The sequence below is a fragment of the Curcuma longa genome, chromosome 8, assembly GCF_044706935.1.
Source record: "Curcuma longa cultivar G26 ecotype Majalengka, Jawa Barat chromosome 8, ITB_CL_G26_1.1, whole genome shotgun sequence".
NCBI lineage: Eukaryota > Viridiplantae > Streptophyta > Magnoliopsida > Zingiberales > Zingiberaceae > Curcuma > Curcuma longa.
Genome location: NC_133868.1, coordinates 4,032,252 through 4,104,340, shown reverse-complemented (window position 1 = coordinate 4,104,340; position 72,089 = coordinate 4,032,252). Strand labels below are relative to the sequence as shown.

Genomic DNA, 72,089 nt, shown 5'->3' with positions numbered 1-72,089 from the left:
CTCGTACTATGCATTTAAGACATAGGTTACCGAATGTCATTATGCACAGTAGATTTACATTATCTCTGGTTTCTGATTCCCTAGAAAGCATAGCAATCAATTGTGGCTTTTTTGTTCTTCGTTACTGAACTGTACCTGCTGACTCTTTATTTATGGCAGTTTTAAAATAGTTGGCTTGTACCCTTTTGTTGAAGACTTGAAGCGCCAGAATATGATGTTTAAAGATCTATTTTGGAACAAACTGAAGATGGTTGCCTGTTGTTCTTACCTATTTTAAAAAGCAATGATATACAACCCAGTTCCTGCCTGTTAGTTTTTAACCTCCCTCTTTCATTCAACAGGCTGAAAGTTAATGTCATCTTTACTGTTTGTTCTCTCCAAATAGTTGAATGTTGAATATATTATTTATCAACATTGAACAGAATGAGCTCTCTATCATGTAAGTTGTATGCCTTTTCCTGGACTTGTTTGTGCTAAGGCAAAAAGACAGGTGCAAGTTGAATTCCTTAATAGGAAGAGCGATAGAAAATAACATTAACAAACATACTAATTGCGAGTTTGAATTGTTTGGCTCTTGCCATAAAGTCAAGAAGATAATCTGCCATTGAACATCCCATTGAATTTCCTGCAAACCCATATTACTACTCATTAATCTGGATCCTTAAGCAGTTCCTAATTGTGTCAAATGTCGTTTTCTTCAGTCCTTCTCTACCCTTCATTCTTTCAACTTTAAATGATTCAACTATCTAATTATACAATTGATCATTTTTGAATGAATTCATATGATCTTAATCAATTTTCTTATTTCTATTCTATTGGGGTCACACTTACCAACTTCCTGAAAAGTTTTCTTGTTACTCACGTGCTCTTAGTATTTTCATCTCTTCTGCATTATCTTTGGTGTTTCTTGAATTCCTCATCATCCTTCACCAAAAGGATGGTTTACTTCTACTGTATTATAATTTTTTCTTTAGCCTAAGAGGTACATGACAATCATAAGACTCTAGAAGTTAATTTCTGAAATGTATAAAAACCATGCACAAATTTTTCTTCTGTTTTTGATATTTCTATATTTATCGTCTTATTAAATAATTCACATTTACAGTTGACCTTCTGGGGAAATTGATTTTCGGAAAATTTAACTCTTATTCTTCTTTCTGTCATCATCTTTCATAATTTCATTGTCTCGGTTAACTTATCTCTTAATAAGTAGAATAGTATTGTATGCAAGTCTTAGGCCATAAGGAAATACACCCTTATCTACCATTATTTTCATAATGAATTGTAGCTCATTGCATTGGCCTGTTGTACCATTATCTTATTATTTAAACTTCTTTATACTTAAAGCTTCTTTGGTCCCAAGTTTAGCCCTTTATACTTGTTCATAATTTTTTATTTTTATAATTATAGCTTTATATAGATTCTTCACCACCAGTTGGGGTTGCCTTTTAAAACTGTACTTTTGAACTCTCCAAGAACTGAGCTTGTCCTAATTTTCTTGGTGGTTAAAGCCGCCTAACATTTACTAGAAAAATGTTTTCTTAAAATTTTCAAGACATCTATATTGGTTAAGCATTTTACATGCACAACTTTGTGAATCTACACATGGTTTTATCTATTTTTTCTTGTAAGGAAAATATGTAATGAGTGTTTTTTTTACCTTGAAGAGGGAATAACAGATTGTTTTTGTTCTAACACTTCCTAGTAGAGGGCTGCTAGTGCTTTGTGGTGCATATAGCCTTTGGACCTACATATAGCTTACTTTGCTTAGCTGCACTTGGGAGATTAGCAGCTCTAACACTTAAAGAATATCCTTTGACACCCGTCAAGATTTCTTTTCCCATAGCATTCGCACTGAATTTGCAATCATATAGTTTTTTGTATTTTTTTGCTCATAAACCTTGTGAACTGCTTTGTAAAATATGAATGTTCTTTTCTTTGATGGGTAGTAGTGCTGCATGGATTTATTATCAATGTTGGGTAATATTCTTCATTTAGTTCGTCTTAATTTCTACAGCATGCAATATCATCAATGTAGCTGGATCATTCAACACTTCCAAGTTCATTTCATTTTTGATACGTTAGTAATATGTTTCTTGTGTATGCTAATAGTTTGTGCTGAATGAGGATGGTACACCAAGAAGGAATGAGATCCTCTTCATATCACCAACAGGCGAGGAGATTAAAAGCAGGAGACAATTACAGCAATACTTGAAGACACACCTTGGCAGCCCACCTTCAGCTGAATTTGACTGGAGAACTGGTATTCTCATACCTGCACGCATCGTGCAAAGAGTCATACACAGTTGCATATTTACTCCTACTTACAAGTCCTGCATGAATCAACTTCTGATTATTTTAATTAATTGTCAGGTGACACCCCAAGACGCTCAGCAAGAATCAGGGAGAAAGCCAAGGCTGCGGAGGTCCCAGAAGATGAAAAGCCTAAGAAGCGAGAAAGAAAAGCAAGCTCAAAGAAAGAAACCAAGGAGAAGGCTACTGAAGGAGATGAAGCTTCTGTAGTGAAAGAGGACATCACCACAGAGGCTAAAGAGGATGTTTCTATGCAAGAAGTTGCTGATGTTGAAATTAAAGTTGATGATGATGATGCAAATAAAGCCATAGAGCAGGTTGTTGCAGTTGGGGAATCACTTGATGAAAAGAAAGATCCTGTCCTGGAAAGCAACAGAAGCGGTGAAAATAAAACCGAGGCAAGTTCAGAGAACAAAGAAGAAGCAACACCTAGAGCTGAACCTACTGTATCTGTGCCAGAGGATGACAAAAACAGCAAACAAAACTCTGAGGAGGCTTTTACAGGAAAGGAGAAACATGATGGAGATATTTCGACAGATAATAGCAAACACAAGGAGGATGCAGAGGATGCAGTCCTGAAGGAACTCCCTTCAGCTAGTTGTGGCGATGCACAGCATCTGCCGAAAGCTTCTCCAGTTAACTGCTAAAACGATAGACGTCCAGCTACACCGTGGCCCGTGGCACTTCCTCTTCATTCGTTAGCCTACGATGAACAATGAACTATTTTTTCTTCTTTAGTATGAACTTATTTAGTGACAGCTAGAGTTGAGTAGTCTAGCTGCTTCCAATAACGTATGTTGTACTAATAGCCAAACGACATTGCCCTGAAAAGGCAACATCTGAGCAGGTTCTTGTATCATGCACCGCTAATATAGAACCTAATCCTTGAAAGATTTGTTAGATGTTATAGATAACGTCATCTTTAGCGTTTATGCTCAAATTTTGTTGTCCTTGTTTTGCAGTTCGCTGTGAGAAAAGAATAAATAATATAAAGGATGGATGATCTCCAGTTTATTAGATTCAATTTAACCTGCAAAATTGTTCACTTTTCTTGTGGAAGCCTAGTAACCCGCTGTTGAATAAAACAGTCAAACGCTGGACAATTTCAATTTTGAATATAATTTGTTCGCTTGTGATTAGTTACCATTGTCGTTGACTAATATGAGATTAATTATAATAATAACAATCAAGTTTGTTTCTTTTTCTTAACTATTGAATTCTATTTTTTATTATGTTATTTATATTTAAATAAAATTTATTGTATTTTATCTTTACTAGTCAAATTTCCTTTACTATTTTTCTTTCTCTTCTGTAAAAAGGTGGAATCCGCCACCTTAGTGGCCCCACGACTATTTGTGAGAAGGTAAATCAAGAAACTGCAGTTGATCACGATGCAAGAGGGTATTGCTTGGCTTCGTCAGGATTCGAATCCTTGTCCTCTTCTACAAGTCTGCTGCATCGTAACCAACTCAACTCAGCTACGCCTCGGGGGTTACTATTTTTCTTTCTCGTTTAATATGAGATTAACTACATGAACTTTATTCTTCATTAGACATGCATGTATCATTTGGAGCGCTAGTGAAAAGCCAGTCGAGCCCAAATGAGCTACCGAACTCGGTGAGCATGACAAGAAGGGTTCACCAGTAGGCTGAACAAGCAAGACGAACTTATACAAGCAAGGGGAACCAAGTTCTAACTGATATTACACTAAGAAAGAAGCATTTCATTGAACATCAGTCAAAGATTTGCTTCAGATGTCTGCAACAGATGCAAATCCAACGCTAACGCCCCTACTCCGCCGCCTGTGAACTCCTTTAAGAGCATTGGTTGTGAAACGAGATGGGTAAATGGTGGCACCAAGACTGTGAGCAGCTAGCAATGTCATTCAGACTCGAATTTAAACAGTGTTGTTGGTTAAGTAGCAAGCGAGGCAGTTCAGCAGGAAATATTACAATCATCTTCAGAACTAAGAACAATGTAGAGAATGATATTCAGAATAATCCTGATAACTTCCAAACATAGAACACAAAGAAGAGATTGGATCAATCTGTTGGTGCAGCGAGCATCAGTCTGTCTTTAGAATTTCGATATTTATGCAACATATAAGTCTGGTAAGTTTGACCAAGGTTTGATCCAAACAGAATATAATATTTGAATGTAAGTGAAGTCTAATCAGATCAAAGTTGACCAGAAGACTAATAAGAAGTCCTAGTTAGTTGGACCGAAAAAGAAATCCTAATGATCAGTTGGACCGGACAGAAAGTCCTGATGAGTGAAGTTTGACAAGAAAGTTTTAACTGTAGGTTAGGCAAGGGAAAATCCAAGCAGATCAAGAGTGATCGGATGTTTGACAGATGAGAAGTCTACTAACTGACTAGTCCTAATTGAAGGTTAGGTAAGAAAAAGTCGTCAAAGGTGACCGAATGCTTGGAAGGTGAGAAGTCTACATAATGACTAGTCCTATCTAGAAGTTAGACATAGGTAAGTCATGTAAGTTAGACTTATAGGGTAGGACTTAGTTAGGCCTGGTAGGCCTAGTAGGTCAGACAGACTACAGGTAGGTTTAGGTTGTTTGTTTGCTGTATACTGAGCTTGTAGGAATCAGGAGCTAAAATTAAGACTAAGAAAACATAAAAGAAGCAAATAGAAACAATCGAACCAAGCCAGAGTCAACTCAAGTTTGACCCAAACCTGAGTTGACTAGATCCGGACGCCCAAATCATATTCCGAGCCCCCGAAGCGTCTGAGCACCCTTGGATGGTCGAGGCATCTGGATAAGATGGAATTGACCCCAATAAAGAATGACAAAATCGGATCAAATTAGATTAGTTCAAGGTGCCCAGAAAGAGATTTAGATATCCGAAAATGTCTTTGTAAGGCCCCTACATCCAACACAAGAGAATAACTCTAATCGCTACAACTCTTCATCCTGCGGTGCTGCTGACGTAAACAACATCTTGCTCATGTGACTGGAGAAGCTCCAAAAAAAGTACGTTGCGCTCAAGACTTCCAGATCGGCCGACTCGAGAGCATTTATTTATTTTAGTCTTACCTTCTTTTTTTACATTCATCTTTATATTATTATTGGACTGTAAGACGAGTTTTCCACCTATGAAAAAGTTCCGGAAAGGAGATCATTAGTTGATGGATGTCTTCCCGTACATAGACTTTGGACGTACTGACCTTAGGGGGTTAGAAACCAAGTAAAAATCCACGAGCCCCATGTGTTGTTATTTAATTCCACTGCAAATATATTTGACAGAATGAACGAAAGCGACAAGCACTATTTACTCCCTCTAGCACACGCATCGATCCTACAATTAGTATCAGAACAGACTTGCTCTTGATTAAACTAATTGTCACAGGAGTAAGAAGACAAAGATAGAGGAGCAGAAAGGTATAAATTCTAAAGTTCATTTAAAATTACATATTATTTATTTTAAATATAGGGAGAGAGGGCCTATAAAAATCAGTGTCCTACTCGTAACACTCGGATGACACCAACGACTATAAAGGAGCAATCGATGCCAGGAGCTTGTTATACACAGACTTCATCACGTGTTTCAAGCGCCAAAAATGTGAACACTATAAGAATCAGTACCCGGACAAGGAGATGAAATCGAAATTAGGGGTTGTGATTCCAGTAAATCTATTAATTTATGAAAATGCCCCTAGAATTTTACATGATAGAGTTATTTTTTTAAAAAATAAATAAAAATTCAAAAATCACTACTTTGACTATTCAAATTTAATTGATATGAAAATTTTAAACTTAGAAAATTTTATATTAAAAATTAATTTAATTAGTGAAAATATTGATTTGACTAATTTAAAATCTAATGAATTAGATAATTTAAAATTAATAAACTTGACCAATTCAAACTTAAATAAATTCGATAATTTTAAATTAAATTAATTAATAATAATAATTTAAAAATTTAAACTTAAATCTTATAAAAAATTCACCTAACTCGACTAATTCAATTAATAAATTTGAATTATATAATAAATTAACTAATTCAAATTTAACTAATTCAATCATTATAATTTAAATTTAATTAATTTTGAAATTAGACCAATTTTTAACCTATTCAACTAAGATAATAAAAAAATTAAATAATTTAAAATTAATTAATTTAATAAATATAAAAATAAATAATAATTCAACCCACTAAGATAAAATTAATAATAATAAAAAATTTGATAATTCAAATTTAATTAATAATTTAAAATTAAATAATCAAGATAATCTTAATAATGAAATAAATTCAAAACCTAATATGATAAATTCTAAAATTAATAATTTAATCATAACAAATTTAAAATTAAATCCTAAAAATTCTTATAATAAATTTTCTAATTTTAAAAATACTAATTCAATTTTAAACATTAAAAATCCAAATTTTAACAATAAAAGTAATTATAATCGTGTACATTTAGTTTTAATTAAGTTAAATTTAGTTAACTGTTAATTAATTAAGTTAAATTTACTTAAGTATTAATTAATTAAATTAAATTTAGTTAAGTCTTAATTAATTAAGTTAAATTTAGTTAAGTCTTAATTAATTAATTTACATTTAGTTAAGTGTTAATTAATTAATTTTTAGTTCTTAGTTTCATCTCACCCATGTCTAGGTTATCAAATAGTTGTGTGAGATGATTTTTCAATTTTACTTAATTAATTGAAAGTGTAATTATCTAAGACTTGATTAACCTTGAGTTAGATTCAAGTTTAACTGTCGACTAATTAAATATACATTTCAGGTTTTAGCTTTTAGACAGTGGCAATGCATAGGGGCCTTCTTGGGTATCAGAACAGCGATCACTTTCTAAGACAAAGCTAATTTGTGAAATTATACACTTAGTTAATTTAAGGAAAGAACTTTTGTCTAACTAGTTTAGGGTTGGGCGAGATAGCTTCGGTTAGTTTTACTCAGCTAAGCAAATCAAATAGGGTGCTCCTTACTCTACTTGACTACCTAAACTGAATTTTTCTAGCGTACTATCATCTCACTCGACCCTGGTATTAGGTTGTGCAAGTATTAATCAGGCCTATGCCCTTAACTAGCCTACATTTAATCTAAGTTCAAAATAAAAAAAATAAAAACAAAATCAAACAAGTCTTATTTAGCTAGGATGGTTTTGGATCCCCTAGATCATGACCCCTATTTGATCTGATCAGATAGTGTATTTGATACTTGGGAACCCAATATTGATTCCATCCAACTTGATTAACCAGGTTGGACTTACAAACCCATGCTTGGACCGGGGTGTCTTTGTTTGATTCAATAATGACAAGTGAGATCTATGTCTGCCTTTGTGTTCAAGTCCAGATCGATTATACACAGCCCTTTGAGTTCCAAGCATCATGTCAAGATGCTTAGAGTCTGAAGTAAACTTTTCCAATGACCTTTTCAGATTGTCAACTTGAAATTTTATTTTAAAATTTTCTTCCTCAAGTTGGACTTGAGTTAAAATTCTAGCTTGAGCATTTTCAGTTGACAAGCTAAGGTTAAGTTTCTCCTTAAGGAGTGTTACCTCTTTTTGGAGAGAGTTAACTTGGACATTGGAGTTTGTTAGTTTTTTAGACAAATAATAGATAATTGAATATAATTTTTCAGTTAAATGGTTGCTTACAGTGGTGTTTAGACCTTTTGAATCAGATACAGATCAGTGGCTTGATTCTGACTTGGCTTCTGATTCTGAGTTGGTTTAAGACTTGGTCTCAGCTAGCTCCGTCTCTTGTTGGTATAGCCAAGAAGCTCATGTTTGCATCCTCCTCTGAGTCTTCTGAGAAGGACTCATGCTACTGGCCTTCATTGCCTTTTTTTTTGTTCTACTCTCCTTCTTTTAGTTAGGGCACTCGGCCTTGAAGTGCCCCTTCTCATTGCAACCGTAGCACGTGACTTTAGCCTTATTGGTTGGAGTATTGCTTAATCTAGCTTTTTGGATCACCTTCTTTATCTCGAACTTCTTGAATCCCTTTCTCTTCTTGAACATCTTCCAAACTAGGTTGACTAGTTCGATGGTGACTTCATCATCGCTTTCAAAATTCGATGTGTCTTTGGATTCACCCTTAGTTTAGCGTCATGTATTGCAGTCCTTTGCTTGTCCTGCAAAAAGTGCAATTCCTTTCTCGACCGGATTGACGTTAGTCTGTTTGTGTAATTCAAATTCAAAAAATAATTCATCTAACTTTATTTTAGAAGGGTCCTTAGAGACCTTATACGCATCAACCATTCATGCCCATAAAGTGTTCCTCGGGAATGCTTTCAGAGCATACCTGATAACGTCTTGATTCTCCACAAGTTATCTTATGGCGTGGAGTCCATTGAGCAAGTCTTGAATCCGTGCGTGTAGTCCACTCATGAATTCACATTCCTGCATTTTAATATTATATAGTTTGTTTAGGAGAAGGTCGCGCTTACTTACTTTCGTGTTCGACGTTCCATCGTGTAGCTCACTGAGCTTGTCCCATAAGTCCTTGACACTTATGAAGGGATCAACTCAGTTGAGCTCTTCTTTGATGAGACCGCATTGAAGTGTCTGGGTTGTCTTTGCATCAGCTTCGATCTTGCGCTTTACTGCGATCCCACTTCTTTCATGACTGTGGGATATCGTCGGTGTTAGTTGAGAGAGTGAACCTGGTTTGGATCATAATCCACATTTCCACCTGCGTCTTGAGGTGGTACTCCATCCTCCCTTTCCAATAGATAAAATCCTCATCAAAAATAGGAGTCTGGTGGTATTGTAGCCTTCTTGATGGGTCATTAACTTACACAAAGAATTAAACAAAAAAAATATAGCAAGACTTAGTCTTGAATTAGCAGTGCGAAAGAAAAACAAATCAAAAATTTTAGGGAGATAAAAAATTGAATTTGCTCGATTAGTGGTTGCACTAATTTTGAGCATCCCTCGCTCTGATACCAATTGTAGGATCAAGTTGAGCGCTAGAGGAGAGTGAATAACGCATTCGTCACTTTTTCACTTATTCGGAAAGCTTAGGAAATTAGAGTACAGAAAGCAGGGGAAATAAAAGAAATGAACACTTTTATTTACTTGGTTCACAACTACAGGCTGCTACTCTAAAGTCCACGATCCTCGATCATTTCTGATGAGCAATTCACTATAAAACTCTACTCTTACGAGAAAGAGTTTTCACTTTAACAAAAGAAGTTAGGAACGATAAATTTTTACCATCCTAGAGTTTAAGTACAAAAGTAAAATATAAATTTTACCAACTAATAAAGTAGATGTGCAGTCCAAAAGTCGGTACAACTCCTTAGCATTACGATGGCATATTGGATGTATTGTTCGCGCGCAGGAAGTCGCCATAGTAGCTTAAAATTTGTATTCTAGGGTTCCCCCTCATAGCTGTATATATAGGTTGATCCGGACACCTCCACGTCATCTTGTCGATAAGCTTTCGACACTGACTCGGCCTTTCGGACGCCTATATCCCTTCTGGATGCTTAGATGCTCATGTGGAGGTTGCTAGATCAACTTTGACTCTGTAACGTCTTATCCATATCCGACCACCTGGAGCCTTTCTGGGCGCCTAGAGGATTAGGTGTCCCGACCACTAGGAACTTGTCATCTCATTCGCCTCGCTAACCTAATCGACTGATATCCGAGCACCTAGATTAGGGCGCTCGAAACTCAAAATTTCAATTCCTCCTTTTGTGCATCATAAGGTTTGTTGGGATCGTCCTAGTGCAATGCGCGTGTTCTCACGTTTCGTAAACGTGCGCAGCGGAAATAAAAACAATAATTATAGCTAATTATTATCAACAACACACGCATGCTAAGTAGGAAAAAATAACATGTACAAGGCATGACAGGAAATTAAAATTTTTCAGAATAAAATTATTCTACTCGCACAATTAAAATTTACATAATAAAAATTATTCTAAACGTGTACCTCACGATGACGATATTGAGCCATGTTGAATCAATCGAGCGGTCCTCGTCCGAGTCCCGCCTCTACTGGTGATCCACGCCAAGCTCTCGTCTGGACGGCTTCGGAAGCCACGAGTCGCGTCATCATCTTCGGTACTAGCCGATGATCGATGACGATCGAATCGAGAGAACCCCTATTCCGGAAATCATGCAACAACATGTGTCGCGATCGTTCCGGGGCTTTTAAACTATCATCGAGAATCGAATTTCCGATGTAATTTTGGTAGTCAACTGTTGACCGTCGATAACAGACAAATAACCGAAACCCTTTCCGATGTTGATGGAAAATTCTCCGGAAACTTCGTAAACTTCCGAAGTTGGCAAACAATTTATTGATTTTATTGATCGAAAATCTATTCAATAATTAGAAACAATTCCCAACTATTGAACAGCAGCGATACAGTAAAATCCGAATACAATCATACAGCCTTCTTCCTCCTCCTTCCGGCAGCAAACCCACTCTCCGGCAGCAAGCTTTGTCCTCCTGCAACCAAGCTCTGTCCTCCGGCAACCAAGCTTCTCCGAGCCACTGGTCTCCGGCAACAAGGTTCTCCTGCGGGGCAGAGAGCTCCGGCTGCAAGTTTCTCCCAGCGGCTGATCTCCGGCAGCAAAGTTCTTCGGTGAACCAGAGAGCTCCGGCTGCAAGCCTTGTGAACAACCTGACAGCGACTCCGGCTCCGGGAAGAAGTTGACAGTGGCTCCGGCTCCGGCTCCGGCTCCGTGAAGAAGGGGCGTCGTTGCAGAGGTGTTCTTCACCGGAAGAACAGTAGTTCCAGAGACTTGCTGTCCTTTTCAGGCAGCCGGCGGCGGCAGACAAAAGGAAGATGCAGGCTCCTCTCCGGCGATAGCAACAGAGGATGGGATCCTCTCCGGTGACAGCGGGCCGCGAGGATTGACCATCAGCAGCGCGGGTAGGCTGCGCCTCCTCCCTTTGCTTCTCCGGCGGCCTGTCATCAACGCGAGAGCGGCACGACGGGCGGCGGCGGTCCAGACAAGGAGATCGCCGCCGTGTTGGAGGGGAAGAAGAAGAAGATATCGGCGGCTTCGTCGCAAGCCACACGTGAACCCTATTCCCCTCTGCTTTTATCGCGAGGAAGAAAGGGGTGTGCGGCAGGGAGAAAACCAGGGCTGAACCGGGTGTGCGGTGGGGAGAAAAACACAGCTGAACCGGACCGGCAATAAACCCTAGCACTGTAGTTAACTGTAGCAAACCGGATTTGTTTTGGTTCACTTGGTTCACTAACCAAACGACTTCCGATTTGACTCAAACCAGTTTTGTTCGATTCATCTTCACAAGATGAATCTACTCATCTCTTCTGTTTTATCAAAACCTCTTCCATCATAAACCAAACCAAGTTGGTTCAATTTGGTTCAAAATCGAATCAATTGGTTCAATAACCAAACGGGCTCTGATTTGAACGAAATCAGTTTCGTTCGTTTCGTCTTCGTAAGATGAGTTCCATCATTTTGTCCATTATCTGGTTCAACCAGACTTTATTTCTCTCATTCTGAGAATCCAATTCTCAAACTCGTTTTAAGTCCTTCGGAGAACTTGTTGTGCGTGTGACCCAATAGGTTCCTGGTTATGTTGGCCGTCCGTAATTAACCATTAATTACGGAACGATCATGAGTGACACCTAGTAGTATATCATGATTCCCAATTGATCGAAAAATCAACGATTGATTCCAGAACATTTTCTAAACCCTTCAGCAGCTAAAATGAATCGTGCCACGTTCTTTTCACCGTCTTATACCCGCTTGGTTCAGGACATGGTCTATGTGTCGGTCCCCACTAGGCTGACTACGTCACACCTAGCCCAAGCTGCTTTCTTGTCCTGTGGATTCAAGTTACTTGTACATGTGTCCAAGAGTCTCGTACTCTTAACATGTAATGCTTTGGCCAAAGACTTTTAGTAACAATCCTGACAAGCGGCCGCAAGGTATACGTCTCCTTTTCAAGGAGCGGTGAATCCTCTGTGGGTTATTCAAACACCTTCGGACACTTCGATTTATACCCAATCATCTCGGGTCCACACCTCCTCGGAGATGCTTACTTAAGATGTCAAAGTATAAGTCTCCATGACCAAGATGACTTGAATACCGCAAGTCAAAGGAAACTCGCACTTAAGCTGCATTGAGATCTTCATTGACATATGAATCGAACCATATGAAGTCTCATGGCAGGTCACTCCAATGAACTGGTTACCTTTAACCAGCATCCATGTTTAACTCTCAACATCTAATGTTGACAGCAGTGAGGTCAACTGCTTGATTAACCAAGGAGTTCAAAACGTGCTAGTCTCGACAGAATCGATGACGTCCATGCTCATCAATTCCTTGACTAGGGATAATTTCAATACACTGATAATTGCACATGTAGAGATGCTCACGAGTTGTGATCCAATCACAAATTCTCTCATGCTATGAATCGTATTGCGGACATTCAGTATTCGAGTTTAAGATCCGATCAAACACATATGGAATGTGCACTCAAATAGTGAATTGCTATTTATCTAATAAATAGTATAACCGTAAGGCGATTGCCTTAGGACAACTCTCAAATCTAACACATTCAAAGGATTTGCTGCTTACAAGAGGAGTGATCTATTGAAACATAATCTTTGTGTAGTTTGAATTAATTAATCTTTTAGAGCATGCATGGTTTAGAAAATTCAATTTAGTACTCATTCTATGCAAAAGACGATTAGAAGTATCTCACATTATTCAATATTTTATCATAATTTTGGTCAAGGAAATATATTTTCCTTAGTGTATATATGTGAATGATATTTCTGAAACCAGTGATAACTAAGATCACTCTTTAGTACTTTCTTAGCATAGAGGTAACTCGCTAGATCTAGTTAAGCATTTGATGGATGAATTGAATTAAGGTAAAAAAATTAAATAAAACTATATATATTGTGATAATCAAATATATACCAAATTGGAAATCTTAATATAAATATAGGAAATTATTTATATGCAATATTATTGACATGGTAAGTCTTGCCCGGGCTCGATGTGACAGGGTAGGTCAACAGATAGTCCAGCCTTGCCGGTCTCGGGGTCCACGGTCAACGTTGCCTTAGGAACCCAGGCTTGGTTATTCGGAAGACGGTCCATCCGATCCATCCAGATAAACCCGCTTACCTGGCCTGTTGGGTCTAGCAATCCGCTTACCCGGTTAAGCGCGGCAAAGGCCAATCCCGGGTAAACTTTCCCTTCTAGTACCAGCACAGAGGTCCTTTGTTGATCAGTCTACCTAGCCTACCCATACTCATTGACTTACTTGACCTGCACGGGCATTTACTTTGTTTACCCGGCTAAACCTGATTACTGTCAGTCCCGGGTATTCGTATCATTACCAGGTCATTGCCCGGGTTATCCATCGCTTAGCCTGTCCTGACTTGCTCAGTTTGCTCAATCCATTCGGGCCATTCAGTCTGCCCGGCTTGCCCGTTATAGCACTTAGTTTACCCGGTTGATCCTCACCGTGGTTGGCCCCGGGTAACCTACCTTATCCTACCGTCAGCAATCAGCTCACTCGAACTACTCAGTCTACTTGGTCTACTCGACCATCCAGTTTACTCAACCTACCCGGATAATCCCGGCCATCGCCAGTCCTGGGCATCCCCTCCCACTCCGACATCAATCCCGGCTCAAGTCCTCTAGCTAACAGACAAATGTAACGCAAGCAATCAAGCGTGTGAACTGCCGTACAGGGGGAAAGGCTATAGTCATGTCTTCACGCCTCACCTCGTCACTGTTATCATTTTTCTACTTACAGCTAAGCGACAAAGGTGACGTACAACATCGCGCCGTAGAGCAGTTATAGGCGTATCGCCCCTATTTCCTAGATGCCACCCTACTAGCGCAGGTGTCAGCCACGTCCAGGTTCTGTTCCCCCAGATACTGTCATAGTCTACTCCTTTGGCAGATGGAATATTCGCCTCGTAGGTATATCAGTTCCCATACAGGTATCAGTTCGCTCTCTGGACTCTCGCATTCTCACAACTACTACTGCTACTCTTTCTCCATCTTCATCGGAAACTGACTTGAACGTCGGAGTGGTCTGCCGAGACTCTCCGGCATCAGCTAATCTATTCGTTTGTGATGATCTCGCAGGTCTTCTTCCTACCAGGGCCTGCACAGGCTGAGGTGGCATCTCCTTGGCCGGTGGATTGACTGTCGTCGGTTTTTGGCCGAAACAATTATAAAAAAATGATAATCCCAGTAGCCACATCTCTGGGGGTGGTCGGCCCGGTCCCACGGAAGTTTCCCACCGACCACCAGGGTAAATCGGGAAGCGCATACGGCGGCCAATCCAGATGCCCAGCATCCTTTGATTGCGTTCCCCATTTGGAGGAAAATTCCTGCAAATACGCCGTAGCTAGGGATCGAACCGCGGGTCCCTGAGTTACAATCCGGATGTCCTACCGTTGCACCATTGCCCCGGGGACTAAACTGTAGTGGGTAAACTTTTTATAGTGACCGACCCCATCGCCGAAACGACCCATATCAGAAAACCCCCTAAGGGATTTTTTGGAGGCACGGTACCACTAGGTTGATAAGAGCATACTGCCGAAACAGCACTTTAGCCGAGCTAACACATGAATCGCACAACACCTCAGTCAACAAATATATGTTGCTAAGAGGATTCGAACTCGAAACCTCAAGCAACAGGTGTCTCCATGCTTACCACTTGGGATAAGACACTTCAACGGCCGGAACAATTATAAACTATATATGTAGTATTACAATGATGAATAATGCATGTACACAAGTAGAAGAGTTTGTGTAGGGGAATTAACTCTAATATTTGTTTTCCTACTTACAATGAATTTATAAAACCCTAATGGCTTGTTTGGGAGGAGGTGAGGGAAGGGGAAGGAAGGGTAAATAAGGGGAAGGGAATTTGTAACCTTGTTTGTAAAGAAGTGAGAGAAGGAGAGAGAAGGGGAAGGAAGGGTAAGCTTTCCCCTTGCATGCCCCATAAATAGACATAATTCCTTACACTCCGATTTGGGGTGTAAGGAAGGGGAAGGAAATGTTAAAACATATTTATTTCAATTTTACCCTTATATTAAAATATTAATTATTAAAATAACTTATCTATTAGATTTTTGCATCGTTGTTCCTCGTCACATAACGTAGTCGTCACAGAATCTCATCACTCGCACTCCTCGATATCGACCTTCGTCGTAAATTTTTACATCAGTAAATTTTTATAAAAATATATATAAAAATGTTGATTTATCTTTTATCGTACCAAAGTGTACAAATTCTGTATTTCGTATATTTTTTATATATCTACTTATTATTTTAAAATTTTTTTATTTATTTAAGTTGTAAATATTAATTTTTGTTAATCTTATAAACTATATATATTTTTTCACATATAGATTTATTTTAAAAAATAAAGTTATTTTTATAATTTTATATATTTAGTTTATAATTTCGATTGACGAACTCATTGGACGAATAGTTATAAGGCATTAGATAAAATAAAATACCTAACGAATAATTATTTTTAAATTATTGTAGATCTATTTTAACAAGTAAGGATATTTTTATAATTTTATATATTTAACCTTCATTTCCTTCCCCTTCCTCCCAAACAAGGTAACACATGTTACGTTAATGAACCTTCCCTTCTTCCCAAACAAGAAAAATATAAATACTTCTCTTCCCCTTCCTTTCCTTCCCTTCCCCTTCCTTCCCCTTCCGTTAATGAACCTTCCCTCACCCTATCCAAACAGAGTGTAAATGTGATTTACAGCCATTAATAAGAAGCTAGCCCCTTGGCCCGATGTGATTAGGGGTCCAGTAAACTTCTGCTTGATGACTGAAATAATGAATGCCTTTGATTAATAAAGGATTGTACTTGTCCCTCGGCAAGGATTTCCTAAAGAACTCAGAGAGGAGTACGTTGGCACCTTCCCTGTTAGCTCGCCAACCTATGAAACTATGCATGCACATCCAGTGACAAGATGAGCATCCCAACTCAGACGTTAAGTGCATGTAGGACAGTGCTTGCTCTTCCACTGCTTTTACCTCCTCGGCCAGCTCAACATACTGCAAGAAAAGAAGCAACAAAAAAGGGGGGAAAAAAGAAAGAAAGAAAGAAAAGGAAGCCATGCCATGAGCTTTTTGCTCTTCTTTTTTTTTTTCTTTCGCATCCCATGGATTATTCTATTGTCTATTAGCCGCTGGTTACCACTAGATCGATTACACATATTCCCCATCCATGTCTTAAGCAGCTTTAACTCTGGAACTTAAGACTGGTCAGAATGCAGTTCTTATGAAACAAGCAGCAGTACTGCCCAAAGTGAAACAAAAGCAAAAGTTAGCATGCATTGAATCAAATCCAAAGGCTAGCGATCGAGCTAGCGAGGAACAAGAAGCTAGCTAGATACTGTTAGTTTAATTCCAACACATCTTTTGTTACATTTCTACTGCAACATTTGCTGGCCCTTGTTTCAGTTGCTCCTCCGATCCTTCAAGCAAGATATAATATACTAGCTCGTCCTTTCTCTTAATTTCATCAAAGCAACTGCTAAAGATTCTTGTCAACTTCTTGAAGAATCTTGAGATGATTTTAATTTGTGTGATGGAAGCTTCACCACCTTGTAATAATAAACTTGATAAAGATCACAACTTTGGACTAATGCTGTACGTACGTGTGTTAACAGTCGATGGCCCAATGGAAACATGCATTCATGAGGACCATGTGTGTGTATATATTCTCTAATCCATCTCTCATACTCTGTAAGTTTCCATGCTTCAGTCATTGGTCCTCAGCCCTCATATTCTACCTGAAGGTCTTCCTGACTTCCCAGCTCTCCTGAAGAAAAAAAAAGGTGGTCAGACTGACAACATTTGATGAGGCATGCTTGGATTCAGGTGACAACATTTTATTATTTTATTTTATTGGGAATAATTGATTGGCTCTGAGATAGAATCACTAAGCACTTTTTTTCTCAGTTGGGACCCCATCGAGTTCATTCATGCTGCACGATGGACACTTGCATGCAGGGCTAAGCATTCTCTACTTGCCTCTTCAATTACGATATATATGATGATGCAGAAGTGACAGAGGCATGCACCAAGGGCAAATCAGAACCTGTGACCTCTCCTATGTGTGCAATGTCTTTTGTTCTCTTCTTTTTTCTCATTGTAGTTTTCATTGTTAATATATGGACAACTTGAACAGAAGCATTTACAGGTATGAAAGTGATCACGAGTTCAAAACACTTGAAGCATTCTGTTAAATAAACAAAGTACCTGTTATGAATGGGATCAGGCCCATTAGGAACTCTTCTCTTGCTACTGTAGAAAGGATCCAAGTTCTGGTGACCTGGCCTTGATATTGATGAGGCCACAGCAGGAACAGCCACTTGTGGTGCAACTCTTGCCCCTGCACACTGTGCTTCCATGGACACCACCAGAGCCATCCAGAACAAGAATGCCAAGGCAGTGCACGATTCTCTCCCCATCTCTGCTACCAACTTAAGCACCCTCTCAAGCCCCCTCTTTATCCTAATGAGCCTGAAGGAGGAACAAAGCAGTGGAAATTCTTATACCGAGTGATTCCTTTGCCCTCTTTTTCTGCTTTAGTATCTTTTACTTTTATCTTTGGCGAGTTTGGAAGCGATCCTGTTGTGCTTTTGTGGGACTGTGGAGGGGACAGAACAAAAGCAAACAAGCAAGCAGGTTCCGAACGTGAAGTGTTGATTTGGAGCTCCTTTGCTTTGGGATGCCACATTGATCGATGCATGCATGCTCACATAATCCACACTGTTGCAGTAGGATTCCTTGCCCCTGTCCTTATCTTGCTTTAGTTAAGGAACTGCTGCTCATCAAAATCTACTTCTCTTTTTCTGGTTACTTTCACGTAAGGCCTCTTTACTGGTTGCACATTCTTTCCAGTTGTGACCATGCTGGCCTTTGAATAGAATCTCACTACAAGAAAAACAGTCATAGACATCGGTGGAAAACCGATGTCTATGAGAAAATCGACCGATGTCTATGAAGGCGATGTAAAAGGTCTGACATTTTAGACATCGGTTTTTAACCGATGTAATATAACTCAACGACATCGGTTTGTAACCGATGTAGTACCGATGTAGTATCACTCAAAGACATCGGTTATGCAACGGTATAAAACCGATGTAATATCTGTTTAACATCAATTTTAACAACGGTTTTCGACCGATGTAATATCACTTAACGACAACGCTTCCAAACCGATGTCATTGAATTTAAAACTGTTGTAATAACACTTATTTTTTTAATGTTGTTTGTAAATTATGATCGAGCAAGAGTACAAAAATATTATAAATTCACCCAACAAATCATAAATAGCAAAGCACCGATATATTTAATCACCTCAATATTTACAAATAACCAAAAGTAACTAACACAAATATTTCTTCTTACAATATATTACACATTCCCTCAGCGTTTTCATCCCCAGAAGGATCACCTTCAGCCCCATCGTCCTCTTCCTGGTCTTCGCCATCTTGTTCATCATCATCCTCTTTGTCCTCATCTGAATCACCATCATCCTTGTTCTCTGTCACAACTTCATTCTTGCTCTTTCGAAGTAGCCTAGCTTCAAAGAAACGAAACTAAGATTATTCACTGGTACCATATCATTGAAGTGTGCCTACAACCAAGAAATAATGAACAGGAAAGTCAGTAAATTATGTAAAATATCAATAAAAATACTTAAAATGTTCACTTGGACTATGCTTGCTGAGTTTTATCACAGATCTATCCATGTATTCATACAACCACAGACAAGTATGACTACAGCAGTACAGAAGAAATGAGGTGCAACCTGCATTCATAGAGAAAAACATACTCTGATGATGATGTATCAATACCTAAACAAAATAACTACTGATATTAAGACTTCCTCTTGACCAGCAACAAATCTTGCCAGTAAATCCACATAACGAACAGAGAAACATTAATGAGAATAATGACTAACCTACTGCAATATAAAATATGAGCTAATAATTACAAGTACCTACAGCTTACTGTGTCTGAAAAACAAACCATACATGTTATTTCAAGGTTTAATGAAAGGCATTTCATAGTGCATTAATGACCTGATGGTAACTTGGATTTTGAGTTATTCAAATCTGCCTGTTTTGACCGGAGCTTTTGCATATCCTTTTCCACTTGTTGCATATCCTTCCCTTAATGATGGAACATGCCCTAGAAAATTTCAAGCATTGTTAATAGAGGTTACAGAAGAGGATATTATATATACAAAAATCTACTCCAAAGATAGTCGAATGTCACTGAGTAGTCAGAGTAATAGAAATGAAATAAAACTAGTATTTCTATTCTCCCGCATATAACTAGATATCACAAATGTATATATACCTCAGTGGATTTCAAATCAACTGTGGTGATGGGCTCAGCACCCTGACTTGTCATCCCAACAGAATCTGACATTGGATCAGCAAACACTTGGATTCAACAACTCAAGACAACTAAAAGAGGGAAAAGAAAAAGAAACTTAATTATCCTCACCTCAGAAAGAGTTGAAGGCAAGAAAAAATTCAATAAGACAACTCTATATTAACTAAACCAAAAGCAAAAGGAAACAAGGTAGACAGAAGGAGACAAACTGACTAGAATAAATGAAACTATGTAGGAGGAAAAAATGGAAAAGTAAAACAAGGATGTATTTGTTCTTCACTGTCAGCACTACTCAATTCATGCAAATTTTTCAATTCATTTTCAGTTCACTAACAAAAGTGAGGAAGAAATTGAGACTGGACTGAAAATTGGATTAATAACCAAGAGTCACCTTCAATTCAACCTCACCAAAACTAACCTGCAGAAAATTGCCTGTATATGATATCTGCATAATAGCAAAGAGAAACACGAGATAAACAAGATAAGCAAAAGCATTTAGATAGAGGAAAACATAAGATGCACATATGCTACTGTGAAAAAAAAACAATTAACAAAATTACCGAGCAGCTCGCGAAACGCAACAGATATGCTCCACTAGAAAATAAAAAAAATATAGATGTGATCAGAGAAACCCTAGCAAATTTTTTTAGAAATGGAGAGAAACACAAGAGATCTCATGTTTTAAGAGTTGAGCGTGCGATCCTCCTTCTGCCGCTGTTTGGCTTCCCCTCACCAAAGCCTCTTCTGCTTCAGCGCCTGCAAAATCGAAGAATTGGGGCAGGAGAGCGAAGAACCTCCCACGGTGCCTCCGTGGTGGAAGCCTTACCCGCCGACGTCCAACAAGTCTAAGGATTCCGGAACCGACCAGGAAACAGGAAAGCACCACGCACTTGTCCACACCCCATCGTCGGCGCCGCACCAAGCTTTCACGGGTTTGGGAAGGGGGGTAGGGCAGGGGATCGAGCGCTATGTCGCTATCTGAAGGAGGGAGGGCTGGATTTAATTTCAAGTTTGCCATCGTATTTGAAAAGGGAATTTAGAACAATTAATCTGAGCAAATATAAGTAATTAAGAGAAAACACTCCATCTAACGTTTAATTCTTCGATGATATTTATTTATTTAATATAATATAAAAATATTAATATAATATGTAATGGATTTTATATTTTTTGATATATATTAAAAATTAATATTGATGTCCATATAGATTTAATTTAAAATTTATTTAGAAAATGGAATATGAGGAATAAGCTGATGAGAAAAAATATATAATTTTTTTAATTGATAAGAGTAATTGGTTAATTATAAAATTAATCATATGATATTTATAAACATACAACTATTTGTTGTATACAACGGTTTTAAAACCGTTGTTGTAGCACCAATATACAACGGTTTTAAATTGTTATTATAGCTTTCAAAACCGTTGTTGAAAGCGCAAATAGACATCGGTTTTAAATTGTTGTTATAGCTTCCAAAACCGTTGTTGAAACCGTAAATAGACAACGGTTTTCAAACTGTTGTCGTAGTCTTCAAAAACCGTTGTTGTAGGCGGACATAGACAACAGTTTTGAAACCGTTGTTGTATCCTCCAAAAATCGTTGTCGTAGTCTCCCATCAACCTCTCAAAGACATCGGTTTTTCTTAAAACCGTTGTAAAAAAGTAAAAGACATCGGTTTTGTCATAAAACCGATGTCTTTTGAGTGTTGTTAAAGACCGATTTTCTTGTAGTGAGTCGCATCACCATCTTCGGTATTAGTCGACAATCGGTAAAAGTTGATACGAGAGAAAAACCTAATTTCGAAAAAAAACACGCAACAACGTTTGTCGCAACTATTTTATAGAGTTTTCTAACTATCACCGATAATCGTATTTCCGGTGTAGTTTTCAGTGGTCGTCAACCTTTAACCATCAGTTTGAGGCAAATAGTTGGAACATTTCCAACGAAGATGGAATAATTTTACTGAGATAGCTTCACAAGTTTTTAATGGTAATCCTCGACTGCAATCTGACAGCTATTCCGGTTAGACCCGACCACGGGCCGGGTCCAGCCTGGACCCGGCCCGGACCCGGACCGGGTCAACGGGCCGGTTGGCCCGTTGACCCGGTTAGCCGGGCCAAACCGTAACCGGCCCGCAGGATGCCGGGCCGGTTAAGGTTCAGGCTACCTTGAACCGAGGTTCAACCGGTTTGAATCGCCGGTTTAAGGTTTTAAATTTTTTTTTTTTTGGGGTAGCCGTTGGAACCAGCGGTTCCAACGGCTCCGAACCGCCGGTTAACGGAGCCGTTGGAGGCTTTTTTTTCTTTTTTTTTTTGAAAATTTTTTTTTCAACGGATGAGATCATTTGACCGTTTTTTGATCTATGGCTATGATTTAGTATCCGTTATGATCCAAATTCTATAAATAGGGAGCTCATTTCATCATTTTTCACACACTTCTCTACTCTCTAACTCTCATTCTCAACTTCGTAAGTTCGCGTTCTTCGTTTCCGAGCTCCGACTCCATCTTTCGACTACAATGGAAGGAGGCCGCGGTGGAAGTTCTTTACATCGATCTCGAAGGGGGAAAGAAATAGTGCACGAGGATCCCATCATCCAATCCACCGACGATGAGATCGAGGCCCCCAACACCTTCCGACGCCCGAAACACAAGGAAGTAATGATGCAATTACTTCTAAGGTTCGGGAACCTCCTCCTCTTAAATCTACTATTTTTACAAAACATTTTGAGAAAGTCACTCTTCCATCGGGAGAAATGCGTGCAAAATGCAAGCATTGTAATGCTTCCTACAAATTCCAAGCCGGCGGTGGCTATGGGTCGTTAAAATGACATGTAGAAACGAAGCACCCAACAGAATATGGACTTGACTTATCTCAAACACAATTATCTAGATTTTCTATCGGTAGTAGTACTGATTCTGGTTTATTTTTATATTCTGATAATAAATTAAGAGAATCATTAGCTAAATTTGTTTCCGTAGAACATTTGTCTTTTAGTTTTGGATCTAAATGCACATTTGAAGATTTTTGTAAAGAATCTCTTAATCCTAGTGCTAAACGTGTTCCTAGGACTACACTTACCCGTACAATTAAAAAATTAGTAAAACAAGGAAAAAAAATTTAATTGATGAATTTAGTAAATTAAATAATAAAGTTTCTTTATGTGCCGATATTTGGAGCGATCATTGGCAAACTCATTCCTATATGGGTGTGACTTGCCATTGGATTGATAGCTCTTGGATCCTCCAAAAACGGTTGATAGCTTATAGAGTTTTTGATGAATCACATACTGCTCATAACATTGCACAATTATTATGTTTAATTTTAGAAGAATATGGATTAACTCATAAAATTTTTTCAATATCATTAGATAATGCTAGTTCTAATACCGCTTCTATAGATGAATTAAAATTTGTTTGTCAACCTGTTATTGGTGGTTTATTTTTTCATATTCGTTGTGTTTGTCATGTTTTAAATTTATGTGTTCAAGATGGATTAAGACTTTTAGAAAATTATATTAAACCAATTAGAATTGCAATTTCTTATTTATGGTCTCATCCATCTATGATGAAACAATGGGGTAGATTTTGTAGAGCTAATGGAATGAGACCTAAAAAATTTTCACGTGATGTACCAACACGTTGGAATTCTACATATCAATTATTACAAGATTCATTTCAATATAAAGATTTATTATGTTTATTTTTTACAGAAAATAGTAATACTAATATATATTTATTTTCACAACAATGGAATATTTGTAGTAGTATTTGTGAAATTTTAAAAGTTTTTAATGATGCAATCGAACAACTTTCCGGTGTTTATTATCCTACTGCTCATTTAGTTTTAGTGAATTTTTGTAGTATAGTATTAATTTTAAATGAACATATTAATAATGAAGCTTTAACTTCTTTTTAATTCTTGAAATTTATTTAGTTGCATTTGCTTTAGATCCTAGATTTAAATTAGAAGTTTTACAAGAAATGCTAACTTTATATTATGACGCTTTAATTCCTGTTAAAGATTCTTCTTCTCCTAATCCCGCTAATATTATATATATTATTAGAAATTATTTATCTGATATTTATAATCAATATTATGTTAAATATGGAACACAAACTAATATTTCTGAAACACAACAACAAACTACTAATGTTAATTTAAAACTTTCAAAAGCACAACTTTTATTAAAAGAACGGACGAAACGTCCACGAGGATCCTCAAGTTCCACACAGGAACTTGAGAATTATTTTACCACTTCTTTTGATTTTAATGAAGCAGACAGCGAAGATTTCGATATTTTAAAGTGGTGGTCACATAAGGCTTCAGGTTTTCCCGTTCTCTCGGTAATTGCAAAAGAAATTTTAGCATGTCCAGTGTCAACTGTTGCTGTGGAGCAGAAATTCAGTGCCGGCGGCAACATATTAGATGAACGACGATCAACTATGTCTCCCGACTCATTGGAAGCCCAAGCATTACTCGACGATTGGACCAGAGCCGAGAAGAGAATCCAAGGAATGCAACTTTCAGAAGACGATGTCGAAGAATTTGATATGGAAGGAACGAATACGACGGGAGGAACGGGAGGAAAGGAAATGGAAGTGAGTGAATGAGTGATGTAAAAGGATAAAAATGTAAAAGAACTACGTGGGCTTTGATTCCCCTATACCCTAAGGGGATACGTAGGCAACTTAATAAGTGCAAGCCCTTTTTTCAATAAAATTTAAATTTTAAATTGTTGGAACAGGAGATTCCTGTCGTGCACCCCAGTTCACTGTGTGGGTGTCTAGGGATGTTGAGTGCAGACAGTGATATTTTTTCCACTCCCCATGCACGTGTAGTGGTCTGTTGTTGGAGTGTGTGCAGTTGTCCTATCGTGCGCCCTAGTTCATTGTATAGGTGTCTGGGGTGGCGAGCCGACAGCGACCATGCATATTGCCATTGATATGTGTTGCATGTGGTTGTTACATTTGTATGTTATATGATTATTGCATTTGTGTGATATGACATGCATTATTCTCATATTGTATGATACCTGTTATTTATACATAGTATATTGACATTGTCCTTAAGTATCATATTAAGACTGTATACCTTTGATATCCATGTTGATATATATGTTGTGCGCTTCCATTCTAATATCTACTGAGTATTTTATACTCACCACTCAGACCCTGAGGTTTTTCTGTCTCCTCAGATAGCAGATAAAGACGTTGTTTGAAGCTTAGAGCGGTCTGTCAGACTACCCACATCTTACAGCAGGAGTTTGATTTTCTTTGAGTGGTTTCGGTTTGTATTTGGATGTGTGGCTTTTGGACTTATGCTTGTATACGTGGATTTTATCGTTGTATTAATTCCGCTCGCGCAGTTTCCCTTTTCGTAGTCTAGTGGAGTTTATTGTCGGTTGTTATTGTGGTTGTACCTCGTTGGTTTGTTGTTGTGGTATTTTTACATGCATGTGTTGTACTAGTAAGTGGTTGTGTCTGCCTTTATTCTTATAGTTTGGTTACTTGTAGTATGTGGTTGAGGCCGTGTGGATCCTATGTTTAAATGTATTAGGGAAAGTTGAATTATTATAGGGGAGATGCTGTCGAAATTTTTCAGACAGCCGTATCACGGAACGTGACAAATCTAAAATTAAATCCCCAATGTTAATTTTTTTTTAAAAAATTAAAAATTTAAAAATAAATTAAAAAATTCAAATTAAAATTTTAAAATAAATTTAAATTTTAAAATTCAAAAATAAATTTAAAAAATTATAAATAAAGTTAATTAAACATTCAAAAATAAATTAATAATTTAAAAATAAGTTAATAATTCAAACAAATACAATTAAAAAGCTATGAACTTAATTATAATAAAATACTCATAATTATGAAACTAACTGAAAATATTACCTAATAAAATAAAATTTTAATAAAATAAAATTTTAATAAAATTCAAAATGTGTCAAAGTGGGTTGACACATTCGTGGATCCACACGAAATGTATCTAAGAATCTAATACATTATTAGAAATCTAATATTGCTTGACTTGATTAACTCATGCATATCTACCATGTATAATATATACTTTATTTCATATGCACATAAATGTCATATCATCATGTTTATTTATTGCTTAATCTAGAATAGTTAGTTAAGGATACATGAATGTTTGATACTTGTTCAACATTATACCAGAGTGGAGCAAGATGATAGTATGTCAGGGAAACTTAGTCTAGATAGTCAAGTGGGATAAAGAGTACCTTGTTTAGCCTGTTTAGCTAAGTCGACCTAATTAAAGCTACCTTGCTACATCCTAGACTAATTAGACAAGGATTTTTTAAAAAGTTGATTAAGGTCATAATTTCTTAAAAAGACTTTGTCTAAAAAAGTAATCGTTGTTCCGATAACTAATAGTCACGTCCATTGCAACCTAGTAAAAACACAAACAGTTGGGATCTCACTTGTTTTTTCGTTGACTCCATTCGATGGTTGTGGTAGCAGCTGCTTGGTGAACAATGTATACCTACGTGGCAATTGTAGATGCTTTGGAATATGAAGCGGTAGATCGAACGACCAAAACCAAACATGTGCACTATAGAGCTGAACCTCGAGTGCCAAGTTGACTGACATCGACGTTATTAATGCGTAAGATAGATTGGTAGGTAAGGCGGCAGATATGACCAGGATGCATGTCAAGCATGTGCCAAGGATATGAGAAGAAGAAAAACACCTCGAGCGGGCAATGAAAGGGGGGCATATGATGTACCCATGCCTCTTGGCTTCTCGCGTGGAATCAATGTGAGGACCTTCGACAACAAGCATTCAACCTCAGTCATATGACCTAGTCAAATATTTAAACTACATCAATTGACCACGAACATCAATATCCAATTATATCCTTACTCCAGCTCATATATATATATATATATATATATATATATATATATATATATATATATATATATATATATATATATATATATATATACGACACACACACACACACACACACACACACACACACATATATATATATATATATATATATCGTCGTCCGACCATCGCCGACCGTCGATGCTCGCTCTCATACTCTAGTAATTGTCAAAACTTGGTATAGTCCTCACAACTGTGATATCACTCCTCTCCCCGATCGAGATGACTTATCCTATTTTAGTACAATCCTCACAACCATGAGATTGCTCCTCTCCTTGGTTAGGGCAAGAATTGCCTTATACTTGGTACAATCCTCACGATTGAAGGATCGTTTCCCTCCCCAATTGGAATTGGATTTGCCCTATACTTGGTACAATTCTCACAACTAAGGGATCGCTCCTCTCTTTGATTGGGTTGGGATTTTCCCTATACTTTGTACAATCCTTATGACTATGGGATCACTCCTCTCTCAAGTCAGGATTGGACTTGACCTATTCTGGTACAATCCTCACAATCATAGGATCGTTCCTCTCCTTGGTTGGGACAGAATTTACCCTATATTGGTATGGTTCTCACAACTATGGGATCATTCCTCTCCTCGATCGGGGTGGGCCTTGCCCTATTCTAGTATAATCCTCACAATCGAGGGATCAAACTCCTCTCCTCGGTTGGGGAAGGATTGAACTTATGGTATTCTAGACATTTTTATTATTATTCCTAGCTGCGAGATTGAGTTCCTCTCCTTGGTCCAAGCTAAATGGACATCATGGTATTTTAGGCCCTCTTATGGTATTCTTGACCTTCCCTTGGAATTTTTGACATTCTTAGTATTATCCTCCGATTGAGGGACCAAACTCCTCTTCTCGATTGAGGCAAGATTGGATTTCTGATATTGTGGACATTCTTATTATTATTCCTGGCCATATGATCGATCTTCTATCTTGGTTTGAGCTAAATAAACATTATGATATTATGGACTTTCTTATGGTATTCTTGGCCTTCCCTTATAATTTTCGATATTCTAGACAACACTAGTGGCATGGACCAATGGGTGTCACCCTGGCACAATGGTCCACTCGTGCGGTTGGTCGATGGATGGTACCTCACTCATGTTGTCGTCCATGTAACCCACTCAAAGCTTGCGTGGGGTCTATGTGGATCTTCCACCTCTCTGGCTACATAAGGTTTCGTGAAGGTATGATTTTCTTCTCTTACATGAAGGCTAACATTCTTATTCAGTCTGCATGTCTCTTTCGAGCTCTTATGGTCTTTCATGCATGCACACAAGCCTTTCCTACTTAGCTCTCCCATTTTTATTTTGTCACCGACTTGACCATAAACAGAGGGGTAACACTGACAATGCCAACCCTTGTCTAACGTGCTTTGATTCGTAGGTTTCAAACACTTTCAGACAGTGAACACACCATAGGACTCACCTCGCCTATAAGTCACAAATGAAGGAGAGGAGGAATCCAACTTAGCACTTTTATAGAGATTACAATGGTGCAGTGCCAAGGATACCATCAATTGTGTTTTAGATTTACTGCATACAAGCCTTTCCTACTTAGCTCGTCGCCGAATGAAGCCAACCCCTGTCTAACATGCTTTGATTCGTAGGATCGTGAACACACCATAGGACTCTCGCCTATAGTCTCAAATGAAGGAGAGGAGGAACTTGAGCAATCAATTGTGTTTTAGATTTACTTGATAAGTGAATGAAGAAAAAAAATCGTCTATCTCAAGGTTAGTCCAACGAAAATAGTATTTTTAAAAATGAAATGTTTAGTTTATTAAATTGTTAAAAGAGCAATTTGAAGATAAAAATACTAAAAAATAATAAAATTAATGGATTTTGTTAAACTAATGCAAGAGTAATATAGTAAAATATTTTAAAATTATAAAGCAGATAACATTATTATATTTTTAAAAGTTAAGTTTTTTAACCCTGTAAAATTAAAATATTTAAAAAAAATCAAATTATGTCTTAATATACTAAGAACCTTTTGACAATTAAATTTATATATTTCAATAAAAATAAAAAATTTAAATTTATACAATAACAATATTGAAAAAATAATCTCATTATTTCTATCCTAAATAAAGATGATACTTTATATCGGTAAAAAAATAAAAAGAAAATAAATGTCAACATTTATAATGTCAATATTAATTATGCCCTAATCAAATAATTTTTTAATTAAAACATCTTACAATGTTTCATTAAATAATTTTGTTTAAGAAATAAGTTGTTTGATAAATAATGATATTTTAAGTAAAAAAGTAATAAAAAATACCATTATTTAATTGGTTTTATAGGTATTTAAAAAATAAATAAATTTATGAAATAGGAAACATTAATTTTGTAAAAAAACAATATTAAAGATTTTTAATTTATATAATAATATTATCGATGAGGAAGATTTATCTTATCATTTTATTCTAAATAGGAATTATTTCCCATCGCTTTCGTGGTTAAAATGAAAAAAAGTTTAATTTTAAAAATGTCAAAATAAAATAGGCCTAAATCAATTTTTTTACTTAAAATATCTAACTTTATTTTCATCAAACAGTGTAATTATTTACAAATTAATCAGTTTGAATTAAAAAATATAAATTAGTGTTTGTTGTTTTCTTTTCTTTTTTTTTTTTCCTAATTTAAAGATGACATTTTTTAAAACTATAAAATTAATGGATTTTAACTATTTGTTGAATGATCTTATTAAATTTTGATCAGATTCCCAAAATGTGCCCTAGGGAACTCTTTAGGATTGTGATAAAGATACTCCAAATTGCAACCAAAGATCGGAGCCGCCACCGCCGGAAGGTGGAGGCTGAGCGGCGCCGGAAGGAGGAGGCTGCGTCGATCGACCACTTCGACCGTTTGCCGGACTCCTTGGTCCTCGAAATCTTGAACTGCATCGGCGGCGCCAAGGTCTTGGGACGGTGCTGCGTCGTCTCCCGCCGCTTCCACGCCCTCGTCCCCCTCGTCCACAACATCATCTTTCCTACCGGCTTCACCTTCGCCGACGCCACTGTGTACGCTCTCAACTGCTTCCTTGGTTGCCACTACACCTCGGATATCGTCTCGCGGTGGCCGCAGTTGAATTCCTTCCTCGATAAGTTGGAGGAACACAACGGCGTCCATATCACATTCCCGGACTGCGAGTATTACATCAGCGACCGAGTAATTTATAAATGGAAGGTCGAGCTCCGACCATCCCTCTCTCGGGTGGTCGTCTTCGCCGCCACTTCGCCGCTCCCTTCTCGGGATCCCATCCGATCATTCGATTCTTCCAATTTAACAGAATACCTGCAGGCTGCCAACGGAAATTACCGCAGGCAGAGGAAGCTGCTGATTGGCACTCCGCTGGCTGATGCCTGGAACTGGTGCAGCAGTCTCCAGCCAGTCATGACGGAATATCAGAAACTGCAAACCGTCATTGTGACGGACGCCGACGGGCAGAGGGTGCTGATCGTGGACCGGGAGTGGGTGCTTGAAGCAGTGCCGAAGTCACTGAGAGCTTGGCTGTGGCCCAAAAAGACGCGCGTGTGGTGCGCAGAGAAGCTGGAGCTGCCCTGCGGCACCGCGTACCGTGACGCGACGCTAATGGTTAGCATCACCAACGCAGATGTTCCAACGGCTGAGCTCCCGGAAGACCATGACTGGATCTGCGATGGGTTCGGAGGGCCATACAAAGAAGCTATGAGGATGATGTTGCAGAGAGAGAGTGAGTTGCTAGTTTTGTGATCACCAATTTCCGCAGAATCTAGCAAAACAGATTATTTCTTTCATAAATCAAGTTAAAATTCTTTGCTTCGGCATGCAATGAAATAAAGACAAGGAGCTAGTCTATCTATTGCCATTGTTCTTTTCCTTTGTTGGAATAATAAACTAAAGTTGTATTCTTCTGCTAAAGGAAGTCATGTTCTCCTGGAAATGGAATGACAAGCAAGTTTTTTCATGTCTCTTGGAAATTATTAAACATATCATCACACCTGATGGTTCAGTTTGTTGCGAGAGAATTATTTGCAGTTTTCACGGTGATATAATCCCTATCATGATTTACATTGAAATTGTTTCTATAAATTGTAATAAAAAGATGGAATTCAGCATCTACAGCGACGGGAGAGTATTATTCTGTAGCAATATCCCCCGAGGGTCAGTTATTCCTTGTAAGTTCTGCAAAAAGGTTGGAATCCACCAACCTAGCGGCCCCATATGCAGGTAAATCACGAGATCCATTTTCACAGGACACCAGATTGATGTTATTCGCAAATGGAGCCCTGCAATATGCCCTGACCAGCTGCGCCCGCCCGTGGGGGCCAGTTATTCCTTGTAAGTTGAACTTTGATGCAGAGGCTAGATTGTTATTATTAAAGATATCATCACACCTGCTGAAGTTCCTATCACGTCTTGTTTTGCGTTATGCAGAGGCTAATTGTGCCAACGCTTTGCTGAACAAGTGTTTGGCACAATTAACTTTATGATTTTGTTGTTATTTAATATTTAGATAGATACGGAAGGAAACCGAAAAAGATACTCTTTTTTTATTAATCATTACAAAAAAAGCGTCACATCCTACTTTTTAACACTGAGCTACTCCGATACTATCTTTACTAATCAACAATTACATTATTTTAATTTAATCAAAATTATTATCTATAAAAAATAATATTGATCAATTTAATTAAAATTATTCAAATTTTATCAAAATTAGTCTAACAAAATTAAAATTAATTAAATATGACGTCAACGTCAGCGTCAAAGGAAATAAAACGCCGCCATTTAATATGACGAACGCTTCCTTATTCAACTTCGCCTCCTCTGCTTCCTCCGCTGCCTCCCCGTTCCTTACCACGCTACCACCATCGTCTCCGTTTCCGGCCTCCTCTTCCTTTTTTCTTTACTTCAGCTCGTCACCGGATCGCTTCGTCCCCTGTCCGTTGCACCTCCGGCCATTCAGGTTGTGTCATAGATCGTTTCAAGCAATTTTTGTGGACACTATTTTTATTTTTTCGATATGTAAGGTGTTTTTCCATGGATATTGGGATAAGGAGGACAATTCCGATCCGTTTGTTAGGACTTTCCCGCAGTTTGTCTCTTCTTAGCCTTATTTTAAGAGTAAAAAGCATGAGATTTTTCAGGCTTGAAAGGATCATTGCTACCTTTTTCTAGAAAATCCCAGATTAATTTAAGTTGTTTATGAATGAATGATATAAACAACTGTGATGCTGCAGCGGAGATAGTGGGAAGTGACTGGACTTGTGCCTGATGGTACTAGACAGGCGGGATTGAATGTCATTGACCAGACTTAAAGACCTTCATCATACTCGCGTTTAGGAAAACTTCTCCATCTACAATCTGTTGGAAACGACAGCTAAGGCGCCTTTCATCGTCCATGCACCTCGTAATTAACACGTTAAGACCTGTGAGCTTGTTGGGAGCCTGTGTTTGTCATGCACAAAATTGAAAATGTGGTCATTTTTTGCAAATGGAAAGAAACCTAGTATCGATATATTGTCTGCATGAGACTTCCCTGTTAGTATGACCGTCTATGAGGCTGTCTCTTATGCAGCAATGTAGAAAAACTTCAGCTTTGACTATTACCACTTAGTTCCCAATCGTGAATTTTGATTTGCTGTTGCTAATTCACAAATAATTTTAGTTGCTTAAAGGATTAAAGACTTTTTCTTTTTTTATGTTTAATAATTGTTAATTACTCCACATGTTTGAGTTAATTTGAGCCACGCATTAGTTTTTTTAGGGTGGACGTGGCGCTGCTTAATTTTTACTTTTATTTATTTTCTATATTAAATCACTCACTCTTATGCTGGATCATGTAATCGTCTGCAGATATGGATGTTGCTCAATCAGGCTTGTTTCCGTCACAGCGTTGTAAAACTGTGCACCTGGTTTGTTTTATCTATTATTGTTATATTTTTAGTTAATGTATTTGTTGTTGTTATGTTTTTAGTTAAAATATTTGTTAAAGTTGATTGACTAATCAATTACAATAAAAGCTCGCGATCTTATTGTGCATTGGTTTGATTTATATATCTGCTTATAGTTTTAGTTAATGTATTTGTTAAAGGTGATTCACTAACCAATTTCCAGGAAGCTTGAGCTCTTAGGAAAGAAATTTATGTACTTTTACTCTTAAATAATATTTTTGTAATTGAGTGGACATTTTGATGTTGATTCTTTACTATGGCATATGCATATCTAGGTTAGGCATGCACAAGGTATTCATAATGAGAAAGGTGAGAAGGACCACAGTGCATACATGTCTCCAGAGTTTTTTGATGCACACATTACGCCATCAGGATGGAATCAGGTATAATTGATGTTTTTCTCTGAATTATTTTTAAATCTATCAACATTGTAATTAAATCAAATGTTAATTTTTTGTAATAAATAGGACTAAATTCGAAAAAGAAGCTTGTTATCCATTCATATGAGGAATAGACTACATTCTTATTGGATTTATGGTCTTAGAATTTTTCAGTTTTCAACAGTGCGATAAAGCCTAATCCATACCTAGTTCATGTGGATTCATCAATAGTCGAGGTGCATGATAAAAAATTGTCACTCCTATGTGTAAAGGTGTGATTTTACAAATAATGATATTGGCTCGTAGTTTTGATTCTGAGGTCTATTATTGCTAACTAATAGTGTGATCTTCCAATATTTAGGTCTATTGCAGGTAATTATCCTAAATTGTTGATGTAAACAATGGTACAGAACTACAGATTCACATATGGCGTTAGGTTGAAAAATATTTATCGTAGATGACAAGAAGGTTCTCAATTAGTGAGCTCAACAATTTTATAAGATAGAAATATTTAACAAATATCCTCTTAAAGTGAAATAAAAAAAAGTTTGAAGTTCAAGAAAAACTGAAAATGACTTGTAATGATATTATATCTTACTGCTACTTTTCCAGAAACTCCAATCATATTCTTGCATGGTCACATTTATTTTTTTAACACTCTTTGTAATCATAGTTGATATTGCTTCTCAGTTATCTTATACTATCCTTACAGGTTGATAATCTTCGCAAACATGTAAAAGCGTGTGGTTTGTTTGGGAAAATTGAATTGGTCATTACGTCTCCATTATTGAGGTATATTCTGATGCATATTTTATTTTTTACTAATATCACTATCATCAAAGTCATCATTATACAAACTCAGACATTTATTCTATCAATAAAAAGTAATATTACCCATATATATTGAGATTACAGAATAACTAATTAATTCAAAAGTTAGGAATTTAGATAATTTCTAGGTAATTAAATTGAGTAAGATAATGATAAGGTAATTTGTTCCTAAACTAACACTTCACGTCAAACTGAAGCATAATATTTATCATAACCAATTTAGTACATAGAAAGCTAAAATGAGTTACAACATGTGTTTGGTCAAGACAAGGTTCGAACACTATTCTGTGCTAGTCAACATGAGCAAAATTTATCGTTTTGCTTGTTGATTGGCAAGTGAAACCTATTTGAGACCGCAATATGAAGAGAGGGAGTGAGGGCTAGGGGATGATTCTGTCCTTTTTTCCTATTTTCTCCAATCTTCTTCCCGTTCTCCTCTTCCTCCTTAATTCATTCCTCCTTGATGCTTCTAGAACCGCATGTTGTCTAGCCCGATATGCCATGGGAGGGGGGAGATTGTGTCACCATGGGAGAGGTGGTTTAGGCTAGGTTATGCAGAAGGAATATGATGAGGAGGGTTTCTAGTTGGTAGAGGACTTGTACATGTGAGAGAGGTGATGAGATATAGGTGAAAGGTGGGAAGTGTTAGGAGGCTCTGATACCACCTAGAATGCTTCTATATATTAGTTTATCAACAAACAAGAATATAATTCATGTATTTATAGGTTATAGAATAACTAACCAATCTAAAAATTAGGAACTTATACTTGGTAACATAATGACCAACTAATTAGACTTGGTAATATAATGGTTAGGTAATTTATCCCTATTATAGCAATTATCATCAAAGTGTTTTTGTCCCAACTATTTGGGGTCAATTGTATTTGACTTGTCGTTTTAAAAAGTGTGTTTTCTGCGAAATTTGCTGAATATGGCTCGCTTGTTAGATCAATCTGCTAGCATTCAGGAAACTGATAAGCTGTCATAGAATTTAGTGAAAAGTTATGAAGTGGAATTGGATGTTCAGTGAGCATGATTAACTTGATTTGTTGTCTAGGATCATAAAATGTCATGAATCAGTACTAACATGGGTGGTTTCTATCATTTTTGACATGATAGTTCAACCTCCTGATGCAAGTTTAAGGTTGCTTTAATGCTATCTTGGAAGCAAAATCTTGAGTCACATAAATAGCGTGTGCTAGGGTAATGCAGATAATACTGAACATCCTTATACCCTCATGTTTTGCATTGGGTACCTTTCTTTATGTCACTCAAATTGTTAGGTTAGCTGATCCTATCTCTTATGCTATTTGTCTGTAGGCCCACAATGAAATCAAGAAGGCAGTAAGGACCTAAGCAAGGGAAAACATGCATAGTTTGCCTTCGACTTAACTTTTTGGTCTTGATTGTTGATCTGTATGTTTGCATCTCATGTATATCTGGGTATATCCACATATTTTATCTGAGGGACAGGATATTCTTTCAATATTAGTTTTTGTGTGTGTGGAATGTACATATGGGATAGAAATATAAAGCCACGGAAGATTAGAAGAAGAGACTAAATGAATATTATCTTATAATTATCTAGTTTAGACGATCTCTAATGTATTCTACGGTCCAGTTATTACACTTTAGTAATTTTTTTTATAGGCAACAGTAAACTTTGTGTCTTAAGTTGTCTGTCACAACCTTACATGTACCAACATAGAAATATTTCTTTCCCACTCCCCTGTCTTCCTCGAAATCATAGACCAATTTTTTATAGTTATACTATATATCCTCAACTATTATTTTCTTTCTTTTGATTAATATTCATGTATTTGACAATTTGTTTTGATTTTGGCTATGACCTAAATGGTTTATTTGATCTACTAAGATTACAGGGTTTCATAAGAAAGAGATATTTTCCATTTTCTCATGAAATAATATTTATACTTTTTGGTCCACAAGATCTTTTTGACCCAGCTAGGATCAGTTGAACATGGTTAGGATTTAGGGTTTGTTTACCTTGGAGGATGGATAGAAGAGGGAAAAGGATCAACAGTGGGAAAGAAAAAGAAAGAAAGAGGGAGAGTCACTGGAAGGAAAGTGAGGATAGAGTAAGACGAGTAACTCAGAGCAGCCTAGCCATGAGTTCATGGTCAGTCCGTGGTGAGTTCTTGATCACAATTTGTGGCTAGTTCACATCTGTAACTCGCGTCGGCGGTCAGTTGGCAATGAGCTCATGTGTCCATTCTTGGCTTGCTGCAGACACCATTTTTGCTTGTGAGGAAAGTAAGGACGGATGGACAAAAAATTGGCCAAAATTGATGCCTAAACACATTTCGAATATGTCAATGCTCTAATTTTATGTCAAGTAAATGGAGGAAATGGAGGAAATTATCTTGACTCTTGTGCATTCCATCCTTTTCTTGATCAATTCTTTAAGATAATCAGGGCAGCATTAGGGATTATTCATTTTTGCTTAGTACATTTAGATAGTAGAAGATGTTTTATGCATCACATAAACAAATCAATGTTCTCTGTTATATATTTTTAATTACAATGACAATCTGATACAGGACAATGCAAACAGCAGTTGGAGTGTTTGGAGGTGAGAGTTATACTAACGGAGTGAATATACCTCCTTTGATGGTTGAAAACACAGGGCACAGTGGTCGACCTGCTATTTCCAGTTTGAATTGTCCACCTTTCATAGCAGTTGAACAATGTCGTGAACGCTTGGTATCCTCTTTTTTGCAGCTTCTATTTGTTAAAGGTTTAAAAATCAATTTGCATCAGTATTCTTATTGCCTACAGTTTTTTCAGTATCATACAGTTCATAACATTTGTGACACAAAGTGTTCATATATATATATATATATATATATATATATATATATATATATATATATATGTTTCATCCTCGTGTGCTTTTTTTTTTTTTTTTAATTTTTGAAGACCCTTCTGTTATATTAAATCTTTAATAGGCTGCACACCGCATGCATGCATTGCTGGTTATCAAAGTTTTTTATTTGTTTGTTACATTGAAATGATCACATTTAGTTCTATTCAAGGATTGAAATACCGTGCCGTGCTGTCTGAAACTGGTGGTTTTTACTGTTCCGACAAGGGACCGACACCGGCACAATACGTGCGACAATCTCGCGTGCATCATTGCCTATGTCACGCTTGCGAGACAGAAAGAATCAGAAACAGATAGAATTAATTAATGCGACAAAATAATTAACTCAACAAATGGAATCAATTAATGCGACAGAAGGAATCAATTCGATTTCTTTTGTCGATCGTGAGTACGATTAATAAAAAAATGTTATATTAACAGATGGAGACTTACTTGGAACCATTGGCCAAGACAATCGACAACGATTAGCGGCGATGACGAGAGATCAACAGTGGCGAGGAGGCGGTGGCAGCGAGGCTATGGCAAGATAGTAAGGCAGTGACCACACTTTGAATAGATATTGTTCCAGTCGGTACACCGTGGATGATCAAGCCATCGGTTCAACGAATTGCTAACGTGCACGCTCCTCGAAGATAGCTGACCGAGAAAGACAAAGACACCTGAAAAGCACTTAAAAAGAGAATTAGAATGACATCGAGAGTGGGTCCCGATAAGTCACTCCGACGCTCAAGTTAGGGTTTTGCATGAGGAAGGAGTTTAATGACTTGAAAAAATTAAGATTGATGTGTGCATACCTGTGCCTATAGGTATGGGTAACCTTTTATAGAGTTGATCTTCGAAATATTAGCGTTCGTTTAGGAAATATTCCAAGATACCCATTTCAGTTTTTTAGAAAGATTCTGAAATATTCATTTAAGAAATATTTTAAGATATTTTCCTTATTATTTTGGTAAAACGGTCTTAGAATTTCCTAATCTTAAAGATGAACCGACTTTATGACTTTATCCCGCATGACACATGGGGGTAATATATTTTCGCCATATCACAAGCATCCCCAATTAGTCTAGTCGAAGGAGGCGTAGTTCAACTGATTGGACTGTGCTGAGTTGTTATCGGGATACCTTGATAAGGTGTTATCGCTCCACCATATCACAAGCATTCTTAATTAGTCTAGTCGAAGGAGGCGTAGTCCGACTGACTTGATTATGTTAAGTTGTCGTCCGGATACCTTGATGAGGTAAAGTTGTGAGCTCAAGGCTCGGTGTTTTACGTGACTTAGGGCTCGGTGTTCCAAGTCTGTTGTAAGGCAAAGTTGTGAGCTCGGGGCTCGGTGTTCCGAGCCTGTCATAAGGCAAAGTCGCGAGCTCGAGGCTCGGTGTTTCGGGTCTATCGTAAGGCAAAGTCACTCGAGATTGGCCTTGGGGCTCGGTGTTTCGAGCCTCTCGTAAGGCAAAGTCGCAAGCTTGAGGCTCAAAACAACCTGTCGTAAGGTAAAGTTGCGAGCTCGGGGCTTGGTGTTCCGGGCCTGTCGTAAGGCAAAGTCGCGAGCTCGAGGCTCGGTGCTCTGGGTCGGCAAAGTCGTAAGCTCAAGTTGGTATTCCGAGCCTGTCGGGGTCGCAAACTCATGGTACTCGGTGTTTCAGGCTTGTCGTAAGGCAAAATCAAAATTACGAGCTCGGAGCTCGATGCTTCGGGCCTGTCATAAGGCAAAGTCACGAGTTCGGGTCTTGGTGCCCCGACCCTATCATAAGGTAAAGTCGCAAGTTCAGGGCTCGGTGTTTCGGGCCTGTCATAAGGCAAAGTCACGAGCTCGGGGCTCGGTGTTCCGGGCCTGTCGTAAGGTAAAGTCGCGAGCTCGGGGCTCAGGTTCCAGGCCTGTCGTAAAGCAAAGTCGCGAGCTCGGGGCTCCGTCGTAAGGCAAAGTCGTGAGCTCGGGGCTCGGTGTTCCGGGCTTGTCGTAAGGTAAAGTCGCCAGCTCGAAGCTCGGTGTTCCATTCCTGAGAGTTTTGAAGCACTTCAATATTAAATTTATGAAGCAATATTCTAAAGATTAATGACCCTATGAATGAATTAAGATAAATAGAGTTTAAGAAGATATCCTGATGATCCGGAGAGAGACTTATGCTAATGTTGAGGCTCTACTTCAATAATGGTAGGAATGACTCCTTGTCTGATGACATTTGCTAGAGAGTATATGTCTTGAGTCGACACCGTCGTAGTTGCAGTAATAGCCAAATTATTTTTTTTCTTCTAAAAAATTACTTTATTTAGATCTTGTCGGAAGCATTCTCTAATGTTCCTGCTTGAGATCACCTACGGATGAGTCACCAGTCTGAAGATGGTGAAGTCACGCAAGACCCGCAGACGGTGGAGCTCCTGTTAGGCATGAAATATTGCACATGCCCTTATGGCGGCGGTCTAGGGTAGAAGTGCGGACTCGTCTTGGAGGCTGGATTGATGGAGGGGTCGACCTCTAGCTAGGAAATCACAGATTTACTCGGGAGTAAAGCTAGTGGAGCACCGAGTGGGACTGAGTAGGCAGATTGACAACTGGGTTAGAGAAGGAGAGCTCGGGTGGTCACTGAGAGGAGAGCTTGGGCGGTGAGTAGAGATTCGGGCGGTAAGGGGAGAGCTCGGGCTTAGAGTGCGGGGCCTCGAGCTGAGCTAGCTGTGGGGTTAGGCACCGATCTGAGCTAGTCGGCTAAGAGATCGGGTCTTGCCTCTGTCGTGTCGTTGCCTTGGACCAGATCTTGACTTTATTGACCTAGGCGTATTAACCCATAACATGAGTCTCCCCACAAATTTAGTTGAAGGAGGCGTGAGTCAGATTGACTAAACTAATTCTTCAGCCCGAACTCAAGTTGATCATGAGTCAAGAAAGGCAACAACCAGTTGAAGCGGCATGACCGAGTTGACCGAGACAAGATGGTCGAGGACAGCGATAGTCGAGATGAGACTCGGGACAGAGATGACTGAGACGAGACTTGGGACAGAAATGACCAAGATGAGACGGGGACTCAGGCTGGTTGAGACGAGGCTCGAGACAGAGACGGTCGAGATGAGACTCGAGACCGAGATTGGCCGAGATGAAACTCAGGACAGAGATGACCGAGCCGAAACTCGGGACCAGGCTGGCCGAGACGAGCTCGGGACATAGGTGGCCGAGACGAGACTCGAGGCCAAGGCTGACCGAGATGAGACTCAGGTAGAGATGGCCGAGACGAGATTTGAGATTAGACTAGCCGAGATGAGGCTCGGGATAGAGAGGGTCGAGAGATTGTCGAGGTCGGGCTTGGGACCGAGATGGTCGAGACGAGATTCGAGACCTAAATGGTCGAAATGAGACTCGGGACAAGGCTGACAGAGACGAGACTCGAAAGGATGACTAAAACGAGACTCAGGACATGACCGAGAGACTAAGCTAGCTGAAACAAGACTCGAGACAAGGCTGGCAGAGACAAAATTGGGACAAGACTGGTTGATACGAGACTCGAGACAGACATGGTCGAGACGAGACTAAGGACCAGGTTGCCCAAGACGAGGCTCCACAGGTGGCAGAGATGGCCGACTAACCGAGACGAGACTCAAGGGGCAGAGAAGAGACTCAGGACAAGGCCGACCGAGATGAGACTCGGGACAGAGATGGTCGAGATGAGATTCGGGACCAGGCTGGTCGAGATGAGGCTTGGGACAGAGGCGGCAGACGACTCGAAATTGAGATTGTCGAGGCGAGGCTTGGGATCGAGACAAGACTCGAGACCGAGACTTGGGGCTTGGGATCAGACCGACGAGACGAGACTATCGAGACGAGACTCGGGACAGAGATGGTCAAGATGAGACTTGGGACTAGCTGATCGAGATAAGGCTCGAGACAGAGGCTGGCCGAGACAAGACTCGGGACAAAACTGGCCGAGATGAGACTCGGACAGAGATGATCGAGACGAGACTCGGGAATAAGTTGGCCGAGACGAGGCTCGGGACAGAGGTGGCCGAGACGAGACTCGGGACCAAACTAGCCGAGATGAGACTCGGGACAAGGCTGACAGAGATGAGATTCAGGACAAGGCTAGTTGAGACGAGACTCGGGACAGAGATGGCTAGACGAGACTCGGGATCAGGCTGGCCGAGACGAGACTTGAAGACAGAGATAGCCGATATGAGACTCGAGACCAGATTGCCGAGACGAGGCTCGGGACAGAGGTGGCCGAGACGAGACTCGGGATCAAGCTGACCAAGATGAGACTCGGGACAAGGCTGGCAGAGATGCGACTCAGGACAAGGCTGGCAAGACGAGACTCAGGACAAATATGGTCGAGACGAGACTCGAGATCAGGTTGGCCGAGACGAGACTCAAAACAAGGCGACCAAGACGAGGCTTGAGATCGAGATTGCCGAGACGAGACTCGAGACCAAGCTGGTCGAGACGAGACTCGGGACAGAGGTGATCAAGACTCGAAACTGAAATTACCAGGCAAGCTGACCGAGACGAGACTCGAGATAGGCAGGCTGGGACCAGGATGAGATGAGACTCAGGACAAGGCTGGCCAGAGACGAGACTCGGGACCAGGCTAGTTGAGACGAGACTCGGGACAAGGCTGACAGAGATGAAACTTGGGACAGAGATGGTTGAGACAAAGATGGTCTAGACGAGACTCGGGATTAGGCTGGCCGAGACGAGCCTCGGGACAGAGATGAGCCGAGACGAGACTCGGGACCAGACTAACCGAGATGAGACTCGGGACAAGGCCGGTCGAGACGAGACTCGGGACAGATGGTCGAGACGACACTCGATACCAGGCTGGTCGAGACAAGACTCAGGGACAGAGGCGGTCAAGATGAGACTCGGGACAAGGCTAATTGAGACGAGACTTGGGACAGATATGGCCGAGAGATGATCGAGGCTGTTGGCCGAAATGAGACTCGGGACAGAGACGGTCGTGACAAGACACCGTGGATATTGCACAGAAAGATATTAACAAGTCTAATAGGAATAGGAAGGAAATAAATTCTTAAATACTTAGCTTTTGATGGAGGAGGCTTTTTGCCACCGTTAGGAGGATCAAGGGGAAAAAATTCAGAAAGGGGTCGTAGCTTTACTTTCCGACGGAGCTGTGATTGTCATTAATTCTTTCAGTGTTAACCATTGTAGCGTCTCGTCTCAGTTTTTCCATAGATGACGTCAATTTATTCCGACCAATACACCGTGGATGATCAAGCCATCGGTTCATGAATTGCTGACGTGCATGCTCTTCATAGCTGTCTGAGAAAGATGAATAGACCTGAAAAATACTTAAAAAAGAGAATTAGAATGACATCGGGGGTGGATTCTAGCAAACCACTCCGACACTCAATTTAAGATTTTGTATGAGGAAAGAGTTTAATAACTTGGAGAAATTAGTGTTGATGTGTACGTACTTGTGCCCATAGATATGGACAATCTTTTATAGAGTTGATTTTCGAAATATTAGCGTCTGTTTAGAAAATATTCCGAGATACCCGTTTTAGTTTTTTAGAAAGATTTCGAAATATTCGTTTAAGAAATATTTTGAGATATTTTCCTTATTCTTCGAATGAAACGGTTTTAAGGTTTCCTAATTTTAAAGATGAACCGATTTTATAACTTTATCTTATATGACATGTGGGGATAATATATTTCCGTCATATCATGTATGATTTCAATTTGAGAGAGGATTAGAACTGATCGACGAAAACATCGACGGGAAGGGAAGAAGGCGGCGGAAGAAATCGTTATCAGTTAAAGTTATAATCAATGTTAGATCTATTATATGTTATATAAATTTTTTTTGTTAAACATATTAATTAAATTATTTATATAATTTCTAATCAATAATACTATATCAATTATAATGATAGATTATATAAATTAATAATTAATTAAATAAATTATTAATTAATTAATATAATTATAATATAAAATTTTATATTTTTTAAAATATAAAAAATCAAAATAAAAAAAATAAAAATATTCTAATTAAAATTTTAAATTCGTTTTAATAATTTATTTAAAATTTAAATTTAAATTATTTTTATAAATTATAAATAGATTAAAATATCAGAAAAATATTTAAAATATTTATAAATAATATTATAAATAATTCTAAAATTTCTAATTGTTAAAAAAAAATAAAATATATAAATATTTTAAATAAATTTTATTTTAAAATAGAATATAAACTATATATATAAATATATAAACTATAATATTTAAATTATAATTAAAAATTTTAAATTCATATTTATAATTTATTTAAAATTAAATTTTAAATTATTTTTATAAATTAAAAATATATTAAAATTTCAGAAAAATATTTGAAATAATTTTAACATTTCGAATTGTTAAAAAAAAATATTTTAAATAAATTTGATTTTAAAATGCATTATAAACTATATATATAAATATATAAACTATAATATTTAATACATATTATTCAGAATATTTATAGACTATAATTATATAAATATATATTATATAAATCAATAATTAATTAAATGAATAAATAATTAATTTATATAATTATTATATATAAATTAGGATCTTTATGTTAATTTATATAATTATTATAGATAATAATTTTTTTGTCTTAGAATCAATTTGAGATTTGGATCCATGAATATCAACATATTTAACTTTTTTACTTTAGGATTCTTGCTTTCTAAATATTTGAAATACATATTTTTGTTAATATGAATGTTTTTACCTGATCTGCGTCTAGGATATAGTTTAGATGATTCCTATCTTGTGCACTTCTGATTATTTTAAATTGAGAAAGTTGAATTGTTGGAACTTGGAGGTGGCTAGAGGGGGGGATTAAATAAAGAATCAATCAGCTAATTAACTAATTAATTGATTTAATGAGTGAATAGCCTTCTTTTCGAAATTAAGAGTTCTCTCCTACAAATCGGTTAGTACGCAGCGGAAAATATTGCAAACAAAAACGAAAACAAGAAGACACAGTGATATACGAGGTTCGGGGATAACTTGCCCCTACTCCTCGGCGTGTCCGTAAGGTGGACGAAACCTTGATCTTCGGTAGATCGAACCCCGGCGAAACCGGCTAAAACAATTTCCTCCTTCTCGGTGGAGTGACCTCTCCACAACAATCTCAATGATAAAATGTAAGTGCAGAGATTTAGAAAGAGCTGAGATTGAGGCTACTACAATATGAACTTACAGCACAAGCCTGCCTCAATCAGATAGGAAACTCAAACTTCCCGAGAGCAAGAACCTCGTTGCACCACCTCGGGCAGCAGAGCTTCAGTAAACACCACGGGAGCAGGAAACACAGGAGCAAGAGCAAGAAGACGCGCACTGCACTTAGGGTTTTTTGAATCTCAGCGTTAACCCCTCTTCTTCTTCATCTCTTGCTTTTAAGCTGCTTGCTTCAACGGCCTCTGAGTTCACTGCAGGATCAACCTGATCATCCTCTGCAGCTCAGACTTTGTCTTTGCCTGAAAACAAAGTGAAGCCAAGCTCGACAATCCTGCACAAGCTAAAGCAAACTCTTGACCTTTCTCATTCTTTATCAAATTCAAACTTCTCCTGCCAATTCACAGATGATTAGCAAAGCATATAAGAGATAAGAGATAGTCAGATAATCAGAAATCAGAGCAGTCGATCAGAATAAAGTATAATCGATCAAGCGATCGATCAAATATCGTAGGCCGTTTCTCACTAAAGCGTGTAATCGATCGACTGATCGATTACACAGGTTCTTAATCGATCGGCCGATCGATTAAGGAATGGTAATCGATCAGTTGATCGATTACCCAATCGATTAACTTCGGTTTCTTCACAAAGCGCGTAATCGATCACCCAATCGATTAAATTCGGTTCTGTGGAATTCCCCGAAATTCACAGAAGGTTCTGTAATCGATCACCTGATCGATTAAACTTTTAACTTTGATCACAGAATGTTCTGTAATCGATCATCTGGTCGATTAACCAAACTACCCTTGGTTAATCGACTTACTGATCGATTAAAACAAGTCAGACTTCAAGTCCTAAATCAAAACACGATCAGGTTAGCTTGGGTCTCACCCATGCCAACCACATTGGACTCTCTAGCCTATTCTGTTAACGATCCGGTCCAGAGGTAGATTATCGAATCTCCTCCAATCAAAATTCGGTGCAGAGAACGAGCTACCTAGAGCCCTCTCTTCATCCGGTCCACCTAGTCCGGAGAACGAGCTACCGAGCCCTCTCCGACTTCATCCGGTCCAGAGAACGAGCTACCGAGCCCTCTCTGACCTAGTCCGGAGAACGAGCTACCGAGCCCTCTCCGACTTCATCCGGTCCAGAGAACGAGCTACCGAGCCCTCTCTGACCTAGTCCGGAGAACGAGCTACCGAGCCCTCTCCGACTTCATCCGGTCCAGAGAACGAGCTACCGAGCCCTCTCTGACCTAGTCCGGAGAACGAGCTACCGAGCCCTCTCCGATCTCATTCTCTAATCGATCAATCTGAATATGAACTTAAATCGTTGTCAACATCAAAACAACAATCAGGACAAAACTGCATCAACAGCAAGTGTTCGTATTAATTCAATACAAGATGGTATTAGTCTTTTTTTCCTTCTATGGGACGAAAACGTGCAGTTGATATTGATCTATTGACATTCCCAGACCAAGCTAGCAAACAAACTAGGATTGATGATGCTTATATAAGAGAGAAGAAGAAATTAATCGGTCAAAGTATTGTTAACTTTTTTTATTTTAATCGTATTCCCCTTAATGCAGCAAACAACACATACTATCGTAGTATATCCAACATCCAAAAATTTGATCTTGGTATTCAATCTCCGACTGCATATGAAATTGTTGGTCCGTATTTAGATGGACAAGTGGAGGAGATCAAGACTTGGATTCTATTATGCAAAAAGCAATGGAGCTTATATGAGGTTATGTTGATGTGTGATGATTGGACAGGACCTACACGGATGAGCATCATCAATTTTCTGCTATACTGCAATAGAAAGGTGATATTTTATAAATCTATTGATGAAACTACAGACTATCATGATGCACTTTACATATATCGTTTGATGGATAATATAGTTCAAGATATAGGTGCAGAACATATAGCGCAGGTGATTATAGATAATGGTGCCAACTTTAAGAGGCTTGAAGAATTATTAGAACAAATGTATCAAACATTATTTTAGATACCATGTGTAACACACTATATCGATTTGATGATGACAGATATTGGTAAACTCGATATAGTGAAGAAGATAGTGAAAAAGGGTCGATCGTTAACAAAATTCCTCTATAATCATCATTGGGTCTATGAATTAATGAGGAAATTTATTGATGGAGAAATTTTACGACCAAGACGACTAGGTTTGCCCCTCACTTTCTCCTATTAAGATCGTTGTTTTAGAAAAAAAAAGCTGATTGAACTCCATGTTCACTATTGAGGTTGGGAAGCCTCTTGATATTCTAACACGACCGAAGGTAAAGAGGTGCAAAAAATTATTATATATGTTAGATTTTAGGACTATATTACAGTAGAGCCCTTGTACATTGTTCTACGTAAAGTCGATATGGACAAGAAGCCAAAAATGGGTAACATTTACCGTCTAATTCATGAAGCAAAAGAGGAAATTAAGAGACATCTACAATCACCAACCAAGTATTAACATTATATTGATATAATCACTGTAAGATGGGACAATCAAATAGGAAAATATATTCATTTGACAGGTGCATATTTTTTATGATAAAGAATTTTTAATATTTGCTATTAATAATTATGTATGTTTAATTATTTTAGGTTATTATTTCAATCCGGTATATCAATATTGTTATAATCTTAGCACAAATGAAGATCTATTAGTGATCCTCAGAATGTAATATCAAGACTACAAATAAATAGAAAATTAGTTACCGAGGCTATTAATGAAAGTTGATTATTTCGAGAGACATATGGTTCTTTTAGCGATCCTTTTGTAGTTTTATGTAGATATAAAATGGATGCAGGTAAATATAGTAAAAATTATTATTAATTATTATCAACAAATATAAATATTATTTTAATTTTATTCTTATTTATCTTACAACTGAGTGGTGGTTACAATATGAAAGATCATCTCTAAATTTGAAAAAGATTGTAGTACGGATTCTCTCACAAACGTCTTCAAGTGATTGTGAAAGAAATTGGATAACTTTCTCCCTCATTCATACAAAAGTACGAAATCGTCTTACGTTCATTATAATATGCGCCATTCAACTAAGAGCAATAACAGAAGAGAAGCAAAAACAAATGTCTGATGATGTAGACCCATTTGATATTGGATTCGTCCAATTAAGAATGATCCAATGATGGATTGGTGGAGCACTGTTGAGGCTGAGAATCCATTACTTGATGAAGCAGGATATCTACCATGACCATCTCAAATTTTTACTCAGCAAATTGAAAAAAATACAAGCTAGAGAAGATATCGGTGTGGAAGAAGATGATAATGAAGCTTTTGATCAAGAATTTTGATTTTTCGGATCTTGGCCTAGATGTTCTCAAACATTCCAACCTCAAACTCAATCAAAGTCCATAGATAAAGGCAAAGGTAAAACTCCCGTAACTTTTACTAAAGGGAAAAGAAAAGTCAAAACTCCTGCTTTTAAGGAAAGGAGTCAATTGAGAATTAGTGAAAATCCACTCGATACAATTAATGAGCAAAAACATGACAACAGTGATGAAACATCATCACCTTCTGACACTGTAGTTCGACGAGAAGTTCGAAATGAATATAGTGATGTTGATAGCAGTGCAAGTATTTATGGAAGTGATGGCAGTGGTGATGCATCTAGTGGTTGTAGAACTTATGTTTCCCTTACTTTAGCACCGGAGCCTTGGACATGTGAGAAAGATTACACGCATGCAACCCAAGATGATGATCATAGAACTAGAACTATTAAGACTTAGTAGCAACGTCGATCTAAGGTTGACAAACAAAAGGAATCTCATAATTATCAAGATATGAAGGAGAGTTTAGCTGAGATTGATTTTGATAGAAGTTCATCATACTCTCAGCCTTCTTATTATAGCTCTGATGCATCATATGGTTATCTATCATATCAGAGCTCGGGGATATATGTTTATCCTTATCTTGTGCCTGCACCCATTCCGATTCCATGGTGTCAGTTGAAGTCCAACTTTCAATGGTGAATCGAGAAATGTTGATGGACGTGTGGAGAAATCAATATCAATATTGCATGTTATGGAATGATTATTTAATCTGGATGTTGGAGAACTATGGAGTTGATCTAACCAGAATGTTGTAAAAATCAATGCTTCCATCTGACTCGCACCATTCATTTTGGTATTAGTAAGGTAACATATTATGATGTATCAACTATCAATTTTAATTCAAGTTATTGATAGATCAATTTTCTTTAAAGAAAAATATATTTACTTATTTTTGTTTAACAATATTAAGTTGTTCAGTAATTGAGAACTTATATAAAATCAATATACACCTTATTTTTAAATTATACACAATAAACATATTTATCTAATAATTACTATATATATAAATAAAAAAGTATTGAAATTGTATCGGCACGGCACAATACGGTACTGAAACCGTATCGTTTCGATTTGGGATCGAAACCTCGACACGGGTCGAGATTTTAAACCTTGGTTCTATTATCTCATTTATCAACATGATCATGTATCAATTGCTATTTATAAGTCCAACTAAACATCAAATTGGATCATACTTAGATGCTTAATTACAATTCAGTTTTTTTCTCCAATGATATATGATGAACTGTTCAGTATCTTGACACTAAGGCCAAGAACTTGTGATTTTCAGAGCAGTAGATTGTTAACTAAAATTCTTTTATTCATTAAAAATATGGATATCTTTCTTGATACTGATAAGCAATTTGTCGTATATATAATTGCTTCTTCTATCAGTAGTAATTTTAGGTGGTTTTCTTATCTGGTATATTTACACCAATTGCAGGGAGTTCACCCATGCGATAAGAGAAGAAGTATAAGCGAGTATCAACAACTTTTTCCTGCAATTGACTTTTCTTTGGCAAGTTTTACTATTAATTTTTTGTTCAGCAATTTTAAGAAACAGCGTTACTGTTTCTTTTTCTTGTAGCATTTAATTGGATATGGCTCTTTTTAGGTAGAAAATGATGAAGACATATTGTGGAAAGCTGATATAAGAGAAGCTAATGAAGAAATTGTAGCTAGAGGAGTGAAGTTTATCAACTGGTAAATTCTTAATTCAACATTATTGTTCTTATGGAATAATAATTAAGAGACGATTGCTTTTTACCTTTGTTTACATGGAACTGTCATTCCAACTTTTAATGTTTTTTCCTTCTCATCATGATGGAACTAATTTTGATTATTCCTATTTTCCTCCTTATTGGTCATATAATTGCAACTTTGCAAATGACCAAGTTCCCTTAAGATTTCAATTATCTCCCATTTCTATAGCAGGGCTAGTTTATCCATCAGTATTGAATTGTTTTTCTTGTTTAAGATAGAATTCTTGTTCAATTGATTCTTGATTAACTTGCTTTGTGATTTGTCTGCAAACTTATTTTTTAATCCTGATTTAGTTATTTTATTCTGAATTAAACATCCTATAGTAATTTTCTCTCGGGTGTTATGGGAAGAAAAGGAGGAAAACATAACTGCTCAAATAGTGAAAAAATAACCATTTGTCTTGCATCTTGAATGTCAGCGTCCATTGGCTGTATAATTCACCCATGGAGATGGTTTTAGCCCGTGCACAATTAGGTATTCCTTTTTGTTAGTAACATTGAAGATGTAAGGTGTTATGGACAAAAAGGGTCTTCCTTTTGTTCCTTTTGAATTTTCTAATCTTCCTCCTATGGGTTTTCCAATTAACTTGAGCTTCACTAGTGGATGATATTAGCCATCTCTGGAACTTGTTTGGGCAAAAATTCTTTCTAGCACAAAGTATTCATTCCATGTTATCTTGGTTTATTTTACAGGTTATGGACACGTAAAGAGAAGGAAATTGCTATTGTTACACATAGTGGATTCTTGTTTCATACTTTACAAGCATTTGGCAGTGACTGTCATCCTATTGTGAAGGAGGAAATTAGTAAAGAGTAAGTTCTATTACTAATATGTCATTCTCTTTCATCGTGATCTAATCATTATCCTCATGCAATAGTTATGCATCTTCAATTTATAGTTTGAGAGAACTAATCAGACAAAATTTGTACCAAATACAAACACAGAACTTTAGATCCAGAGGACTTGAAAATACTATAAATCCATGAACAACTGAACTAACAGTAATGTGACTAGAAAGAAAGACAAAACTAAGGGTCAGTTTGTTAGTTTTCTGGATTGTTCAATGGTTGGTGCAATAGAAATCGTAATTAACGATAAATTTTCCTTTAGTAATACACATTTTTTTAGGAAAAAAATTTCCTTTGGAATAGAGCAGAAGTTTATTTTCTCCATCCATTCATAAGTCATTCACCCTATTAATAAACCTCTTTCTATCCTTGTTCATGCAAGCGGATTGATTCGGGAATTTAGACAGCTGATCAGGTATGTTGGTCGATGTGGTTGGGTCAGGTGGGCCAATTGACTTGGCGGGACTGAATCGATTAGTTCTACCAACTTGTCTCACCAATTCGACCTTGAGAAAGGAAAAATATTTTTCTACATGTGCACTAAATAGCACTAAATGTTGAAAAATATTTTCCAACAGATTTTAATAATATATCTAAACAACAGAAAATAATTTCTGAAAAAAAGTTTTTTCCAGAACACATTGTCCACCAACAATAAAATATTTTCTGAATATTTTTGTATTTGAAAATCATGATCAATGAAGAGCCTTTTTGGTGGTATATATTTTTTTTGAGGAAAAAAATTTATCTTGGAAAAAAGCCATTTTCTCCGTCCATTCATAATCTATTTCTATTAGTATATACTCTTTATTTATTCAGCAAGCTAATTGATTTGGGTAGATTTACACCATATTTATCCACGCTCATCTCTTCTATCCACACTCATCTCTTCCATTAAATATTAAAATTCATTAATGGACTTAGCCATTTTATATCGGCAAAATTTCTTGACAAAATTTCAAAAATCCAAATACCCTAGATAAAAAATCATTGATAGACCTAGAGAGCTTTGATCGGACACTTGCCAAATGATATAGGTTTTTAAAGTGCTCAGGAGTCTGTAGTGTCTTTATGTGCCTAGATTTCTGATGGTTTTTAAAAGTGTATAACTCAAAGCTATTGACACATGCATATAACGTATCCAAATTAATTTTAGGGGATGTTAGAACTAGACATGGACATCATAAATACCTTTTACATACTCATCTCTTCTATTAGATGTAAACTTTTTAGAAATCTAAGTCCCTTAAGTCCATCAATGGATTTCGATCAAAATTCATTGATGAACTTAGAGAGCTCTGATCGGACATATTCCAATTCTTATAGATTTAGTAGGTGAACTTGAGTTCAAATAAGCCCTCCTTGTCCTCCTTTATTGATTTAAGGCATTCCCAACAGTGATTAAAATGATTTGAAACTTTCAACACCACTGCGGTGCGGTTTTCGAAGATCATCACCACTGTAGTATTGGTTTTCGAAGACCAATACCAATTAGGTGAACATGAGTCCGAATATATCCTTGTTGATTGATTCAAGGCCTTCCCAATGTTCCTCAAAATAATTTTAAACTTTCATCAGATAGTGGTGTTGGTTTTTGAAGACCAACACCAATATAATGTCGGATACAAGAAACCAATGTCAGAGTTTGTGCCAGTTGACACGCGATCATAACTTCGTCTACGTGTCTCAGTAACAAAATTGGACAACATGTATACCTTCTACACAATATTATCTCCCATCCCATTTGTAAATTTCGAAAATTCGAGTTTCCTATGTACACCAATGGGGTTTGGTCAAAATCCATTGATAACTTTAGAGGGCTATGATCGGGCCCATTCCAACTTTTATATGTTTATTAGGTGAACATGAGTTCGCATATGCCATCGTTGACTGATTCAAGGTCCTCTCAGCATTTCTCAAAATGATTTTAAACTTTTATTAGACAGTGGTGTTGGTTTTCGAAGACTAGCACCAATATAGTGTTGGTTTTCGAAGACCAGCATCACAGTTTGTGTTAGTTGACATGTGATCATAACTTCGTTTACGTGTCTTAGTAATATGATTGGATACCATGTATACCTTTTACACAATATTATCTCCTATCAAATTTTAAATTTTCAGAAATTGGAGTCCCCTAGGTCCATCAATGGGTTTCAATCAAAACTCATTGATGACCGTAGAGGGCTTTGATCGGGCTCATTCCAACTCCTGTATGTTTGTTAGGTGAATATGAGTCCGAATATGTCCTCATTGACTTATTAAGGTCCTCCCAACGTTCGTCAAAACGATTTTAAACTTTCATGATTCTGTGATGTTGGTTTCGAACTAGCATCAATATGGTGCTAGTATTCAGAAACTAACACCACAGTCTGTGTCAGTTGGCACACGATCATAACTTCACTTACATGTCTCAGTAATAGGATTGGACACTATGTATTCCTTCTACACAATATTATCTCTCATTTTATTTCAAGTTTTCAGAATCCGAGTCCCCTATATCAATCAATGGATTTCGGTCAAAACTCATTGAAGGCCATAGAGGGCTTTGATATGACCTCATTCCATCTTCTATGTGTTTATTAGGTGAACATGAGTCCGGATATGTCCTCGTTGATTGATTCAAGACCCTCTTAGCATTCCTTAAAATGATTTCAAACTTTCATTAGACAGTAGTGCTAGTTTCCGAAGATCAGCACCGATATGGTGTTGGATATAAGAAACCAGCACCACAGTCTCTGTCAGTTGACACATGATCATAACTTTGCCTTGTGTCTCAGTAACAGGATTTGACACTATGTATACCTTCTACACGATATTATCTTCCATCTCATTTTAAGTTTTCAGAAATCTGAATCCCTTTGGTCCGTCAATGGATTTCAATCAAAACTCATTGATGACCTTAGATGGCTTTAATCTTGTCCATTCCAACTCCTATATGTTTATTAGGTAAATATGAGTCTGAATATGCCCTCGTTGACTTATTTAAGACCCTCATAGCGTTCATCAAAATGATTTCAAACTCTTATTAAACTGTGATATTGGTTTCTAAAGACCAGCACCAATATGGTGCTAGTTTTCGAAGACCAGCACCAATATGGTCTTGGTTTTCGAAGACCAGCACTAATTTGGTGTTGGTCTTCAGATACTAGCACCACAGTTTGTGTCATTTGACACATGATCATAACTTCACCTACATGGCTCAGGACCAAGATTGGACACCATGTATACCTTGTATACACTAACATCTTTCATCTCTCATTTAATTTTTTTTTAGAGATGACTATATTTTTGATGAACTTGAATCATGTATGGACTCCATTGATTCATATTTAACGAAGAGACAATGAGCTACTTAACAATCCATAAATGTAGTCCCAAGTAATATTTCATCTTGTGAAAATAATAATCTCTTGAACAACAACAGAAATACAAGTAATTTGACATTTGATCTAAATCAAGAAACAAATCCATTATAAAATATGGTACCCGATAATAGTACGTTATTTGGAGAATATTTTAAGGCAACATGGAGTCGGTAAGAAGAATCAATTATTCCGATTAAAGAAGAATTAGAATGCAATATAGATTCAGAAGTATTCTTAATCGATGATATCTAATTTGACCAAGTTGATTTTAACCTAGATCAGTACAAATACTTAGAAGAGCAGTTCTCAATTGTTGATAATCCATATGTTATGAATTCACGATTAATATCAAATCTAATTGTAGAGGCAACAGAAAAACATGAATTTTTTGTTCAACAGGTTTTTTCCTCCTGACAAGAGTTTAAGGATGAATTTGTAAGGTATGTTATGTTTAAAAACATCAAATACAATCCAGTTGACACCCGGCTAAATAGAATTTAAGTTATTTGCTTCAATCAACTATGTACATGGAGAGTAGTAACTAAGGGAGAGGCGGAGTTCACCATTAACGTCCAGTTTACTTGGTAGCATGGATGGAGAAAGGAAAGGAATCCCTAGGGAAAATAAATCCGTAGGGGAGGAGAAAGGAAATCTATTGATCCACTGTCCCCTCCCATGTTTGTTTATTTTAACAAAGGATAGATGAATAAATTCATTCCTATGGTCTAAAATACCCTTCTGCTCCGTTGGGTAGCCGGAGAAACCGGAGATGGCTCTTCGCTGATTGCGACAAAATCAAAGCTGATTTCTCCGACCCGCACCCTTCCTTCCGCGCTGCTTATAAGTCTCCCTCTACCTCCGCTGTCGCCGCCGCCACTCAGGGCCGCCCCTGGGCCAGGGCAACCAGGGCGCCCAAAGAAGAGGGATTGGAGCTCTCTTTTTACCGGCGATCAAGAGCTTCTCTGTTTTGTCGCGCGATTGGAGCTCCCCGGGCAGAAAGCTTGTTCCGCTCCTCTGTTTTGTCGCGCGATTGGAGCTCTCTTTTTATCGGAGAATGCCGCAAAGAAGAGGGAAGGAAGGCGACTGCGCTTGGGTTCCTCCGGTCGTTCACCCTTCGCAAGCTCCCTCCCGCGAGAAGAAGGCCAGCGTGCGCTCGGGAAGGACGGCGTGCTTGGGAGGAAGATGAATAGAGGCTCATCTATCGCGAACCGGCGTCGTGGCCAAGCGTTGGATCAGAGAAGAAGACTCGGCGGAAAGGAAGGATATTTGTGTAATTTTATTTTCCATCCTTCGCTTTCCGTCCGATTCTGAGGAGATGGATTTTGGCAAAAAATTGATCCGCTGATGGATTATCTTTCCCTTCCCTCATAAAATTTTAGAAAAGTAAACAGTGGATGCATGCATGCAAAGGAAAACTTTCCTCAGTTTCCCTTTCCGCACCTCCAAGTAAACTGGGCATAAGGGATATGTCTCAACCTTAGGGAAACATTTGATCATAAACCTTGCACATCCACATTTATAACCTCCCAAGTTGAAGAGCAGTTTGTTGTTTCTGAACAGTACAAATCAAAGTTTATTCAAAGAGATATGAAAGTTAGGTTTGACATTTCCATATTATATAAAAGCATATCTAGTCCGAGAGAAAGCATTGAAGAAAGTGGTTGGTGATTATGAGCAGGCTTATAGAGATGTTTCAATGTATTTGCGTGAGTTAAGATTTAGAGGCATTGATACTTATGTGACACTACACAGAAATGGCGATAATCATTTCCAGCGTTGTTTTTGGGCTTTCGGTGCTTGTGGGAGAATATTTAGGTCATATCTACGCAAATTAATTGGAATTGATGTTGCATATCTTAGTGGCAGGTATCTTGGTGTGTTGTTGATGACAATAACAGTCGATGCTAATGGCAACATCCTCTCGGTTTGCTTTGGAATTGTTGAAGTTGAATGTGGATCTGCTTGAGAGTGATTTTTGGATCATGTAAAGAAATTTCTTATTGTCGACCCACAGATAATGAGCATTGTATCAGATAGACATCGTGGTATTATATCAGCAGTTAGAAAAGTCTTCTCAACTATCCATCATGCTTTATGTTGCTACCATTTATCTTGTAACATTGTGACAGATACTCGGGATAGGTGTGTTGTAGGCTTATCTGGGCAGCAACATGAGCTAATACAACATACCAGTTTGACCGAGTAATGAGTCCATTCTTGCAAGACATCCAGTTGCATATTAGTGGCTATAGAATATTGATCCTAAAAGATGGATTAATGCACACTTTAATAGGAGAGAGTACACAATGCTAACCACAAATTGTTCAGAGAATTTAAATGCTTTGTTCAAAGATACACGTGAACTCCCCATTAACAATATAATTGATAATACTAGAAGAAAGATAGCTCAATGGTTCTTTAACCGTCAGGAGGAAGCTTCAAAATGTTATGGTTTTTTGTCAACTCATACCACTAAACAAATTGATTCGAGGAGACAGAGGTTTTCAATATATAGTGCACACACTCTCAAACTAAAATGGAAGTACAATCATCAATTGCTTTATGCATCGTTGATTTGGAAAGACATTGTTGCAATTGCGGTGAGTTTCAAATTGACGGAACTCCTTGCTCACATGCTATTGTCGTGATCACACACCGGAACATAGATCCAGTATGTTATTCTGAGCATTATTTTGAGTCACGAAATTGGAAGGACACTTATATGGATCATATCTACCCATGTTGAAACAAGGAATTTTGATCTACTAGTTTAAACAACATTATAGTTCTACCTCCTCGTAGCCTTGTGTAGCCCGGCAGGCAAAAGAAGGCACTCATCAAGTCCAGTCATAATGGGAAGATAAAAAACAAATACAGCAAGTGCATACAACTTGGCCACAATAAAAGGTCTTATAGAATGCCACCAACTCTACCAATTCCACCATTTCCACCATCTACTGGTTCATGAAGTGCAAGTGTAAGAACAACAAACATTAACACTGTTGTAAGCTCGATGTTGTAATCAAAATTATAAAAAATAATGCAAGTGTTGAAATGGGTTGAGTGTATATTGTATCTTCTGTGAGAATCTTCATATTCTGTTGCAAATTTGTTAACTTGCATCATCTGTCTATATTGTGGTGTTGTATACATTTTCAACATTGTTGGAAAGAACTTAAACATTAAAAGGGTTTATGAATACTAGCACCATATGGGTGCTAGTCTTTGGAAATCAGCACCACTATGGTGCTGGTCTTAGGAAATCAGCACCACTGTAGTGCTGGTCTTCATAAACCAAAACCAAAGTGTTCCGGAATCCCATAAAAATCCGACCCATTAACTTTAAATCAAGCTTCCCCTCTTCTACTCGGGTTCGTCATTCTCGAGGCTAGTGTCTGTCTTTTCGTCTGAGCTAGCTGTTTGTCGATCTTTGTCTCAAGCGTCTCGCAGTCTCCTTCCACCAACCATTGCGTGTTGTACGTTGCTTTAGTTATATTATATTAATGATTTATCCATGGTTTTTCATTAGTGTTGTTACGGTATGCCACTATACAGTCTCCTTCCACCATTAATGATAGGGTTTAGGATTTTACGGAGTTGGTTTTTGGTGATAAGTGTATAGGGTTTTAAGGTTTTATTTCAACTACAGGACGGTTAAGGCAATCAGATTATGGTTTCCGTTGACAAAAGTTTAGGGTTTAGAATATGAGGACATCAATAACTTCGCTGGTGTTATTTTATTTACATATAACTCACTGTTTATTTCTTATTTTGCAATTTAGGATGACTTCAAATACATCATCATCAAGTCATGATACTGCTCGAACCAGTGGCAGAGGTCGAATGAATCTTTTCCAATTCAAGAAATTTATTAGATCTGTGTCATCTACTAATGAATAAGAAGAGCTGATTAGAACCCCATTCACGTGGGTAATGGGCATCCCTAATAATCAAAATCTTAAAGGTCTTGTACAAAATATGTTTGATAATTAAGATATCAAACCCATGCTAAAGGTAATTATATTGGTTGTAAGTTAGTTTATTTCTTCATATAATTATTATGTATTAATTTTTTTTACATATTATGATCATATTCTAGGTATGGATGTGTGAGCATGTTCATATCATTAATCCACACCTGTCACATTTCCTAAATTGCTGAGATGAAGATGATCTACCTCTCATGTAGCCACAGTTAAAAGAATAACAAACCGTGATGTATACCAGAGCAAATAATCATTGACATGATTCCGACACCCTCAGAGGCCTATCTGCAATTTAAGATTCCTCCACCAATTCAACAACTTGAAATTATTGTTTTAGGAACTTCACAATAGTCCCCTAATACATCACAACAATGCCCTCAAGAGTTATTGCATGATTTGCAAAGAAAGGGTGACGATCATTGTGAATTTAACCAAAGAACTGTCTGCGGCAACTACAGAATCACATTCCACCTACGCAGCTAAAGAACTCATAATCTCTGAGAAGGATAAAGAAATTTAAGATTTACTTCGTTGTGTGGAGGAGGTTAAAAGAGATAATAACCTGATTATCTCTGAGAAGGGAATAGATCTTCTTCACTATGTCAAGGAGGTTAAAAGAGATATGGAGAGGGTGATATCTGAAAGAGGAAAAATGATACATTATCAAAAATTGCTAATTGCTAAAAAAAAGTTTGATAACTTCAAAAAATTTAGAAATTGCTGGATTGGAGAGTCAGATATCTAAACTAAAAAAGCATGTCAATCAGTCCAGGTCAGCGTATCTAGGCACTTTACCAACACAATAAGAAAACATGTCACAAACAGTGAAAGACTTTTCCGACATTAAGAGAAAGGTTTGTGCAAGAAAAAATTTCTCTTGTGAGAGGGCACCCAAAAGAATGAACCTTGATAAACAATTTGTTATTGTAGAGTGTATTCTGTGGGGTGGAATTCAAAAGGCATGTCGAGGATGAGGATCTTCTGGGTGCCCAAGAGGTAAATGAACAAGTCAATGTAATTGAAGAAGTTCAAAAAGGCAAGGGCATTTCAGAGTCGTTCTTTGAACTAAATCAAATTGAAATCCTTGATGGGATTATGAACACAACTATTGAGGTAGTCAAATTTAATTTACATAGTGATATTATTTAATTTAACAATGAATATTTTCATTTAATATGCAACAAGCTTATGAACATTTTGGATTAATATGGATTAAGTGGTTTATGAGTTGTTTTAATGAATTTGAAGTGAGATAATTGTTTTAAAATAAATTCATTTTTTGTTTAAGTGGTCCAATTTTATGAGTTGTTTTCTTGGTTGATGCAATTATGATTGGTTTTTCGATTTTTTTTGGTCCAGCTCCACCACACAGGCTGTTTGGTCAACGGATTTAGTCATATTATACATGCGGTTAGGGATGTTAGTGTTAGCTCTAGAGCCAATCATGAGATGATTGACTAGGAAACTTTTTGTATCATATTTTATTAATAAAGATAAAGTTTTGATTATTATATTTACTTCATGTTTGTGTTAAATGAATAAGTATAATAATGTCCTTGGGTAGTTGGTTCTATTTATATCATATCAATTGGTTGAATTGATAGTGAGATGATGTAGAGAACACTACTCTTAACTACTTCTAGTCATGGCCAAACATTAATATATAAGGACAATATTAATGCGTTGAGACTAGCGTGTAGGTCAATTATGACTTGATCTCACAAGTCATGGATATAAGATATCACGTTGACACATGAGTATATATTGAATGGACCCGCCATGAAAAAGTTTCATGGATCATTATATGAGTGTCAAACTTTCTTATAGTGACTGTTGGTATGAATAGTCCTTAGATCTGAAGTCACTACAGTTCCCTATATAAGGAGTTGTATACTTTGGTATCGTCAAACGTCATCCGTAACAGGATGGACTATAAAGTCGATCATTGGATATGCAATGAATTATGTGGAGGGATGTGAGTGATGTAGATGAGATCTATCCCTCCCATATGACGGGAGTGATATATGTGAGCCTCTTGATCGAGTAAGGACTACTAGAACGTATAGTCATGCTCAAATGAGTCAATATAAGATATTGAGCTCATTTGCTTGAGTGAATCTACTCGGGGATCAAGAAACACAAAAATTGATAAGAGGATGACACGGTCTATGTCTCATTGATCAATCTTGATATCGAGGATAAAAGGACAAAGTCATACATTATAATAGACATGGAAAGGTTAGATCGGATCTCGACTTTCTCGTCAATAGGGTAGTAATTATGCATTGCTAGATGCCGCTCATTGTTTATCTATCTAAAGCGGTTTAGATACATTGCCAACGTTATGAGAATTTATTGGGTCACACACAAAGAACACGATCTTTCAGATATAAATTGATTTTAGTTTGACTAAAATGTGATCCGAAATTGGATTAATTGAGTTAAACTCAAATAAATCCAATTGGATTATGAAATTGAGTTTAATCCGAGTTAGACTCACTTAGATTAGACTTAACCACTTAATAATGGATAATGTTTATTAAAAGGTTTAATGAAATATTATTAAAGAGGAAGGCCAAGAGACATTCTATTCATTGGATGAATAAAAGATGAAGAGCCAAAAAGAATACCAAGAGTTTTTGGTATTCATTGTGATTTATGGGCATTAAGAGGAGGGGAAGCTCAAGGGGCAAAGACCCTTTGTATTCATTGGATGATTACAAAAAGGTTTCTTGCCATTTTGAAAGAAAGAGAAAGTGCTCATCATCCTTCTTCTTCCTCCTCTCCTTCTTCTTGGCCAAAACACACAAGGTGTGTTTTTGGTCCTCTTGTCTTGTAAACCATTACAAGTTGCTAGCACAACTAAGGTGGTTCATCTCCGAGATCGAGGTCATGTTCGTGTGGATACTAATAAAGGCACGATCATTCTGATCATGCAGAGATCCGGCTGCAGAAATCCGGCGAACCAAGGACTAGCGGAATACGCTAAGGGCACGCAACAAAGGTATAACTCTTAGTTAGAACTTTGTACGAGTTTTTCGCATGGATCATTGGAAGGGATCCTATTTTTCATTGCATATATTGTTGTTTTTCGTATAAGAGATCCCAACACTATCGGTAATACCAAGCAAAAGAGATATATCTCTTCTAGGAAAAGCAGCAGGGACACCTAAGAATCTAAAATGATTAGTTTTCCATTATGAGGTGACTAAATTGAAAAAATATGAGGTATTTTAACTTTCAAAACTTGAAGATGTACTTGAAAATCTAAAAGATTGAGATGCTAAATTCTAACTTTGAAATATATTTACTAATAGACCATGAATTAGGTAAATATCTTATATGTCTAAAAAAAATAACAAAAGGAGATTGTTTAATGATCGCTGTGTCAATCATGTAAACGAACAGACCCACGATGCTTTCCTTTCATTGTTAGAGCGCCAAAAAATCATTTAAGTGACTTAAAATACTCATCTATTCGAGTTTTTGGCCAACATCAATTAATATCTACAATTTAAAAAAATATAAAATTATTAATATGAAAAAATAAATGTCAGATGCACAAACAATGGGTGTAAATTTTAACATTATTATAATATTATAACTCTGTCTTTAGCAACATTAATGTTGATTTTTTAAAAGCATCACCACGTTGGTCTAACTTCTATATTTTTAAAAATTCAGTGGTGCTAATTTTAGAACAACAACACCATTGCTGGTTCTTGAAATTGAGAACAACCTTGCTCTGATTACACGTGAATTGTTTTTAGGGTGTTGTTGTACTTTTAAATCCAACACCATAGTAATGATGGTTTTTTTTGAAATACCATACACCTTAAACCCTAACAAGTCAGGTCACTTGCAACTACGGAATCCTAAACCTTGCAAAATATCAAAAAATACAAGTTAATATGAAAGATAAACTCTAAACATGTGCAATAGATAAGGACTACATTAGAAACAGAATACATACCTTTGGAGATGATCGAGATTGAGATGTTGAAAGATCTTCTAGCGCCATTGTGAAACAAGAGGGAGATGAGTAGTGTTGGCGTCGACAAACAAGATGATAAGGCAAAACTAAATCCTAAATTCGAATGGGAGAGGAAAAGTTTATCAGTAAGTGAGCTTTGATGAAAACCCTAACTCACTTGCTGCAAGCTGAGTCTGTAGGGTTTCGGTTTCTGCAGTTTCAAGCGATGAGAGAGACGGATTATTTTGATCGAGCAGAGAGAGAAGATATTTATTTTTCCCGCACAGAGAGATGAGAAGGTTACATTAATCTAAAGCAATGAACGAATTTGTAATTAAAATGTGGCTCGAATGCATTGGGAAACCGTGAATGAAGTAAGCGGTTGGAAGAGGGGTAAAATCGAAATCAAGTGCGTTTTTTGGGAATTCTTAAACTTGGGTTCGCCTTTTGGGCAAAACCAAATTTGAAATGCACCCTTTGGGAATTTGCCGTTGTTTGTTTATTCAGTTCTGACAACTTGCAAGCTCTGTGATCACGATGCAAAGCAGAATATTTTTCATTCTGTTATATTTAGCGTTTCCTCAATCCTAAACTAATTCTCCACAATGCAATGCAGGAATAGTTTCTTTCTGGTGACGGATGATATCTTTATGAGGTTTCTAATTGTAACATGATACACTGAAATTAAAAAGTTGTCTCAAGCCTGTTTATATGCAAGGCTAGGGATGCTTAGTGGAAATTCAATTTGGCAAGCTATATTGTCAATCACCTGAATAAGTTTACTCAACCAATAAATGATTCGTTGATGTCAATAGACTTTGATCATCCATTAAAGTGGCTAAACATAGAAAGGAAACAAGATATGATCTACTATCAGTATCAAAAATATGATTATTCTGTTCTAGTTTGCATACATCTCACCGTTTAGCTGGTCGTGACCAAGATACTCATCTATTTCATTTCCTGTTCTACAGCTTTGCTAACTGTGAACTGCGCTCCATGGTTTTAGTGGATAGAAGGTAAGAGTTTTCTTTAGCCAATCGATTTCGAGCGAACACCGCTGATACTGCCTTATTTGTTTCGTAGCTTGCTTGGTTCTGAAACATCTACTTGCAATTATCCTAGCAAGATACCACACCGTCTTGAACTGCCGAGCGATGTTGCCAATGAGAAGCACACAGAGAAAACATATCTAAATTAAGATGGTCGTGTAAGTTATGGTATGCCCATAGATCAATCAGCTACATAAATGCATGCAAGGATTCAAGATTTTTTGGACAAATTTATTGTTTGGACAGGAATGCCTGTGCATTCTTTGCTCTGATCACTAATTTTTGAAACATTTCACGTCTTGGTCAAATTTTTTTTTTTTATTTATTCAATCTAGTAGTTTTAATTTTATAAGACGATCACTTGGGTCAATTGGTAGGTGAATGCCATTGATCGATATGCCATATTCCGAACCCACGCATAGCTCGTCTCTGGATACTGTAATCTAACTTATTGGTTGCTCAAATATCTGCAGGGTCCTCCCCTTCTAAATTGATAAATCTTTTGTAAATATTATTAATTTAAATTTAGTTCAGTTCGAACAATATAATACATTTAAATCCTTTATTATAGCATTTTATTTTTTGTAATCATATTCAAATATCATCCAAAAATACTAATTAAATATATAGTATATATATATTAAAAATATCTTTTAGAATTTTAAAATTTTTAAATAGCTCAGGCAAAAACGTGATCTTTTCTTTCCCCCTTCCCTCCCTAATGGTGCTGGGAACTTCCAATTTAGCGCCCACTCTTGGAAGCCACAATCTGTATGTGGTTTGGTTCTTTACTTCCATCTCCACCAGAAGAACCGGGGCTAACGATAATAGCGGTTGAAGAGCTGGTTTTCACTTTGTTCAGAGGAGTATAAAGTCAATTTAGATGAGACATGTTGAATTGATTTGATCATTAAATAATTTAAGTAGATTGGATTGAAATTTTATTAATTTATTTTAAAGTGGGTTCAAGTGAATCGACTTGCTTAGACCCACAACCTGTATGGATCGGCCCGTGACGAGTTCAGGTTGACTTGTGGATTGAAAAAATTTATTTTTTTTTTAAAAAAAATTAAAGTAGAAAATTTAATGAATTTGTGGGCTTAACTCGTCTAAATCACAATTAAAATTTAAAAAATTTAATTTTATTCGTTTAAATTGTAATCCTAATTTAAAATTTTTAATATTTTTTATTTTTTGACAGGTTCATGGGTTGACCTGCTTAATCTACAATCTGTCTTGCATTAGATTGGATTGTAGATTTTTCAATCCGTTAAATTGATGGATCGACGTGTCCCACTTTATCATATGATAGATTTTTGATGGATTAACCTACTCCGTCGTAAGTTGAATTGTTTGACAAGTCTAAGTGTATGCCGTCATTAGCATCCTCTTTCCTTTTTTTTTTGACCCAGAACCCTCCCCGTTGCAGCCAATGTTGCCGCTTTGAGTTGATAAATAATTTATTATTTCATAGATTTAACAAAATATTTTCCAGTTTAAGTGAAGTTTAGCAAGATGGAGTTGAAACTTGGCATTCATATCTCCACCTAAATTAGATCAATAAGGGAATACAAAGCTTGTGTTGAAGCTAGCAGCCCCTAGGGTGTAGCACAATTAATTCCTAAGAGGCAGACTTACTTTCTCGGGCACAGATTTGAATCGCAGGATTGGCAGCCGTGGGATGCCCTCCCTCCTAGGGTTTGTTGGTACCTGATTTATCTATTTGTATTTCGTTGTGGGACTGACGATACTGAGCCGCTTGAGGTGAGCGAAATTACCTTTTGCTTCCTTGTGTTGAAGCTAACAACACAATAAGAAATGCTCTCCTTCACCTACGCTCTCATTCGGTGAGATTTAAGCACTAATCTCGATTCAGACTTATAGGATGGTATTCATTAGCGTCTATATAGGGCAAAAATAAAAAAGATGCTCCACATTATCTTTTTTAGAAAAAGTCAGAAGGGCACTCCACTAGATATTTTGTATCAAAAATATCCCTCATTCCAGTGTTGTTGTAGTAGTTACTTATTAGCTGCTATAATGTGAAAAAATTGACTATTTCATTTTAATCAAAATTACTATCATAAAGTACTATTATATCAAAATACTTTTTATTAACTCGGTCAAAATTATTTGAACTTTATCAAAATCATTTTAGATTGGTCAAAATTACTTTCAAACAATTGTAATAGCTACTTACTTAGCTACTACATAGTTGTAACTGAACTCTAAAACCTTGAACATTAAACCCTAAATTCTAACACTGTTGTAGTAGCTACTCCTTATCTACTTCAACGTGTAGCAGCTATTCATTAGTTGCTATAACATGAAAAATTGACTATATATAAAATATTATTATATCAAAATACTCTTTATCAATATGGTCAAGATTGATTAAACTTCATCAAAATTACTTTAAGTTGGTCAAAATCATTTTTAAACAGTTGTAGCAGCTAATAGTAGCTGCTATATAGCTATAACTGAACCCTAAAATCTTAAACTCTAAACCCTAAATTTCAACACTGTTGTAGTAACTACATAGTAGTTGCTACAACATATAATATTTACTCATTAGCTGCTACAACGTAATAAATTGATTATTTCATTTTAATCAAAATTACTATACACAAACACTAGTATATCAAAATACTCTTTACCAACTTGGTCAAAATTGTTTAAACTTCATCAAAATCATTTTAAATTCGTAAAAATCACTTTTAAATAGTTATAGCAACTACTTATCTAGCTACTACAAAGTTGTAGCTGAACCTTAAAATCTTGAACCATAAATCCTAAATTTCAACACTATTGTAGTAGCTAACAGCTACTCATTAGCTGTTACAACGTAAAAATTAATTATTTTTTTGTCAAAATTACTATATATAAAATACTATTATATCAAAATACTATTTACCAACTTGGTCAAAATTACTTAAACTTAATCAAAATCACTTTAAGTTAGTCAAAATCACTTTCAAACAATTGTACATAGTTGTAGTTGAACTCTAAAATCTGTAGGATCGAAAAGCACTAGAAGGGGGTGAATAGCGCATGTTACTTTTTCGTATTTAAGAGTTAAGTATCGAAAATTAAAACAAACAACACAAAAGTCACAACAAATGATAAGTTTCTTTTTGTTTGGTTCATAATCTCTGATTGCTATTTCAAGACCCGCGATCCTTGATTACTTTGATAGATAATCCACTACTAATCTCCTTCTTAACAAAAAAATGAGAGTCTTTTACAAAGATGAGGACGGTAATAAGTTTACCATTACAAGAGAGTAAGAGCATGAAGACCAAATAAAACAATCACAATTGTAAATATACCGACAACAATAAATCTGAAGTAGAGCACGGTTGTTAGAGTTGCAGTTCAGCATTTCAGCATAGCGAGGGTTGGAGCACTTGCAAGTAGATGCTGAGTGGTTAGGGTTGAGCAAAAATTTAGTTAAATCGAACAAATTGACCAAACCAGCTAAATTTAAAAATTTAGTTCAGTTATTTCAGAATTTTATTTTTTAAAAAAATTAATTATTTCAATTAATTCGGTTAAGTTTGATTTTATTTTAAACTTTCTTATTCAGTTAAACTAAAATTTTAAATCAAATCAGACTTAAATGTAAAATTGCTAACCTAAGTAAACCTTAAATCCTTCGTCCGCAACTTGTGACTCCCGACTTCACATCTCTGCTGCCTTGATCCTCTCCCATTGCTCGTCGATGCCTGCCTCGATCCCCTCCCCTCACTCTCATTGTCGGTGCCTATGACTTCGAGTCTCTATTGATCAACCCTCCCTTCTTCGGTCGCTCTCGCCACCAGCTCAAGCCTTCCTTTGATAGGAACATGAAATTTCGCTCCGTTGAATTCTTGCCGGACAAAATTTTTTTGAAAACGGAATCTTATCAAGTAGCCCTCATATTCGATCAACTAGGAGCTTGATCGATGCATTAAGATCATTGGGCTCTTGTATTTGGTATTCAGGGTCCATACGAAGAAAAATAATTTGTGCAGCGGAATAAATAAATTGTACCTTTCTTCTTTGAGATGTGTAGGGGACTTTTACCTGAAGACCTCTTGATCTTCTACTGTATTCCTCTCCTCTTCTCGAACGTTGTATGGGCAACGAACCTTCGAGATTACTCCACCAAATCTCTTCTATCTGATGGCAAGCAAACACAAAGCCTTCTCTTCCTTTCCTTGTTCTTCCTCTTCCTTCTTCTTCTTCTTGTCCATCGGCCTTAGGAAGGAGGAGCTTGGTTAGCCGTCGGCCCTAGCACAAGGAGATAAGGAAGTGGATTGGGCGAACAAAGGAGGAGGCTTCTCAAGGGGGGGGGGGGGGGGGGGGGGCACCGGCCCTAATGGAGCAAGGGAGGAACTAAGGGCGCCAACCCTAACTAATGAAAGGGAGGAAGAGATGTGATGGTTTTAGGGGGAGTCTGTGCCAAAATTGATCAATTTGATAAATTAAGTTCCCTATTGGATTTTTTTCTATATGTTATTTAATTTTACCTCCTTGGATTCCCATGTTTTTGATGATTGTCAAAAAGGGAGAAAATGAATTGTTTAAAGTCATGTTTTAATGCTATTCATGATTTAATGCTCATGTTGATCATGCTTATTGATGTTTATTAATTCATTATGATTATGAATATTTATTGATTCATTATCACTGGAATAAATTGTTGTTATTTAATACATGCTGTTTTAAAGATCTAACTTAAACGAATTTTTGTCAAACATCAAAAAGGGGGAGATTGTTGGTGCAATCTTGCCCCAAGTGATTTGGATTTTAACGTTTGGCTAAAATAAGTTTAAGTTAGGCAATGTTGGTGATCTAACTTGTATGGTTTGAGTCCACAGGAAAGTCTAGGAATAGAGTCTTGGCGTTTGGTGAAGTTTCGGAGGCACGACCTCTTGGCAAAGGATGAAGTCTCGGAGGTGAGGCCTCTTGGCAAAGGATGAAGTCCTGGAGACGCGACCTCTTGGCAAAGAAAGACTTAGCACGACGAAGCTGAGAGAAATGTCTCAAGCTAGTGCAAGGAATGACACGAGGCTTGTGGAAGACGTTTGAAGGCTTGCGTCAAGGCTAAGGGCTGAAGAAGAAGCTGAAAGGGAAGTTGCAGCTTAATCAATCAACTGACACTGTTGCTGCAGTCGACTGGTGGTTGATCAGAAGCACACACAGAAGTTTTAGACAGATCAGTCGACTAGCACTGTTCACCAATCGACTGATGACCAAACAGAGATATCAGTCGAGTTCATCAGTCGACTGGTAGCAGTCGACTGGTGATGGTGCAGTCGACTGATAGACGACCGTTGGAGCAACAGCTGGCTAATTAAATGCAGATTAACGAGCCGTTGAAGCCCATTAGTCGACTAGCCCTTGGAGCAGTCGACTGATGTATGGAAAAATATAAAAATAGAAGTCGACGCCGAAGAAATGAACAATTTATTTTTCTCATCTTTTTGGCATACTCTGACTTTGTAAAAACTTTCCTCTTCCTCCATACTTCACTCCTCATTTGTGTGAAAGGAAGAGATCATTCTGTGAAGGTTTCTCCACCTTCAAAGTGTTCTTTGAAAAGGAGATTTTTCATAGTGGAAAAGGTCATCTGTGTATGTGGATCCTTGGACTAGTCACCTCGTTGAGGTGGATACCAAGTAAACAAACCGAGTTAGCGATTGTGATTATTTTTGTACTTTATTTTCGCTTATGCTAACAATTTCGCAGAAACTTGAAGAATCGCTATTCACCCCCTCTACCGAACGCACCGGTCCTAACACACCTAAATTAGATCAATAAGGGAATACAAAGCTTGCGTTGAAGCTAGCAGCCCCCAAGGTGTATCACAATTAATTCCTAAGAGGTAGACTTACTTTCTCGGGCACATATTTGAATCGTAGGATTGGCAGCCGTGGGATGCCCTCCCTCCTAGGGTTTGCTGGTACCTGATTTATCTATTTGTATCTCATTGTAGGACCAACGATACTGAGCCACCTGAGGTGAGCAAAATTACCTTTTGCTTCCTTGTGTTGAAGCTAACAACACAATATGAAATGCTCTCCTTTGCCTACGCTCTCATTCGGTGAGATTTAAGCACTAATCTCGATCCAGACTTATAGGATGGTATTCATTAGCGTTTATATAGGGCAAAAATAAAAAAGATGCTCCACATTATCTTTTTTTTAGAAAAAAGTCAGAAGGGCACTCCACTAGATATTTTGTATCAAAAATATCCCTTATTTCAGTGTTGTTGTAGTAGTTATTTAGTAGTTGTTACTTATTAGCTGCTACAATGTGAAAAAAATTAACTATTTCACTTTAATCAAAATTACTATACATAAAGTACTATTATATCAAAATACTTTTTATTAACTCGGTCAAAATTATTTAAACTTTATCAAAATCACTTTAAATTGGTCAAAATTACTTTTAAACAGTTATTACGGCTACTTGCTTAGCTACTACATAGTTGTAACTGAACTCTAAAACCTTGAACATTAAACACTAAATTCTAACACTGTTGTAGTAGCTACTCATTATCTACTTCAATGTGTAGCAACTATTCATTAGTTGCTATAATATGAAAAATTGACTATATATAAAATACTATTATATCAAAATACTCTTTATCAATATGGTCAAAATTGATTAAACTTCATCAAAATTATTTTAAGTTGGTCAAAATCATTTTTAAACAGTTGTAGCAGCTAATAGTGGCTGCTATATAGCTGTAACTGAACCCTAAAATCTTAAACTCTAAATCCTAAATTTCAACACTATTGTAGTAACTACACAGTAGTTGCTATAACATATAATATTTACTCATTAGCTGCTACAACGTGATAAATTGATTATTTCATTTTAATCAAAATTACTATACATAAACACTAGTATATCAAAATACTCTTTACCAACTTAGTCAAAATTGTTTAAACTTCATCAAAATCATTTTAAGTTGGTAAAAATCACTTTTAAATAGTTATAACAACTACTTATCTAGCTACTACAAAGTTGTAGCTGAACCTTAAAATCTTGAACCATAAATCCTAAATTTCAACACTGTTGTAGTAACTAACAACTACTCATTAGCTGTTACAACGTAAAAATTAATTATTTTTTTTAATCAAAATTACTATATATAAAATACTATTATATCAAAATACTATTTACCAACTTGGTCAAAATTACTTAAACTTAATCAAAATCACTTTAAGTTGGTCAAAATCACTTTAAAACAATTGTACATAGTTGTAGTTGAACTCTAAAATCTGTAGGATCGAAAAACACTAGAAGGGGGTGGATAGCGCGTGTTGCTTTTTTGTGTTTAAGACTTAAGTATCGGAAATTAAAACAAACAACACAAAAGTCACAACAAATGATAAGTTTCTTTTTTACTTGGTTCATAGTCTCTTACTGCTATTTTAAGGCTTGCGATCTTTGATCATTTTAATAGATAATCCACTACTAATCTCCTTCTTAACAAAAAATGAGAGTCTTTTACAAAGATGAGGAACGGTAATAAGTTTACCATTACAAGAGAGTAAGAGCATGAAGACCAAATAAAACAATCACAATTGTAAATATACCGACAACAATAAATCTGAAGTAGAGCATGGTTGTTAGAGTAGCAGTTCATCATTTCAGCATAGCGAGGGTTGGAGCACTTGCAAGTAGATGCTAAGTGGTTAGGGTTGAGCAAAAATTTAGTTAAACCGAACAAATTGATCGAACTAGCTAAATTTAAAAATTCAATTTGATTATTTCAGAATTTTATTTTTAAAAAAAATTAATTATTTCAATTAATTCGGTTAAGTTCGATTTTATTTTAAACTTTCTTATTCAGTTAAACTAAAATTTTAAATCAAATCGGACTTAAATGTAAAATTGCTAACCTAAGTAAACCTTAAATCCTTTGTCCGCAACTTGCTCGGCTCCTCACTAACGTGACGATATGTTTGCAACCTGTGACTCTCGACTTCGCATCTCTGCTGCCTTGATCCTCTCCCATTGCTCGTCGATGCTTGCCTCTATCCCCTCCCGTTGCTCTCATTGTCGATGCCTGTGACTTCAAGTCTCTGTCGGTCAACCCTCCCTTCTTCAGTCGCTCTCGCCACCAACTCAAGCCTTCCCTTCCTCCCGCCATCTCGCCATCTCATCCCCATTCCTCCCAAGTCCCCTCATCCTCTCATCCTCACGCCACAATAGCCAACGACCGCCGACTAATGTGGGTAAGCATGAAAGTTGTGATATGCTCAATATTTTGAACTTAGTAATCTTTGGATTTATCTTATATTGGTCATATGAATTCTTATTGAACTCAAATATTTAACAGTGTCTAGATATCCTGATATTTGAGTTTTATATTTGTCTTTCAATTTTAGACTTTCATCAATTATATTTTGAACAATGTTCTAACATCTTGCAATATTTTGGATAGTATTTGTACATGCATATATCATTAGTATTTGTCTGATATTAATGCAAGAAGATTTATCAAATATAGATATTGATAATAGTTGTTTAGTACCACAATATGAAATTGGTCCTTTAGTGGGAACAAAAACTACTATAGATTCTAAGGAAAGATAACCAAGAGAAAAACAATGAAATCAAGAAGTGACATATGAGATCATTTCATAAAGTTTACTAATGATGCATTGGAGATAATGTTAGATTTCTCTATGCGTTTTTAAAAATTTATTTCACTAAACAAGCAGTGAAAGCGTAATAATCTATATTATAATAATTTACATATCAAAAATCACATGAGGATACACACGTATGCAGACATAATCATAGAAAAGATGATATAAATAAATTATATCTGTTGGATGACGCGAAGTGGAAATGACATCAACTAGAAACCTTCAGAAAGATTGCCTCTACTGTTGGGATCGTCCCGGTGCATTGCGTGTGTTTACACATTTTGTAAATGTGCGCAGCAGAAATAAACTAATAATTAAATATAATTATTACAACACACGCATACAAATACAGGATACAACAGGTACAAGACATGACTGAAATTTAAAATTTTTTGAGAATAACAATTATTCTATGCATACCTGATAGATGATATTGAGCGGTGTTGGCATCAATCGAGCGGCCCTTGTTGAAGTTCCACCTCTACTGGTGATCCACGCCAAGCTCTCGTTTGGACGACTTCCAAAGTCACAAGTCGCATCACTATCTTCGGTACTAGCCAATGATCAATAACGGTCAATACGAGAGAAAAATCTAATTTTAGAAAACATACAACAACATTTGTCACGATCATTTTTAAGGCTTTCTAACTATCACCGGAAATCGTATTCCCGGTGTAGTTTTTGGTGGTCAACCTTTGATCGCCAATTTAGGGCAAATGGTCAGAACCTTTCTAACGTTGATGGAACGTTCTTCGGAAGCTTCACAAGCTTCCAACAACAACCTGACAGCAAAACTCCCGGCAACAATTTGATGGCAAAACTCCTGGCAACAACTTGACGAAAAAACTCCCTATAACAACTTGACGAAAAAACTCTCGGCAACAATTCCAGCAGCAACCCTTCACTGGTGGCCAGTGGTAGCCCTTCACTAGGGCTCTGGCGGCTGAACACCGAGGTTCGACGGCTTCACAAGCCGCCGACCGTGGAGGCAAGCTCTAGCAAAGGGGTTGCACTCAGGATGTCTCAACCGGGGAGAAGCCAAAAGAAAGAAGAGGGTCGGCAGTCCACCACAGCTCCGATCAGCGGAGCAACTTTTCTCGCAAGCAAGCTGAAACCGGATGCGGCGTTGGCTTCTTCATTCTCACCATCGGTCGCACAATTTGGAGGGAGGTGCAGCGCTCGGCTGGCCATCCTGCTTTTGACGGACGACGT

At 37.1% G+C, this 72,089-nt stretch overlaps 4 protein-coding genes and 1 pseudogene across 4 annotated transcripts in view; 4 read left to right on the top strand and 1 right to left on the bottom strand.

Moving 5' to 3' along the window:
* The window catches only part of LOC141833470 (uncharacterized), a 5,173-nt gene extending 1,967 nt beyond the window's left edge, over window positions 1–3,206 (top strand). The window contains exons 2-3 of the mRNA XM_074720924.1: window positions 2,113–2,263; window positions 2,374–3,206. Coding sequence (XP_074577025.1) covers window positions 2,113–2,263; window positions 2,374–2,960 — 738 coding nt within the window. The 3' untranslated portion in view covers window positions 2,961–3,206. The remainder of the gene's footprint in view (window positions 1–2,112; window positions 2,264–2,373) is intronic.
* A 13,812-nt stretch (window positions 3,207–17,018) lies between these two features.
* Window positions 17,019–17,768, bottom strand: LOC141833753 (uncharacterized). The gene is made up of 2 exons (XM_074721249.1): window positions 17,557–17,768; window positions 17,019–17,116 (listed from the first exon to the last, which is right to left on the bottom strand). The coding sequence occupies exons 1-2, from the start codon at window positions 17,766–17,768 to the stop codon at window positions 17,077–17,079; spliced, it is 252 nt and encodes an 83-aa protein (XP_074577350.1). The 3' UTR covers window positions 17,019–17,076.
* Window positions 17,769–29,371: 11,603 nt separating this feature from the next.
* On the top strand, window positions 29,372–30,554 carry LOC141833872 (F-box protein At5g46170-like). The gene has a single exon (XM_074721382.1). The coding sequence runs from the start codon at window positions 29,372–29,374 to the stop codon at window positions 30,374–30,376; it is 1,005 nt and encodes a 334-aa protein (XP_074577483.1). The 3' UTR covers window positions 30,377–30,554.
* An 865-nt stretch (window positions 30,555–31,419) lies between these two features.
* On the top strand, window positions 31,420–62,513 carry LOC141833346 (phosphoglycerate mutase-like protein 1). Its single transcript, XM_074720766.1, is given in 11 exon segments — window positions 31,420–31,484; window positions 31,486–31,592; window positions 32,483–32,541; window positions 32,856–32,963; window positions 33,673–33,752; window positions 36,353–36,515; window positions 48,683–48,757; window positions 48,854–48,942; window positions 49,695–49,814; window positions 62,149–62,193; window positions 62,261–62,513. Coding segments are annotated over 11 exon segments (1,026 nt in total). The 3' UTR covers window positions 62,376–62,513.
* LOC141833109 (uncharacterized) lies at window positions 45,183–45,877 on the top strand (annotated as a pseudogene).
* Window positions 62,514–72,089: the final 9,576 nt, after the last annotated feature.

Coding starts and splice junctions, on each gene's coding strand:
- LOC141833753 (XM_074721249.1), bottom strand. CDS start 17,768: ATGGGGAGAGAATCGTGCACTGCCTTGGCATTCTTGTTCTGGATGGCT. Junction 17,117..17,556: donor CCTGATCCCATTCATAACAG/GTACTTTGTTTA, acceptor TTTTTTCTTCAG/GAGAGCTGGGAAGTCAGGAA.
- LOC141833872 (XM_074721382.1), top strand. CDS start 29,372: ATGTGCCCTAGGGAACTCTTTAGGATTGTGATAAAGATACTCCAAATT.